Raw genomic sequence first — 72,089 nt, 5'->3', positions numbered from 1 at the left:
TTTTTTTTACAGGCGCTGTAGATTATTTTGTAAAATACTGTGACTTGCACTCTGCTGGATTGAAGAAAAAACAGCTACTAAAAAATCGTTCAGCATTATTTAAAGTTAAAAATCTGCTTAATAAGACGTGTTTAATCTCACCAATCAAAGCTAAACACCTAAAGAAATTATTTGTTGAAAATGAATTGATACCCCAAGATTTTCCATTATTTTCATCAGAAAAGGTTCAAGAACTTCTCAATAAGTATGTATTGGTTTTATAATATACGCCCGTTTGAAAATGTGTAATGTCTCTTTTCCTCTCTTCATTTCTTCTCTATTTACGTCCTTAGCTGCTTATCTTTACACTCCAAATAACTCCAGATGAATATTTTTATTCATAACTATCAAAGATATGTATGTCCCTTATCTATGATATATGTTAATCTGTATTTAAAGGATGATTGAAGAGGAATAATAAAATCTTCCAATGTGATCAAAGACATTTATTGTTTCAAGTAACCTCATACTTCTATTAATTTCAATCGATATTGACACATTAACATATATTAGATGAAAGGGGTTTATATAGTTGAATGTGAGATTTCGTATGTGAGAAGCTCAAATATGTGGTTGTGAAAAATTATTTAATTATGTATCAGAAAATGCACAAAAACATGTATTTGAATTTATTCATTGTAGAGATCTTAATGAATGTACTGGTCATGTAGTCAAATCATACCAAGCATCAAATGTTGCACATGGAATTATATATATGTTTCAAGAATTGATCAAATCAGAACAACACGAACAACTACAAAAAGGTACGTCAAGGATGTCTTTGTGAGTATTAATGATATCATACTCACAAACTTGAAAGTTTTAGCCTAATATTTTTGTTAAACTCAGCTATCAGGTTTCTTCAGATACTAACTTCAAGTTCTTTATAAACTCCAATTATATTTTCTTTTTACAGTATTTGACAGAATGGTATTAGATTTAGGAGAAAGAGTTGTATTATCACAGCTAGCTGTGTCTCTCATTAATTGTGATCAAATACAAAAAGCTCTTAGAGTTTGTTCTGTAAGTAATGAAGTTTTATAAACTGGAGGGAATATTGAATTTAAGATATTGATATGAAAGATGGGTTTGCCAGAAACAAAGAAAATGTGTAAAGGATTGTATCTGTTTCTTTATTGTCACATGAATTTAATTGATCATTCCTGCATGATTATGAAACCCTCTGATGTTATATTGTTTTAAGAATGAAACTCTGTACTGTAGGTTCAAGAAGCAGATATTCCATCTTTGTTGTGTCAATTGATATCAAGTCATGGCCAGGTATGAATTTCATTTATCTTCGTTTTTCTGGCCATAAGAATTTTTCTAGATTCTGTTTTTAGATCTTTCTTCCCTTAAAGAGAATTTTAATGTTGAGATATTTGATATGTGAGTGTATGCAAGTATTTTGATGGCAAATATTTATTTTTATACGCCTGTCCGTCCACAATTGCTCGTAAATACTTGATTTCGACTCAACTTGGTATTGTTGTTTGTAATCACCCAAGGATGAACCCTATTGAAAATCAGAAAAATTAAAATGCCCTTGTTCTTAAAATGCTCGTAAACACTCTAGAAGGGGCAATTCTTGACAGATTTCAATGAAACTTGGTAATATTGTTCAGTATCGCTCTAAAGAGTTCAAAAGAAGTGTATGTCTAAAGGTTCAATATTTCATACAGGTAATTGTTACTGTACTGCCAAATATTTTTATTTAAAATCAAAGCTGCCAGTGGGCGTATATTACCTTGCCTGGCAAGCAATCTTTAAGATGTGAATCAACTGATTTTGTTCTTAAGAAAATTGATGATAAGAAGTTGACCAGTGGATTCAGGGTTATTACTTTCAGCAATGTAAAGCCTAAAATTCAGATTTTAAGCTTATTGGAGCCTTAAATGAAGATATATTGTCACTGTTTTGTGATCGTGTATATGATCAAATTGAATTGTTTTGTTTATTAAATTTAACTATACTTTAAATATCCTCAGTGTATTCAAAAAAATGTTTTTGTATTACTCTTAGATAGAACAGGTCGAACGTTTTGTTGAAGCTACCAAATATGTGTCATATCGTGCTGATTTATTAAATGCCCTATTAGAGTTATATTGTAAGTATTATTTTTGTACAGCTACATTTTTATATGCCCAAGTCTATCTAGTGGCCAAATAAATAGTGTTTTTTTGAAAGCTATCTTTATACTGTGATAAAAGATTGATTGCATAAGGTTGTTTAAGCCATACCTATCTGTTTCAGTGCAAACAAGAAAGTATGATAAAGCTTTAAGAGTAGTAGATATGTATGAAGAGGAATTCTTAGAAATGACGGAAAAACAAAAAAACCATCTTGTTTCCAAATTATCGTCTGCTAATTATCCAATTCCTAAAGGCTTTAAAAATCATAAGGAGGTAAGCAATTTTTCTGTAATCACACCTGTAATATAACTGTCTACTTCTAAAATGTTGACATGTAAGAGGCCATTGTTTCAACAAATAGCATAAAATGTCAGAGCTTCAAAATATTGCCATAAATAATAATTTAGGCCATTAGTCATGTCATTCTCCATTCTTCCATATTTATTCCCTCAATATGTGATTTTCCTACATTTTTAATACTCCTGAAGACTACTTACATATATTCAAAACCAAATCCATCCCCTGAAAATTGCAAATCATTAATGACACTGACAGTGAGATGTGAATTTCTATGCTTAACAGAAGTTCCGACAACGGCACAATAATGACTTATTGACACTTACTATACTTCTTTGACAACCTATTATACCTCAGTTTGTTGAAGGCAAATATGTAGAGTTTGGCCAAAAATATAACGTAACATTTCTTAAAACCAGAAACTACCTACTACAATACATTTACCTGTAAGGCCATACAAAATAAATAGTCTATTTTACAGGCTTTTTTTTTTTAAAATCGGGTCGAGAGGGTGTGTTTATTATATAATAATTGAATCTCTATTCTGTTAACACAGTATTACTCAAACTGACTAGAAAACAGCGGTCACGTATTTTCTTACGATTCAGATACACCATTTTGATACGAATTCAGATATGGAAAGTCGGCCGTTTCAATTATTTCATATGCTATGCAGTGATAAAAACTTTTTTTTTTTCTAGCTCATTTACATGGTCTCACAATTAAAGTCTACCCTTGTGTTTGATAATTCTAAAAACTTTGAAATTATTTTACTTAAGATTGTCTCTGTTAAGAGTCTGTAATTTTTCATTTTTTAAGGATATTAATGGTTTGATTCAACCATGGTCATTAACTTATTACAAGCGCATATTAAAATCTTTTCTGTACATGTTTCCTATTTTGAAAAGAATTCCATACATTGATCTATTTTTAGTATCGGGTATGCTGTATTTTTTTTTTAAGATATTACTATAAACACTTTTTCTATCACATCTGTAAGCCTAGTGCACATAATAGTTTTTCATCTTTCGTTGAATCAAATCATTCAAGGGAAATAACTTTCTTTTGTTTTATATTGTGTGTGCGCACCATTTATTGATTATTTTAAAATGTCAATAAATAAATTGGGAGCGCAGGGTATTTTAATAAAGTACGCTCGAGCTGTAAAACAGACTATTATGTATGACCTAATGATATGTATTTATTGTTATTTTGTAGACATTAAATTTTAAAAAAAGACAGGAACGACAAAGAAAGGCAAATAAAGATGAATTAAGTAATGAAATGAAAAGGTTTGTTTTTAGCAATTTCGACTATTTTCCTAAGAATTGAACATACAGAGTTTTCATATTGATTATTCCGCTTTAAGTGATGACACAATTGTAGACTTTAAGCAGGGCTGGGTGATATATCATCTTTACTATAAATACCTGTATATAGATTTATATCACCAACGATACCATTCGACTACCAATCAACAAGAAATACCATGATCAGAACGAGTTTGGAAGAATGAAGGAGACCGAGTAACTCACGCCACACCATCCAGGGCCGAGTTTCACCGCCATGTCATTCGACCCGACCAGATCTAACGAAGAATCAACAACCAAACCAACAACACAGAATCATCCAATTTGATCCAATCCAACTACCAACTACTATGACCACCAACAACTACCTAGTTTGCGATATCAGCATCCGCTGGAAGCGAACGTTAACTTGTCATCTACCTACCTACCTTTATATCACCTCAGTAAAAAATACTACCATGTGGTGATATATGATAGATATACTTGCTCATTGAAGAGTTCATTTGCTGCTACCAATGTTTTGTCATTGTGTTGTTTCGGATTTCAAGTTTCGTTTTGCAGTTTTAATTAGTACTTGGTTTATTTATAGTTGACATGATATACCCTCAAATTTCACCCTGATAAGATCATTTATATAATTTTAATCAGTAACTTGTTATTTGAAACATGTTTATTTCATGATGTTACACATAATTAAAATTATATAATATTAACAGAATGGCATTAATAAGTTCTCCTCTTATTATTCAGAAAAGAGCAGCTGGATGAAACTTTCAGAGAGAAACCTGTTGATTATTGGTTTGAAAAATCATTTAAATTGATCCAGTTATACAAGTTAGATAGTGAATTATTTGATAAAGGTAAGAAGGCATAATTTTTGACGGATTTAGACAAAACTTTGAAATTTGATGAGTTATTACTTTTGTTCTTTGAGATGTGTTTAATTTTGAATTCTGAACACCAAGTAGGAGAAATGTATATGACTTTATGTGAAATGGTTTCATCATTTTGATGCTATGTCACCCATTTCCGTCAATGGCAGATTTCCACGAAACTTAGTGAAATCGTTTAATATTAATATCAAAAAAATTTACACATGTTTTTTAAAATTGTTTAATTTTTAGCATGTCAATACTTTAGGTCAAAGACACAATATTTGACAAAACTTGAGAAGTTTCGGCTAAGAATGAACCATATTGCAAATCCTTTAATCCCTAAATATGGAAAAAAAATTTTATGAATGTATAGCCTTTGATTTCTTCAATCTTCTATTTTATTGTAGTTTCTATTTGACAGCTGCCAGTGTGTGTATGTTATGGTATTTTAAATATAAAATCAAGAATACTATTTGATTGTTGGTGTTTAGAATGAATTCTCCATGTATTCTTAATCAAAAGAAATGTATGTGTATGTAGAAGGCTTGGAGAATACAATAAACTAATATCCACTTGGTGTAGCTAAATTTAGGCCCCATGTTTGTTTATAGCACCGAATGACTTAAGCTTTAAAAAATATTTTATGAGTTATTACCCTCATTCTTGAAAATGCATTCAATTTTTAGTCCGTAAACACTTTTAACTCTTTAATTTTTGCGTGATTTTGTTGATTATTGTTAATGATCACCCCAAATAGTGTTTGAAGGTTAAATATTTCATACTAGTGATAGTTACTATACTGCCAAATATTTTTATTCAAAATAAATAAATATTGGGCGTATATTACATTGCCTGGCAAGCCATCTTTACCAGATACCTTTATTATTGTAGTAACAAATGAAGTTGAAGATGATGAAAAGAAATTAGCTTTTATATTCTTAAATTTCCTTTCTCTTAATAAAGTAGAAAAAGCTAAAGAAATATTATCTGTAAGTTTTTATTTCAAATTTCATCAAAAATAATGTTCTATCTTTTCAAAATATTTTTGATATAATATATATTTTTATGTTTTCGTTGTTTTGAAATTTGAATGTGTTACGGTTTAGTCGATACCCTTGGAAATATAATTTAAAATATAATTGGAATTATAATGGACTGGTTGTGTGTATATTTTTAGAAACATCCACATTTGTTGACAGAATCAGATTATGAAATTTTTCACGATTTAGTTTGTTATATAAGGGTAAGTATTTTCTTCCTGTCTGATACATAGTAAAACCATTGCATTGTTTTAGAGGAATTGTGCAAATGATGATGCAAGAATCAAACTTGGGACACATGTTCTCCAAACGATACTTATCAAATCTGGTTGGGCACATTTGGCAAGTCACTGTAGGTGAATGTGTTGTCTGCACTTACCAGATAAAATAAAATGATAAATAATAATAAAAGATAAAATCTAGGCAATATGTGTGTATACTTGATATGATTGTCAAAGTGGCTGCAGTCAGGTGTTTGATGCTATTGTGTTAATTAATCGCCTACTAAATATTTATAACGTCTTGAGAACCTCCCAATAATTTTCTGGTAGATTGTACTAAATATATTTTAACGAATTCGATTTTGGGCATCATGAGCATTGTTTTGCTTTAAATCACGAAATTCTACCTTGTATAACTTTTCCTAGAAATCTTGTTGAAAACTTTCCAATGTGTCACATGAAAGTCTGGCCAATACGTAGTTTCTGGACAAAAATTCAATAAAATATGACCGTGAAAATCTTGAGCTAGCCAAACTGAAAGTAGACCACTAAATTTTATCCGCTTGACTGTCACTTCACACTAAATGACTATTTTAGAACTTTCCAATCATCTTACAAAATATGAAAGAAAATGACATCAAATTCCAAATCTAGAAAAAATTAGTCTAAAATGAGCATGCAAAAACCCAAAAGGGAGAGAGAAAAAGGATTTTTAAAAAATAACACTGACTACACTTATATACAATCAATTACATAAAAAGGTTTTAGTAGTCTGAGTCCCAAATTTTTAGGAGAGTTATGTAGTTCCCTTAAACAACTTTCAGCTTGTGTAATGAATGGATACCATTACAATTTTGGGTCTTAATGCACATGTCTTGAGATCTTGAGATCATTTCTATGAAGAATTTATGTTGAGAATACACTTCATTCTTGGAAAATATCTTTTATATAATGTGGCTGTGAATCAAATAATAAAAGATAAACCCGTCAATATATTGTTCATACCATACTGCTTACCAGTCAATATGTTGTTCATACCATACTACTAACCAGTCAATATATTGTTCATATCATACTGCTAACCAGTCAATATGTTGTTCATATCATACTGCTAACCAGTCAATATATTGTTCATATCATACTGCTAACCAGTCAATATATTGTTCATATCATACTGCTAACCAGTCAATATATTGTTCATATCATACTGCTAACCAGTCAACATGTTGTTCATATCATACTGCTAACCACTCAATATATTGTTCATACCGTACTGCTAACCAGTTAATATGTTATTCATACCATACTGCTAACCAGTCAATATGCTGTTCATACCATACTGCTAACCAGTCAATATATTGTTCATACCGTACTGCTAACCAGTTAATATGTTATTCATACCATACTGCTAACCAGTCAATATGCTGTTCATACCATACTGCTAACCAGTCAATATGCTGTTCATACCGTACTGCTAACCAGTTAATATGTTATTCATACCATATTGCTAGCCAGTCAGTATGCTGTTCATACCATACTGCTAACCAGTCAATATGCTGTCCATACCATATTACTAACCAGTCAATATGCTGTTCATACCATACTGCTAACCAGTCAATATGCTGTCCATACCATATTACTAACCAGTCAATATGCTGTTCATACCATATTACTAACCAGTTAATATGCTGTTCATACCATACTGCTAACCAGTCAATATGTTTTGTCCAGGAAGTCAACTTTTTATCTCACTATCATCAATGTATCTTTCTATTGTAGAAAGGAAATGAATTAGACAACTTAGAAAAAATATTACGAGAAGATTTTACTGACAGACGGGATTTTTTACTAAAATTTCACACAGAAAGATTGAGATATTTAGGTATGAAAATATACAGAGTCATACCAGGATAAAAGATATTCATGATGCCTGTTGGCATTGCAGCTTCTATAGAAACCTGATACCACACTCAACAGGGTTATAAACATTCAGAGAGTCCACTTAACTTTTTATCTGGTGTATATATCAAGAACCTAATTGACAGAACAATTGCTCCTGTTCATAGCCAGATTCCTTTCTCAAGTGAAAATTGACAACAAATATGAAAAAACTAACTGCATTAATTGCAAGAAGATGCAACTTTTAGATTTTAGACACATTCATTTCAGCATATGTAGATGACAGTTCCTTTTGATTAAGGAATAATTTGACAATTAGAAGTTAAAGACCTAAACTACTAAATTTGTGTTTTGATATTTTTAGTTGAAAGGTATATTCGACAATCAAATAACATCAGAGAAAGATATGATAAATTACTAGAAGATGGATTTCAGATATCAGATATTGATCAACGAACACTTTCAGATTTTGAAACAAGGTTAAGATCTTACAATCAACCTATTCCATGGAAGGTAAAGTAAAGATTTTTATTTTCTAAATATGATATTAATTAAATTCTATAAAATTCTACATTAAAATCGAGTTCTAAATTTCTCAATATAAAAGCAACATTTTTTTTTCATATTTACTTTAGGTAGCTAAATTGCTGGGGAAACAGGTTCATTCTTCATAAATTATACTAACAAAATTGTACAAAGGTGATAAAACCATACCCCTTAACTGTATGTGGTGCTGTGTTGGACACAGACATATGGAAGTGAGAATTTGAACTTATAGTTTTGATAAATATTTTATTTTTTATTACTGTAGACTGATCCGGAATCAAACAATGATTCAACAAACATGACAAATAAAGATGAATTAAGTAATGAAATGAAAAGGTTTGTTTTTAGCAATTTCGACTAATTTCTGAAGAATTGAGCATACAGAGAGTTTCAACAATGCATATAGTAAAATAAACCTTTGTTTGATAATTCAGTATTTCCTATTAAAGAAATGTAAAGAGGTTTTCTAAATTTTGTATGTGTATCAGGGAAATTGATAGCATTAATTTGCACCGTTCCAATTTTCAATCAGACTTCTGTGGTTCTTTTAATTCCACTTAATCTAATCGTTTGATGATGTCACTAATTGCAAAATATGCTTTATCACATAAGGCCATTCATGATTAGTTTATATCTGATTTTAATGAAATTTGGTGTGATCATTTATATTAATGAGATCTTGGTCAGGTTTGAATTTGAGTTTTTGCCCTCGAATTAGGAAAAACTCGTCAAAATTGGTTTTAAACACAATAGAGATTACAGTTTTCAGTTGATTTTAATGAAACTTGATGTGATCATGTATATTGATGAGATCTTGGTCATGTTCCAATTTGATGATTTTTTCGAAGATTGATTATTTAGTTATTGCCCTTGATTTAGAAAACTGTGTCAAAGTATGGTAGTGAAAACAATGAAGATTACAGTTTCACCTTATTTTAATGAAACTTGGTGTGATCATTTACATTGGTGAGATCTTTGACAAGTTTTTTTGACTTATAAATTTAGTGTGATGATTTATGTTGATAAAGGAAATGAAATGAATGGAGTTTTTATTTATATTGATGAAATCTTTTCATATTAGAGCTGTGTGGTTTAATAATTTGGTTATTGATAGTAATTTCTAAAACATTTTGTGGAATTTCTCAGCATAAATAACTGGCAGTAAATATATATCATTGAATTCAAACTAATAGTTTCTTTAATACGAGAAAATTCAGACTGTGTTATCATTTCTGACAGCTGCCAGTTGGCGTATGTTACCTTGCCTGGCAAGCTATCTTAAATTAAAATTACAATTGGGGCTTAATAAGTTCTCCTCTTATTTTTCAGAAAAGAGCAGCTGGATGAAACTTTCAGAGAGAAACCTGTTGATTATTGGTTTGAAAAATCATTTAACTTGATCCAGTTATACAAGTTAGATAGTGAATTATTTGATAAAGGTAGGAATCTTTTTTTATACGCCCACATGAAATGGGCGTATAAGGATGAACCCTAGTGAAAATCAGAAGAATCGAAAAATATTTAGTATGAGTTATGGCCCTTGTTTTTGAAAACGCGTTGAATTTTTAGCTCGTAATCATTCTAGAAGGCACAATTCTTGAGGGATTTTGATGAAACTTGGTGTGAATGTTTGTACTCACCCATGGATGAACCCTATTGAAAATCAGAAGAAATGAATTTTGTATGAGTTATTGCATTTGTTCTTGAAAACACTTTCAAATTTAGTTCTTAAACACTAAAAGGCATGATTGTTGCTGGATTTTGACAAAACTTGGTTTTATTATTCAGTCCGGCGCTGAAGATTGAATATTTTCCTTCTAAAATTTTCACGATCTAAAAATTGAACATGGTTTCAAGAACAAGGGAAATAACTCATACTCAATATTATTCAGTATCGCTCTAAAGAGTTCAAAAGAAGTGTATGACTGAAGGTTGAATATTTCATACTGGTGATTGTTACTGTACTGCTAAATATTTTTATTCAAAATCAAAGCTGCTAGTGGGCGTATATTACCTTGCCTGGCAAGCTATCTTTCACATATGTCTGTCTGCCTTTTTGGTGTGAGAGTTAGTAATCACCCAAGGTTAAACCCTATTTGAAAATCAAAAAAAACTAAAAAGTATTATATGAGTTATTGCCCCTGTTCTTGAAATCACATTCAAGGCACAATTCTCAACAGATTTTTAAGAAACTTGGTTGAACCACCTGAACCTTATTGAAAAGCAGAAAATCGAAAAATATTTAAAATCGCCCCATATCTTAAAAATGTGTTCAATCTCTAGCTTTTAAAACACTAGAAGACAAAATTCTGGACTGATTTGGAAGAAAAAAGTCTTTGAATAAATCTTGTTCAGTATGAAAATGAAATATTTCATTTATTGATAGCTCTTGTTAACCGCCCGGATGTCTTGGCTGCCATTATTGTGGGCCATCGCTATTTTGATCTGATCTTGATGATACGTGTATATATTTATTGATGAGATCACAGTCATGATTGTATTCAGTAATAATCTGGGTTTAAATAGTTAATTGATCTTGATTAAACTTTGTATGTTCGTATGTATTGATGATTAAGTAGTGATTATTTGAATGGTTTTTGAGTTGTGGCCCTTGACTTAGTAAAAAAAAAAGTATCAAATTTGGCTTGTAGGCATGAATATCTTATTTTGAATCAGTCTTGATGAAACTTGGTATGCATTTATATATTGATTAGATCTTGATCAAGTACAAATGTAATAATTAGATGAATGATAAATCATAGAGACTACATTGTTGATCCAATTTTGATGAAATTTGAAACAAATGTGTTGATAAGACCTTCTTTAGGTGTAAATTTGATGACTACAAATTCATCATGAAGATCTTATATATATGAAAAAAAAATGCATTTTTAGTCACTGAAAACTAAACTCTGACAACTGCCAGTGAGCATATATTACATTGCCTGGCAAGCCATCTTTACCAGATACCTTTATTATTGTAGTAACAAGTGAAGTTGAAGATGATGAAAAGAAATTAGCTTTTATATTCTTAAATTTCCTTTCTCTTAATAAAGTAGAAAAAGCTAAAGAAATATTATCTGTAAGTTTTTATTTCAATGAGAAGTTTCACCAAAAGCAAAGTTCTCTCTTTATCAAAATATTTTAAATTTAATTTCAAATCTTGAACAGTGTTGTGACCTATATTGGCCATGATTTAGTCATAATTTATTGCCTACAATTAACAATCATTTTCCAGGCAACTTAAATGTTTTAATTGATAAGTTCCCAATTCTACAATTTCTTTACTTCTTATAATGAAGTGTGTAATCATGGCTGGCAAGCTATCTTCTTATGTATATTTTTAGAAACGTCCACATTTTTTGACAGAATCAGATTATGGAATTTTTCGAATGTTAAATCTTTATTTAAGAGTAAGTATTTTCTTCCTTGGCTTAATATGGACCTGCAATTTTCTTTTTGAATTTATTTAATGCTTTTCTTATATTTTGCTGATAATAGATCCTCTCATGAAATTTACAGAATGACATACTTCTGTCAATTTAATTCAATACTTTTTTTCCCCCAAAATTTTAGAGTAGAACCAAACGCTTTTAAAAATGTCTGGATTTTCGAGTCATTTTGCATATCAAATAAGGTTAAAAAGCTTTCTTTCAAATGATTGGATAAATTTGTAAACAACCTTTTACCCCAACCAATCAAATCACAGGATGCCGAAGGTCAGGTCTCTACACATGTGCTATACACATCTTTCGTTTTTATGATTAAAAAGCAAGCCCATGTGTCCTGCGAGCAATCTCTTTTCAAAGCCTAAGTGCACTGTTCAGCTGTAACAAGACCTGGCTAAAATGGTAGTCAGTGCTTTGAAATCATACAGGAGTAACACAAAAGGGATCATGAAGATCAAGTTGCCCCTTTATCATCAAAAGTAGTTGATGTGACAATACCACTTTAAGGTGGCTCTTTAGTTGGAATATTTCCAAAAGCACATTGACATACTCTTACTTCCAGTCTTAGTAATTACTTTTCTGAGGCCAGTATATTATTGAAGGTGAAAACCCAGCTTCTGTTTTCAATCTACCCTTGAAAAGTCCTTGAATTTTGAGGTCTATAGTTTTGAATTTATTTTTGACTTGGCTGTATGAACCCTGACAACAGCATCAAAATGATTTAAATTGTAGTTGCGATTATCTAACATCAACATTCAACCCCGTAATGATAGAGACGTATATAAACATTCATAAACAATTAATAGCATTGTTAATTCATTTCATTCATTTTACCATAAAATAATTCAATCTTATCCTAATGTTAAGTAGAATAGTTAATAGAAATTACCCACAAAATGACCCTTTATTTTGTTAAAAGTTTATTATTAAAGTTTTGTAGTTACCCTGTAGCTTTACATTTCATCATAAAAAATCTTGTACAAGATGTGATTTTGAATCAAATAATCTAATCATACATTCTCACACAAGTTTAGATGTAAATACAAAAAATGATGAAAAAAAATGTTGATATGTTGCTCATACCATACTGCTAACCAGTTAATATGTTAGTCATACCATAATGCTAACCAGTTAATATGTTACTCATATCATACTGCTAACCAGTCAATATGCTGTTCATACCATACTGCTAACCAGTCAATATACTGTTCATATCATACTGCTAACCAGTCAATATGCTGTTCATACCATACTGCTAACCAGTCAATATATTGTTCATACCATACTGCTAACCAGTCAATATATTGTTCATACCATACTGCTAACCAGTCAATATATTGTTCATATCATACTGCTTACCAGTCAATATATTGTTCATATCATACTGCTAACCAGTCAATATACTGTTCATATCATACTGCTAACCAGTCAATATGCTGTTCATACCATACTGCTAACCAGTCAATATATTGTTCATATCATACTGCTTACCAGTCAATATATTGTTCATATCATACTGCTAACCAGTCAATATATTGTTCATATCATACTACTTACCAGTCAATATGTTGTTCTTACCATACTGCTAACCAGTCAATATGCTGTTCATACCATACTTCTTACCAGTCAATATGTTATTGATACCATAATGCTAACCAGTCAATATGTTGTTCATACCATACTGCTAACCAGTCAATATGCTGTTCATACCATACTGCTTACCAGTCAATGTGTTGTTCATATCATACTGCTAACCAGTCAATATGCTGTTCATACCATACTGCTAACCAGTCAATATGTTATTCATACCATACTGCTAACCAGTTAATATATTGTTCATATCATACTGCTAACCAGTCAATATGTTATTCATACCATAATGCTAACCAGTCAATATATTGTTCATATCATACTGCTAACCAGTCAATATGTTGTTCATACCATACTGCTAATTAGTCAATATACTATTCATACCATACTGCTAACCGGTCAATATGCTGTTCATACCATACTGCTAATCAGTCAATATGCTGTTCATACCATACTGCTAATCAGTCAATATGCTGTTCATACCATACTGCTTACCAGTCAACATGTTGTTCATATCATACTGCTAACCAGTCAATATGTTGTTCATACCATACTGCTAATTAGTCAATATACTATTCATACCATACTGCTAACCGGTCAATATGCTGTTCATACCATACTGCTAATCAGTCAATATGCTGTTTATACCATACTGCTAATCAGTCAATATGCTGTTCATACCATACTGCTTACCAGTCAACATGTTGTTCATATCATACTGCTTACCAGTCAATATGTTATTCATACTATACTGCTAACCAGTCAATATGTTATTCATACCATAATGCTAACCAGTCAATATGTTGTTCATATCATACTGCAAACCAGTCAATATGTTGTTCATATCATAGTGCTAACCAGTCAATATGTTGTTCATATCATACTGCTAACCAGTCAATATATTGTTCATATCATACTGCTAACCAGTCAATATATTGTTCATATCATACTGCTAACCAGTCAATGTGTCCTTTTTGTCCAGGAAGTCAACTTTATATCTCACTATCATCAATGTATCTTTCTATTGTAGAAAGGAAATCAATTAGACAACTCAGAAAAGATATTACGAGAAGATTTTCCTGACAGACGGGATTTTTTACTAAAATTTCACACAGAAAGATTGAGATATTTAGGTAAATTCTATTTGTATAATTTGGTTGAAAACATTGTCATTTGCATTAAAGAGATATCAGCACCTTTGAGTCAGACACTAGGTGGCACGCTAGTGAAGTAGGACACATGAGTTATCAATATGGCTTTGTCTGCTACAGTAGTAATAGTACTCATGGTGTGTTAGGGTGTATTGAGACGAGTCTCAATGAAAGCACTGGCCTAGGTGGTGTGTTTGCACAGTAGTTGAAAGCGATTTTTCAGCAAAAAAATCTATTTTACACAAACTTCAGAGCAAAACAAAATATTATTTTACAAAAAATTCTTAATATTCATCCATTTCGCTAAATTTGCTTTTTTATTTTATTTTTTTATAAATTTCTTTTAGAAATTGTTTTTTTAAATCATTCTAAGCCCAGAAAAGCAGAATTATGATAAGTAAGCACTCTAGAGGGAACAATTCTTGACAGACTTTGATGAAACATGAAAATGAAATTGTTTATTATCACACGTGGTGAACCCTATTAAAAATCCAATAATCCAAAGTTTATTGCTCTTGTTTGTTTATAACACAGTTAATCTGTAGCTCGTAAACACTCTAAAAGACACAATTCTTGCTAGATTTTAACAAAATTGGTAATATTGTTCATTATCACCCCAAAAAGTTCAAAAGAAGTGTATTACTGCTGTGGCCGTATATTACCTATCAGCTATCTTGATTTTTTTTAGTTGAAAGGTATATTCGACAATCAAATAACATCAGAGAAAGATATGATAAATTACTAGAAGATGGATTTCAGATATCAGATATTGATCAACGAACACTTTCAGATTTTGAAACAAGGTTAAGATTTTACAATCAACCTATTCCATGGAAGGTAAAGTAAAGATTTTTATTTTCTTAAAATATGATTACAGTGGAGCCCAGTTTATACACACAGTTTCTCAATTTTTCCAGATAGTTAAAACATGCTATGGCTTAACTAGACTTATATTCTTTCCTGTTTGTACACCTATCAAGTATGAAATATGCAGCACATGTATAGTATAGCACATGTATATGTCATGAAAAATCCTGATTGTTTATCATTGTTCATTTTATCACAAAAATAATCAATGATAGTAGTTTGGTTCCTTAGATCTTGATATTTAAAGACACAAATTTCTATGTCGTAACTTCTGAGCATTGACATTTGATATCCTAATAATCCCATAATTGAATTCAAGTATGACTGAACAAAAGATTGAATTTAAGTATGACAAAAGGGGTGTATGGCATGTGTATTAACTATAAAACTACATTTCTTTCATACAATTCTTTATTTTCATGAATACAAGGAAGTAGTAATGGAATAGTATTTATATACATGTTTCACACATAGTGTTCACTTAGAAATAAATTTCTTCATATTCATATTCATTTTGAGACAAAATTCATATCACTAATTGTTCATATCAGCTAATTAGTAATCTCCTGTCTCTACTAATGGGTGACTGCTAATCAGTAATAATCTGAATAATGCATATCATCTGCCATCAAAGTGGGAACTAACTGGCCGTGAGATAGGGATGTTAGTTTTCTTTTGTATATTCCCATGAAATGTGGAGCGTTTATTGGCGCCACCCATGTCTGTTGGTCAGTACACTCAAAATTGCTCGTAAACACTCTGGAAGGCACACTTCTCGACAGATTTTGACGAAAGTTGGTGAAATTGTTTATTATCGCACTATGAACATTGAAATATTTCATATGAGTTATTGACCTCATTCTTGCATTCAATATTTAGCTTGTAAACACTTAGTTACATTTTTCAGTAAATGTTCAAAACAAGTGTATGACTGAAGGTTGAATATTTCCTACTGGTGATTGTTAATTTACTGCCAAATATTTCTATTTAAAATCAAAGCTGCCAGTGGGCATATCTTTTGAAAAAAATAACCATTGATATTGATTCTGAATGAAAAAGTAAAAGGATAATTTGAATAATTGTTGTATATTTTTTGTACCTAAGACTGATTCAAGCAATGAAACTATTGTCACAGAAACCAGTGATGTGTTAGATACTACAGCTAAAAGTGAAGAGCTAGACTTGGGATCAAAAGATGCAAGCCAAGAACCTGAAGAAAAGATATGAATGAGACAACAAATATGTTAAAACATTGTGTTTATCTGTAAGCATGAAATTGTTATGTGATATTGGGTAACATGGGTTGACCTTGACTTCATTAGTTAATAGAGCAGTTTAAGATGTCCACCATGTAACATGGATGTATTTTGTTGTAACCTTTGTCTGACTACACAAAATGACAAGACAACCTTCTCATTTAATGAATTTTTTTATACATTATAATTTGGTCATATATTGTCGTTGCCCCTGACCGTCCAGTCAGTCCATCGAACACAATAGAGACTAGAGTTTTTGTCTGATTTTAATGAAATTTGGTGTGATTATATTTATATATTGATGTAAGTTTGGACAAGATCGAATTTGACGATCTTTCGATGAATTGTTTTGGAGTTATTGCCCTTGACTTAAGAAAAACGTGTCAATTTTTGTTTGTGAACACAGTAGAGACTACAGTTTTCAATCGATTTAAATGAAACTTGGTGTGATCATTTATATTGATGAGATCTTGGACAAGTTCTAATTTGGCGATCTTCGATCAACAGTTTTTGATATGATGATGATACTCTTCCTTAGTTTTCACCTGATGATGTCAATATAAATTGTTGAAACGCTGCGTACAATAAAACTCAGGAGAAATATATCATAATATTATGTTCCGTTATTTAAAGCAAAGCTGAACATTATGTTAAAGAAATATTTCATAACTCAATCTTGTGTAACTAAATATAAATTGTTGTATTATTATCTGATGAAGAAAATGTAATATTTTCTAAATTAAATTGATTTGTATATTTGTTATATTTTAATTAGTTTGTTTTGAAAACTCTATGCATGGTTTATTAAATTTTTTGTTTGGATTAGGTTCATTTGATTAAAAATCACATTTTCTAATGCCTCTATTATAATGAACATAATGAAGGTGGATATTGTTTTATCTTAGTGTTTATTACTTAAGAAACATAATTCAAGCATCTTCCAATTAAATCTGCTTAGTTTTACGCTGTGTAAAAATGAAATTATACCTACCTATGGACAATACTTACTCAAATTATGATTAAGAAAATCATGAGTTCATAGAAAATATACCACAACTACATTTATAGCGACAGTGTCTGAGAGGACAAATTCACAAACCCAATTACTGAATAGCATATGATATAACTGAAAGGTGGGCTCATTAAACTTCAATTACAACAGTTCTTGTCTCAACCACAAAAATTAAAAGATATCTTGCAGATAGAAAATGGGTAGGTTTGAATCGCTATCCAACTAAACCTTTCCTCTCTTACTGAAAATCTGAATGAAAATATGCTGTTGTGTATTTATACCGTGTAGGTGATTATCATAGAGATTTTTGTTGTTTAGTTTAGATATGAATGAGAAATAAATTATTGATTACTATTGTTTGCTATTGAATAAAAAATGTAAACCTTATCCTCAACATCAAATATTTATCCAGGAATGATGTAAATACTCAAGCAGTGGCGTTTCTGAAAAAAAATCTATTCTGAGTGTCCATGTTCCATAGAAACACCACTGTACTGTAGTGCCTTTATTGTTTTATCAGGTGATGAAGTCGGTAATAATCAATTACACATCCTAGTTACTGCAATAAGTCACTTCGAAATTCGTAGCACATTTGCCACAAATTTAAGGTTCAATACATTGTTGATTAAACTTTACAATTAGGCCTACAATTAAAGTTAGTACTACATTATTGTATAAATTTACATATTTATTACTTGTTGCAAATAGTTTCTATAGTTCTCTATATCATTATCTGGTATTTCAGGATTTTTAGCCTGTTCATCCCATCTTCTCATAGATATGATTGTTTCAAATAATGGCGAGTTCTCAAATTGACTGGCTTCATTTTCACTCATATTTCCTCCCTGATGCTCTAATGTCATCTTACTGGCATCACTTAATCCTGAAAGACATTTGATTTTAACTTTACAAATTCCATCGTGAGGGTAATAATTATTGGCTATTTTGGACTTCAGCAAGTCATCACAAGAAAATTACAATCTGGTTTATGAAATTTTTTTTTTTAAACTTTCCAACTTGAGCACTCTTTTATTAAAACGAAAAGTTAGGTTGTCATTAACTTAATTAAGCTGAATATTAATATATTCTATGACAGTACATGTATGGATCCTCTGGATGTCTTAGTTTTGACCTTGTCCCATATTAAAATAAATTATATGCCATGTTTTCATGTAAAAAGAAGAAATTCATTCAAAAATATCTTACTAGAGTAGTATTCTGGATATTTGAATACAAGATATCTTTTAGCTTGAACATGTCCTTTAACAATTTCACAGATCTTACTGGGGAAACCTATCTGTTTTAAATAGTCACTACCAAGTATATCATGGTCTTTAGCACCCAAATCTTCACCCTCGGTAACCATAGAAGCTGTTTGTTCATCTAAACCAATTAAATGTCCAATATCATGAAGCAAAGCTCCTATTATTACCTGCAGGTATAATTTTAAAAATAGAACTCAATAATAATTATAAAGGTGGGTTTACACAGGCAATATCATTTCTCTGCAACCAATTTCAATCAACACTCAACCTCTTGCTTACCTACCTGTGAGTTCACTCAAAAGAAACCCCTTCAACGAAGTCCAATGCTATTTAGTTGCAGGTTAAAAGAGTTTGCAGCATGAAAGTTAAGAGGTTTCAGAACAGTTAAGACCTCTGAGGATATCATGAACTCAACGCATAGACTCTATGAGTATTATAAGATATCATGAACTTAATGAGTATTATAAGATATCATGAACCCACCGACCTCATGAACTCCGTGAGCAGTATAAGATTTCATAATTCCATGAGCAATATTAGATTAAAACTCATGGGCATTATAAGATATCATGAACTCCATGAACATTATGAGATTCCATGTACATTAAAATGAAATGAATAGAGTTTTACGTCCTACTTTTCTGCACCGTGTATTAAAAGATATCACGATCTTATTGGCATTACATGTACAGTCAAGTAACCTAATTTCGTGGAAACCTATTATTCGTGGATTTCCGGAAAGGATTAATAATTACATGAGCGACCTTGCGCGATCTCCGCATTAGCTTGTTTTGATAAACATGGGTTTTATCTACAATATCAGCTAGTAGAATGAATCCAGTAGTTTCAAGCATGGTAAAATGTATACTTTGATAAATACAAAATGGCAGATTTCACTTATTACCAAACGATACCATTTTTTATCGGCCGAAATTCCTTATAATCCTAAGCGGTAATCGGAGTTCCAAGTGTCGTCTTGCTAGATTATATTCCAACGAATGAAGTCACGTGATCAACTAGCGGATTCCGTGTCAGCAGAAAATTTCTATAGAACACAAAGTTGACCGTATTCTTATGTTGTTTCAGTGACTTTTAGCAATAAATCACGCTACGTGTCTTATTTTGTCAGTCACTATTTTTTTTTTAAATCGTGGTTCTTTGAAGGAATTGACACTAGTTATAATGAATTGATATTAAAGATAAATACTAAGAGAAGTTAATTATACCACCCGGTATCCATACAACGTGTTTTTCTAGACTTTTTATAGATCAAACATTGTGCACGAAAATGAGTGACACATTCTGCCGCCATTGCTGAGTTGGTTGCTCATGAAATATGGGCCAAAGTGAAGGATTCATAAAGAAAATCGAAATAAACCAATTTTAATTATTTTGTAAAATATCTCAGGAAACATCTCAGAGTTGAATCCTTATATCCACGAAAATAGGGTACACCACTGTATAAGGTAACATGAACTCCGTGAACATTATAAGACATCATGAATTCTGTGAACATTATAAGATATCATGAACTCCGTGAACATTATAAGATATCATGAACTCTGTGAACATTATAAGATATCATGAACTCCGTGAACATTATAAGATATCATGAACTCCGTAAACATTACAAGACAACATGAGTTCATTGACGTTACAATGATTATAAGCTCAATCAGCATTATAAAATATCACGATACCGGAAATACAAACCTTACTAAAGTAACAGCAGGCGTTTATTTTTTTCCAATTATGATGTTGGAAATTTCCCCAGCATTCATTGATTAAAACATCTTATTTAAACGTCAGAAAACCCACCTGAATATCACTGCCCTCTGCCTCCGCTATTTGAGCGCATTGTATACTATGTTGTGTTTTAGTTACAGCTTCACCAAGATAGTTTGTATCACCATATTGCTTATAAAGTCTAATTATTTCATCTACAGACTTAGACATATCTTTGTCTTATCAACAATTCAAGTTCGTAAATAGGTCAGCATATAATATGTGGTATGACCTAATCTTGTGTAAATTTAGGACATTATACATGTAATTTAATATCTATAATTAGTAGTACCACAGATTTGGGTGACCATAATATACTTGGTAGCGAATGTAAGATATGTGTATGTGAAAATTAGAATCTGTTACATCACATCTTAGTCCCCAGAGATAGTAATTCAAATGAAAAATCAGAACACTTCGAATTGGCATTACAGAATCTTCACTCCGAGATTATCTACTCACAGGACAGAAAATCTCAACTCATAGGACAGAATATATCTACTAACAGAACAGAATAGGCCTACTACAACTCACAGGACAAAATATCTCAACTAACAGAACAGAATACCTTAACTCACAGGACAGAATATCTCAACTCACAGGACAGAATATCTCAACTCACAGGACAGAATATATCAACTAACAGAACAGAATACCTCAACTCACAGGACAGAATATCTTAACTAACAGAACAGAATACCTTAACTCACAGGACAGAATATCTCAACACACAGGACAGAATATCTCAACTCACAGGACAGAATATCTCAACTCACAGGACAGAATATCTCAACTCACAGGACAGAATATCTCAACTCACAGGACAGAATATATCAACTAACAGAACAGAATACCTCAACTCACAGGACAGAATATCTTAACTAACAGAACAGAATACCTTAACTCACAGGACAGAATATCTCAACACACAGGACAGAATATCTCAACTAACAGGACAGAATATCTCAACTCACAGGACAGAATATCTCAACTCATAGGACAGAATATCTCAACTAACAGAACAGGATATCTCAACTCAGAGGACAGAATATCTTATTCCTTTGGAGAAATCAGACTACCAGAAAACCCGAATCAATAATTTAATCTCAATCTTGCAATTCGGGAAAGGAATAATTTGTAAGTTTAAAGGAAAAGCGAAGAAGAGATGTTTGATCTGGTGTGGAGATGGGTATAAAAGTAAAGTCATAACACGGAATAGTTTATTATTCTATGTATTCTATATAATCATTTAACAACTGAAATATATTGTTCAGAAGGCTTGTGTCCAGATGATAAAGAGTACAAGACGTTGAGCAACACAAAAAGGAAATGAACAAAATACTATAAAACTATTCATAATTAGAAAACAATGACACATCCCTTAAGAATGGACAAGGCTGATTCAGGTTAATATTTGCCTTTTATTTCACAGCACAATGTTGTCTTTTAAGACAGATTTTCTTTCATATATTAAAGAATGTCTCGCACAACCATTGTTGTTCTTGATTATCATAAAATCACTTTAGAGTGGCAACACTATATTGAAGAATACTATACACACAGGCAGTTGATCACCAGACATCGGCGCTAAATTGATGGGTTACATATTTCATAGCCACAATAGCCAAAACCTATAATAATATTAATATTATTATATGGATAAATTTTCCTCAGTCATTAAAATCAAAAACTTATAACAAAGTTCCCACATAAATCGTCGTGCATAGATATAAAATGCATTCCCATGAACTTACATAGTGCTTCTGATATATAAAAAGCTATATGGATTCAAGCATTCATATATATATGCAATAAATCTTTCTACAATCTTTTTCTGAAAAACGGACCAATGCTCAAAGAATAAGCCATTTTTACATGAACAAAAGTTAAACTACCAAACTATTATTTTGATATACTTCCTATATAAAATCATATTATGCACTTTTATTGATAGTCTGTTATAATGATTTCATCAAAGATTTCACATGCGAAATATTATTGTATAAAAGGCAAGAGATATGCGACCTTAATACCATAAGATAATTTGACTTTAGGCAAGAATCAACCTCCATAAAAGAAAAAACTTAGTTAAAGGTGACGTGCACTAAATTATTGAACATCTTATGATGAGTATGAACCGTTGGGTGAATATCAGAAGTATTTCTCTTTAATAATATCAACAAACGTCTGTCCTTCTTTAACACCACAATCATATTCTATAGTATGCAAGGGATTTCCCCATTTCGCGTGGTTGCTTTCCTTATCTTCATAAAACTTCACTTGAATTGATGTCGTCATGGTGATCAAATTATCAAACTGAAATATAAAATTATAGTTCACATTAACCAAGTTTGGAGGATTCTTCTTCGATTGCGGCTGCTGGTTGGTTAGCTTTATTTTCGTCCCTGTTGGTTTGGATCTTGTGATATTAATTTATAGAATACGATTGAAACAGTGGATCAACTAGATGTGTGGGTACCCGTGGACTAAGTGGGTTTTCTTTAACATAAATTATGCTCTCCTGCATTTTTTCTGGAGGCGCCCTTAGGGTTGAGAGCCGGTAGACTTGGTTCAACCACTGCATGTGGTAGTTGAGACACTGTTGTTTGAATTAAGGAACAACATTGAAACACAATTTACCAAATTAGCAATACGATTCTGAGTCATTAGATTTTCTATTCATGGGTAAAGATTGATAAAATCGATATTCAGGGAGACATTGGGACACGTTGTAACTACGTCGTATTGGAATTTTCTCATAGTCTACTGCTATCATAACCTGCCGATATCATAACCTACTGATGACATTACTCACTGATGTCATGGCTTGCCTAACCTACTGTATGTCAAGTCATTACTAAACAATGTTTACAGTCCTCCTGTGGAGAGTTCTGATTGGCTGCATAAGACGAAGTTCGTATTAGCTCATCGTGAACCTACTGCTTCAAAAAACCGCAACTGGCATAACCTACCGCTACCATAACCTGCCGCTGACATAACCCACTGATGTCATAATCTGCCGCTGTCAATACCTACTACTGTCATTTTCTGCCCCTGTCATAATCTGCCATTTTCATCACCTGTCGCTATCATAACCTGATACTGTCAAACCTGATGCTGTAATAACCTACTACAACTGCTAAAACATACTGCTATCATAACCTACTACTGTCATAACCTGCCTCCGTCATATCCCGCTACTGTCATAACCTACTGCTGTTATTACCTGTTGCCGTCATAACCTGCCGCTGTTATAACCTACTGATGTCACCACCTACTGTTGCCACGGCTTGCATAACATAACTTGCATAGTTTCTGTCATAATTTTCTTCTGTCATAACCTGCTTTGGTCAAAACCTACTGCTGACATAACCTTCCGCCGTTATAACCTGCTTCTGTCATTACCTCTAACTGACAAACCCTGATGCTGTCAAAACCTACGCTATCAAAACCTGTACTGCTATCATAACCTGTATTCATAATCTACCCTTTTTTCATTTAATTTCATTAACCATCTATCATGGCCTTCTTCGGTCACACTGCTAACCCAATAAAATATCAAATGCTGCTCTCATGAAACTTGCCACAACGGCCCGATGTCATGGCTACAATGACATTTTCATGTAGTAAATAGCTTTTCGTTTATGTCATGGACTTGAGTCAGTTTGTGAATCTAACTTGAAATATAGACTGTAGTGTGATACAAAGAGCAGAGATAATGAACACATATTGGGTATCTTTATCGACTTCAGACATAGCAGACGCATGTTTGGGAATAGGAGGACTTTGTCATGTCGCAACTGATGAAGCTTTTCATGTTGCTGTCACTTCACTGTTTTCTGTCAGTTATAGCATTGTTATGAGGCTCTCTTTTCTTTCAGGCGTAGAGTAGACGGGCAGTATGTCTTTGAGCAATGGAAAAAAGACGGGAAAAGCAATGGTCGTTTTAGGGTGTAACCAGAATTAGGTACTTTACCCCTTGGACGTTTTTAGTATTGTACATCAAGCTGAATCATTCCAAGTTCATCAAACGTAAATGTTTACATCATAGGTAGGATTTATTGATCATTTTCAGACATAACAGATAGATTAGTTTCATGTCTCTATTACTAAATCTATATCCTCAAGGAAATGGTTATTCTCAGAACTCTCATCACACGATTTCATCAGTTTATATGTCATTCTCTTTAAATTATTGATCATTTCCTTCTATTTACATATAAATCTAACAACAAGATGTCAATCATGTTCAGTTATTGTACCATTACAACCAGAATATTGGTGTAATTTGTCAGGATTTTGTGTAGAATATCTCATATCAATTTTCAACGATTAATTTATTAATTCAAGGATACAGTGAGATGTAAATCAATTTTAAAAATTTTAATATATTTAACAAACACAGAATCTTTATCAGCGATGATGGTCATTAACAAAAGAGAATGATTTTATACTACTCGTATACCCTTTAGGCTGGGGGGAGTCTCCTCGTAAATGCCTATCCCATGAACGATGATTGTCCAGACATAGGGTCAATTCCTTCTAGAAAGAAAGAGCACAGGGTAACTGAAACTCAACACGAATGTTTTTCTTTTCGTATGAGTTAACTGAAAGAATAAGTTTTGGTTCAAACTTACATCATTTGAACGGGACCGTGTTAGAAAACTTTTGGGGAAAATAGTTACTACTTTTTATAAGATTGATTTCGATGAGATGTATTACCATATTGCAATGTTCTAACTATCTAGTGATATGTTTCAAAGGGCTTTATTCAATATCTCTGGGGAAAAATCCTAAAATTTTCTTATATTTACCTCTAACAGAACAACAATATCTTTTCTATCGCCACTTTTATTAATAGTACAACCAGTGGAAGTCCAAGCAGCTTGGAACCGACTACCATCGTCTTCTATTTTATCTGGTTTGATTCTTGTGAATTCTAGTTTTTCACCTTGGATATGTAAACCTCTGAAAGAACAAAATGATTCATCTAATGATCACCCATAGAAATGTTTTATCAAAGACATTGAGATGAGCTATTTTAGCGATTCACAAACTTTGACCTTTTTAGAATATTTTGTGATTTTCATGAAACTAAAAGATTTTTTTCTTTTTGCACAACTAGGTTTGTCAACCAAACATTCCACATAGAGAGTTCAGAAAACTGATTTATTTATTGTGCTATATTTTTGGTAGTCTATATTCTTTTGTTAGAAAATAAATTGTAAGTTTGCTATAGATCAGCAATATAACTATTTAAATGGATTATAAAGAGGTTTTCCAAATTTTGTATCTGTATCGAGGACACTGATAGCATCAATTTGCTCCATTCTACTTTCATTCAGACATCATTCTGTGGTTCATGCAATGCCACTAAAACTAAGTATTTGATGACGTCATTAATCGCGAAGTGACACTAAGAAACACTTACGTTTAGTGAAATTGCAGGAACCACAGACATCTGATTGAAACTAGAAATTGTTCAAATTGATAGTTTCAGTGTTCCCAATAAACATAAATTTTTTAGGAAACCTCTTTACAGTCCCTTTAAAACAATGATTAATGATAGAAATCATTATAGATGTGAATTTAATGAAATTATGCAGACTATTGGTGTTATCGATTTTTCAACTGGTTATTATATAAAACTAATGGGGTAAAAAGGAGAAAAGATAACAACCTGTCACTATAATAAATATATTGTATCAAATGATCAACTCAGCAGTACTATATTGACAATGAACATTCCTTTTACGTTTCATAATAATCTGACCACAGTCACAGTATTATTAGTTACTTGAAGCCTCAAAACAAAAATGGTGGTGAATTGATGAACCAAGTCGTAGAGTAGTATCGGGTGTTATGAGGCAGTGTCAATCATTTTGCATGGTGAAGCTGAATGAATGATGAGAAATATTTTCCTGCGACAGATAGCTTTGGGGTTCATCCGTATATACGTCCCCTAAAAGTTAATAAGGAAGAATGCTATAAGCTGTTTAAGCATGTCTTCAGATTATGTCGTATATAACTCGTAATGAAAATTTATATCTTAAATCCCCAGACATCAAGTTCTAACTCTTCACTTGTCACCATCAATATTATAATGTCTATCAGGGACAAGTTAAGACTAATTGATCTGATCATAATTAATAGGTTTTTAGATCGGTCACGAGTCCATACTATTTATATTCTATTTGTGTCAATACCGAAATCTTCCTCTTAAAGAGCAAGCACATAATGCTTTCTGTTTTCATATTTTGGATTTGCTTGTTTTGTAATTGATATACCCTGCCTCAAAATAATCAACCAATATAGGAAGGAAATCAGGCTATAAGCAATGATTTAGTATAATTGAAAGAAAATCTCACGGCATACAGGTTCATAATTCCAGGTTATTTTCCACTAAAAACTATTATTTACTGTCATGAAAACCTTATTGATTTTCATTAACTGGAGTAGAAATTTAGAAATGAAGTTTGTATTGATTCCTGTGGTGTCAGACTAGAGAAATCAATGGTTCCTTTACAATTCTTTTACTGGTTTTCTTTCTTAATAATTTATTACGCGACATTCGTTAAGACGCCAGGTTAGGTTATAACAATTTATAAACCACATAGATATGTTCTAAAATAGTTCTGGCATACCATTATCCTGACATATTTCTCCACAAATTCAAAATAAAACATTGTAGACGAGTGGGTCACTGAGACCCTATTTTTATTTTATTTAGAGAAAATTCTGAACAGGATGTGCTCACTATGTATATACTTATTATGTGCATTGGGATACGGTAACGAGTAGGTTACATATAAATCAAGTAAGTGCCCTTGGATAAAGATCTGAAGGACATGAAACATCTTTTATACCATGAAAAGTTAAAATACATATGATACTGTTTCAGTATTCTACAGCCTTACACAATATCTTAAACAATTTTAATTAAAACATAAATACACCACCACACGGAAGATTAACTCGAAAATAAACACAGAATTTATTTTAAAAGGAAGGTCATAATTTTAATTCAATGAAAAAGAACATATTGTATAAAGATGTAGATAAGGATGTTGGTTTACTCGGAGATTATTTACTTTACTGTTTGCTCAGTGTGAAACGTTTAAGACATACATAGTTGTTTCAATCTTAAATTTTGAAAATTCCTTTATTGCCTAAAATGCAAATAATTATCGTGCATGTTTGTCTATTCTGAGGTCAAAATGATATATACACGTTATTTATGAAGTATACTCGATCCATCAGTCGAAATACTAAATAGAAAATCAGTAAAACATCCCTGCCAAATCAAAGAAGGGCACAACGAAGACAGCATAAATCAGTCATGGAAAGATAATGATATAGACGTATAAATATAATATATAGAATAGAATAATTAAACAGAATAGCTTTATCGATTGTCTTTTAATATATATAATATTAAAACAACCTGGTATATGGCGTGACTTTTAAATGAAATTAAATTGAGTTACAATATCAACAGGTCTGGTGTTGCGAGATTATATATATTACATAAGAGACATTAATGTGGGATTTCATCCAATGTTCAATATTTTTAATGCATCGCCAATCACCATATTTGACAATTTCAGTAAACATTTAGATGTTAAATGTTGATATCTCATATAGGAGTAAGATGTTGATATCTCATACAGATGTTAGATGTTGATATCTCATATAGGAGTTGGATGTTGATATCTCATACAGATGTTAGATGTTGATATATCATACAGATGTTAGATGTTTATATCTCATACAGATGTTAGATGTTGATATCTCATACAGATGTTAGATGTTGATATCTCATACAGAAGTTAGATGTTGATATCTCATACAGATGTTAAATGTTGATATATCATACAGATGTTAGATGTTGATATATCATACAGATGCTAGATGTTTATATCTCATACATATGTTAGATGTTGATATCTCATACAGATGCTAGATGTTTATATCTCATACAGATGTTAGATGTTGATATCTCATACAGATGCTAGATGTTTATGTCTCATACAGATGTTAGATGTTGATATCTCATATAGGAGTTGGATGTTGATATCTCATACAGATGTTACATGTTGATATCTCATACAGATGTTAGATGTTGATATCTCATACAGATGCTAGATGTTTATATCTCATACAGATGTTAGATGTTTATATCTCATACAGATGTTAGATGTTGATATCTCATACAGATGCTAGTTGTTTATATCTCATACAGATGTTAAACGTTCTACTAATAATTGAACGTTATTAAAAACAAATTATCGTTTTGCCACATAAAAGACATTTCACGATTCTTTGAAAGTATTTCTATTCCTATCAACAATATTTGGTATATGAATTATCGATCTGACATTTGAATAAGAAGTTCAATAGAATTCTGATTATATTCAAATTACATGATAGAGGGCAAAGGTTAAACTATAATAAATACCGGCTTATAAGTTATCTGCTATGTTAGCATATTAAAGAAATTAGAGACTGATAACCAATCATTTGGACCTAACGGGTTCAAAAGAGGTTTTGTGTGTATTTTCAGTCACTTAAAGGCCATGGTTAACCATTTACGGGAACATATTTGGGGCTTGCATATATTGAATTAATGCTCAGAAGTACTAGAACTACACAAAAATCGTATATAATCACTTCAAATATACTTCAAACTAGAAATTCAACTTCCCTTTTCTATATATGTCTTTTCTATATTAAAAAAGACGAGTCGTCAAACGCAGATAATTCTGGACACACATGGATTTGAAGGCTAAAATTTCTCATGGTTAGCCGAAAACACTTTCACTGACTAACTTAGCTAAGAAAATTCCGTTTCTGAGACTGGGGTACGAATGGCCAAGCGTAAGGCGAATCTCCCTTAAAAGAATCATACTTTGATTAAATAATGTATATGTACTTAATCATATGTTTTATATTATAGTTCTACATATTCAGGGTCAGTGAGGCGTATAAATTGTTTATACATATAAAAACATACATAGATATAATTTTTACATGTGGAAATTTAAGTTATTTCATTGAAAGTAAACCACGAGTAAGATTAAATCTCCGTGCCTGAGGACAACAATTAAACTAAATTTCAAAATAGATATGACTTATTATCATCTTAGTCCAAATATAACAATGGAAGCAATGTGAAATAGCATTTAAAAATTATACAATATTGCATTGTGTGTATTTCAAATCATATTACATTTGAATTTTGATCCTATTTCAAAGGTTAAAATGTGCAATATAACGTGACAATTGGGTCGAAGTTTAAGTGCAGATCGTATTAAAATGACACCAGATATTCAATTACTTGAGGCAATTAGCACTGACATTATTCAGACCAAAGGTTAAACAAGTTGTGTCAAAAGAGCACGACTGAATCAGTGCACTGTCTTCACCTCTGATATTACATCTCTCACTCACCTGCATCTTGATTCTTATAAAGTGTTCGAGCCCATTTGATATGTAACCTTTGATCCACATGACTGATATTTTCTACATGCAAGATTATATACTCTGTTTGAGATTCACCTACCTCAAAACAAGTTCAGGGCGGATTGTGATATTTATTGTATAGGTTGTATTCACATTTAATTTGACTGTATGACATCTGGCAAATCTCTGTCCATCTACTTTGTGCACCACTGGTTCGTCGGTGTCTTGTCTTTTAATAGAAAACGTCACTTTAAAATTCTCCATTAGTTCTGGTATGTTTAATACATCAGAATTATATCCTGCTACATTGATAAATGACAACAGAGATATGAACGATTCCCAGTACGATTCCTAGTCAACGCAGAACCGCCCACTAATAAACTTGTTACTCAAGACACTGTTGAAAATTCCAATAATGCTGTGACAAGTCAATTTTAATACACTTTTATATATCACCCAGTGTTTAGCAGCGAATCAATATGCTTGTAGAGTTCAACTCTGTCCATCAATAACGACTTCACGCTATATTTAGTAAAGTTATTCTATGAATGGAGGAACCTTGGCACTAGCTGCAAGTATTCACGAACTTAGAATATATGATCCTATTGGCACGGTACATGGCCACAAAATGAATAACACATATATAAGCAAAGAGTTAATCGGCTAGAGCACGATATATATAGTATATTAATGATAGTGGCCTAAATTTAGTAAATAAATCCTGGTTTCCTCTACCTTGACACACTATTTATCTTATCTTATAAGAAGGCAAACTAGAAGTGGGAAGTGTGCTTCAGACGATACAATGTTACTATGACAGTGACGTGTATAATAATATATCATTTTAACAAAGACCACAGTGATGTTAGTAATATTGTGTATACAGTTATATTATATAAGATATAAACAATCTTCCCTATTCATTATTTAAATAAGTTGAAATTAAAGACGAAAAAGAAATCTCTCTATTGGATTACTAATGCCTGTAAGATCTAACTCAAACTCTATTATTTTATATGTCATTTTAACACGGTTAGCCTATTATCAGAGTATTAAAATAGACAGTATTCTTGAAACTTGTACATATACAGTCACTTTCGTTTTGTTCCTGATTCAGACAGTCAAATGTTTTAAATTTCAAAGAAACAAATGTAATATATATATATATATATATATATATATTCATGGCTTCCATGACCTACCTTACCCAAAAAACCCTGCATTACTCAGCATGGCATGATGTTCATTTATGATCCATTTTTAGATGATGTTTGTATGATCTTGAAATAGTTTAGCTATATAACATGATGTTTGTAGTAAATCATGAACTAAATAAACTTTTTAAAAGATTTTATGTTATTGTTCTATTAAGATCACAAGTTATCTATTTTTACAAGTTACCTGTATGTGTTTCGAAACGTAGTGTGTAATAAAACTAGAAGTAGTATATCCATCAAACTTGTGTTCTTAATGTTGACCTTCCTGCTTCTATATGTCTTACAAAGATGATTTTTGTAGTAAATCATAAAATATATAAACTATATAAGATGATATTTGTACTAAACTATATAAGATGATGTTTGTAGTAAATCATAAAATATATAAACTATATAGATTAAGGTTTGTAGTAAATCATGAAATATATAAACTATATAGATTAAGGTTTGTAGTAAATCATGAAATATATAAACTATATAAGATGATATTTGTACTAAACTATATAAGATGATGTTTGTAGTAACTCATAAAATATATAAACTATATAAGATGATGTTTGTAGTATATCATGAAATATATAAACTATATAAGATGATATTTGTACTAAACTATATAAGATGATGTTTGTAGTAAATCATAAAATATATAAACTATATAAGATGATGTTTGTAGTATATCATGAAATATATAAACTATATAAGATGATATTTGTACTAAACTATATAAGATGATGTTTGTAGTAAATCATAAAATATATAAACTATATAAGATGATGTTTGTAGTAAATCATGAAATATATAAACTATATAGGATGATGTTTGTAGTAAATCTTGAAATATCTAAACTATATAAGAAGATGTTTGTACTAAACTATATAAGATGATGTTTGTAGTAACTCATAAAATATACAAACTATATAAGATGATATTTGTACTAAACTATATAAGATGATGTTTGTAGTAAATCATGAAATATCTAAACTATGTAAGATGATGTTTGTACTAAACTATATAAGATGATGTTTGTAGTAAATCTTGAAATATCTAAACTATATAAGATGCTTTTTGTCTAAACTATATAAGATGTTGTTTGTACTAAACTATATAAGATGATGTTTTTAGTAAATCATGAAATATATAAACTATATAGGATGATGTTTGTAGTAAATCTTGAAATATCTAAACTATATCAGATGATGTTTGTAGTAAATCTTGAAATATCTAAACTATATCAGATGATGTTTGTAGTAAATCTTGAAATATCTTAACTTTACAAGATGATGTTTGTAGTAAATCTTGAAATATCTAAACTTTACAAGATGATGTTTGTAGTAAATCTTGAAATCTCTAAACTATATCAGATGATGTTTGTAGTAAATCTTGAAATATCTAAACTTTACAAGATGATGTTTGTAGTAAATCTTGAAATATGTAAACTATATCAGATGATGTTTGTAGTAAATCTTGAAATATCTTAACTTTACAAGATGATGTTTGTAGTAAATCTTGAAATATCTAAACTTTACAAGATGATGTTTGTAGTAAATCTTGAAATATGTAAACTATATCAGATGATGTCTGTAGTAAATCTTGAAATATCTAAACTTTACAAGATGATGTTTGTAGTAAATCTTGAAATATCTAAACTATATCAGATGATGTTTGTAGTAAATCTTGAAATATCTAAACTTTACAAGATGATGTTTGTAGTAAATCTTGAAATATCTAAACTATATCAGATGATGTTTGTAGTAAATCTTGAAATATCTAAACTATATCAGATGATGTTTGTAGTAAATCTTGAAATATCTAAACTATATCAGATGATGTTTGTAGTAAATCTTGAAATATCTAAACTATATCAGATGATGTTTGTAGTAAATCTTGAAATATCTAAACTATATCAGACGATGTGTGTAGTACATCTTGAAATATCTAAACTATATCAGATGATGTTTGTAGTAAATCTTGAAATATCTAAACTTTATAAGATGATGTTTGTAGTAAATCTTTAAATATATAAACTATACAAGATGATGTATCTTTATGTGGTTATTCATGATATATCTAAATTATAAAGGATGTTAGGGGTGAATCAGTGAGTATTTAAGGTGATGCTTAAGTACATCATTGAAATATCTAATGTATATATGATGATGTTTGTAGTAAATCATGGAATATCTAAACTATGAAATGTCATGTTTGTAGTTAATCCTAGAATATTTGAACTATATAAAATATTAGGTGAAGTTTGTAGTAAATCATATACTATTTAAACTGTACACATAAGATGTCTAGTCAACATTTGAATTAACAAGAATGAACAAGTTCTTAAAAATGTTCATCAAGCACAATGGAAAAAATATTCTATTATTTATTTTTAAGAACAAAATTAAGAACAAATGTAAACAAAAATGTTAAAAGTGAATGGCAATAAGAAATATCACAAGGTCTGTTTGATATGTTAAACATTAATACGTGAAATTATTAAGTCTATCTAGTAATAAATACAAGGAAAACATCAATACAGGACTATGAAGAGAGTTTGGCAAGCAACAACAGCAATAATGTAGTCTTGTAGTGAAAAACCTTATCATATTGCTAGGATAGGAAACTTCTGTATATGCACGCATCTGTGAGACATGACTAATATTCACACATTCGAACGACAAGAAAAAATTGCTTAAAATCAGCAAAGCAAAAGCACAAAGTCTTCAGTACTCATGTCCTCAATCTCCTGTAGTTGGTAAGTGGGAATATTTGATATCATTATCATATCTGCTTTTAAACAGTAATGAACTGTTACTATATTTGTCTTTAGTAAACAATGATAGGGCCACTATGATCAAGATAATGGAAACAACACAAAATACAAAGAACACAATATACCAAACTGGTTTCCCAGAGTTTAAAATTCCATTCACATCCAACAACCACAAATCATTTAAATAGCCATCTTGGTTGTATTTATCATGTCCTAAACCAGCAAATATATAAAACTTATTATGTCTTCCTGTCCATCCATTACTTCTACATCTCCCTCCAATTAATGCTTCACTGGTTGCCTCCCCTTTAATGCCATATTCTACATCAGCCTCTCCATCACTACTCCCAGCCATCCATGTCCATATTTTAGTATGGATTTGAAATCTCCATACATCTGAAAGAAGCTTTGATTGTTTAAATGTTCCAGATGGAAGTCTGTCTAATCCATCACCACCAAAAAGCCACAGAGAGCCTTTAGAGTCAACCCAGCCTAAAGCACCTTGTCGGCTTCCAGGGTGTGTTTTATAACTGGAGTTAAACTGAGTACTGTAAACACCTGTAGTCTCTAGCTGACTTGTTCCATATATCCTGGTCCATTTAAAATCTGTTAAATTAAACTTCCACAAATCAGAAATATATCCACTGGTAGAATGTAGAGAAAAACTGGAATTTTTAGTATTTCCTCCAAACATGTATAATATTTTTTTCTTCAAGACCCAACTAGTTGCTCCAATTCGGGGTAAAATATTCAAGCTTTGATTTTTGCCCATTTCAGTCATATAAATAATTTCCTTCCACTTCAAAGTTTTTAATGATAATATCCACATGTCATGAAGAATGTGATTATTTTGATCTAAACCACTAAATATAACCATTCTTTCACCCAAACACCAAGAAACCACATCACTTCTTGGTACTGGTGCTAGAGTTTCAGCATCAGTTGAACTAGTAGTATTTACTAATGTCTCATTTTCACTTTGTATCTGTGATTTATCCAATAACAACCATCTCTGTTTTGGAATAAAATACACCCATGTATCGCCCAGAGATTTATCACCTTTTCCTTGTCCTCCATATATTATCAGAGTTGTATTGGTCACTCCACAGCTAGTGGCTAACTGACGTGGGGAGGGACATTTCAAATCCCGAAATTCAACAGTTCCTCCAGTGGTGGACACTGAACCAGGGTGAACCAATGTCCATTTATTTGTATGAATGTTGTATCTCCATAAGTCATTCAAAAGAAATGCCTTTTTTCTGATTAAATCTGAGAAACCTCTTCCACCAAATAACCAAACATCACCATTTGTGTCTCTCCACGATGTGCTTCCACTCCTTGATCCAGGACTTTCAAACGTTGAGGGAGAGTTGCCCACATTTTCACCATTCAACCATGTCCATTCTGAATCAAGAAAAGACATCATAAACAGATAAGTTAACCTTCAACTATTATAGATATTGCTTTGACACTTGGACGAATGATAAAGTAATATCATTTTAAAACATCAGTTCCAATTACTTCAATTATGTCTAGAGGAAAGTCTCTTCAAAATTCAAACATAACACACTTTGTTTGGTAACCTCAAAAAATTGCTGGTCTTGTATTGAACATGTGCAATCTTGGAAATTCTATTGACACTGCCAATTGTAAGTTATTTCACAAATTGTTGATATGTAGTCTAGTATAGGCCTAGGCATACATGTAGGAAGGAAGGAAGGATATAGAATTATAAGAAAAGCATCACCTTGTGAACAACATGAAGATAATGTTGTCAACACAAACAATAAACATATCCAAATATTTTCCATGGACATACTGATAAGATTAAAACTAAGGATATGAATGGCCCATGGAGATGCTATGATTATCAATAGATGGGATTATCAACGATAATTTATGACAAGATAAAAAAATGTGGATGAAGGTGTATATGTTCAAAGGTAGTTTAATTAGCAATTGAAATCGAAAATTCAAACATCAATGTGACATTATTTTAATCGATTAGATAGACTTTCCTTATAATTATTCTTATATAAGTAATAAAAGTGACATTTGTTTTGTTTTTTTTTTAAATAATTTATCCGTCATTGTCCACCATGACACCGGAAGTTGGTTCAGGGCTTTAGTTTCGATTATCCAAAAACAAAAAGTTTGCATGCGTTTTTCACATGAAACGCCTGGTTAATCAAGAAATCGAGAAAATGGCTACCACTGACAAGAAGCTTGTCAAGTCAAGAAGTGGATTGCGAATGGTTTCTATGCAGGACCGACATTTGAGCTGTTTCACATTGCCTGAACCAGAATGGAAACTGGACAGTGAAGTGAGAATTCTTTTCAAACTTCCCCATGCTGCTGTCAATAAATCCATTTGATTTACGCCCCACGTCAGTGTCACTGATGATGTTATTTTTGTACGGTAGACTGCAAATCAAATCAAATGGAAGTTTTTAATACTTTAAAAATGGTATTCTACTAGTGTGGTTTTGGCAGACAATTTATGGATGATAACTTAAAACTTGTTTGTTGATTAAATAGTTAGTCAACTGATATAGGTCTTTTGAAATAATGTTCACAACTGATGGCTTGCAGGCCTTGCACTTTTGCAGTCATTATGTATAATGAATAATAACAGATCATTGTACAAGGTTACCTAACAAACTCGAAAACCTTCTTAAAATATAAGATGTAGAACTGTCCCAGAACTGTTTGGTCTGACAAACCTTTACCAATAGGTTCAGGGTATAAAAGAACTCAGAATCAGTATTAAAAAGTTAAATAAGTCCAAAATATTGTTGATTTTACATTTTGGCCAACATAATTGAAAATGTTACTTAAAATATTTGGTCCTATGTAAATATTAATGTCATTTTATCTCGTTTAGTGTGGTTATTGTATGAACAGTTCCTGTCAGTCCAAGTTTGATTTTATAAGAAGAAGGGTATGTTAACCACATTTTGATTCTGTTTTTATTGTTGTGCTTTAGCATCTTTCTCTTACAAAGCCTATTGATATAATATGAAAATGAACATTTGAAATAAGTTATGTAATGTACCAGCTTGTAGGCCCATAAAATTGAATGGAGAAATTGAGAAGTTGATATGAATGCTCTGATATTTCAGCACCATTGTCGAAGATGTGGTAATATATATTGTAATAGTTGCTGTGATAATAAACTTGCTCTGCCTAGAATGAGTTTTATTGATCCTGTTAGACTATGTTCTTCCTGTTCAGAAATCACACGCAAAGAAAACGAGTTTTTTGATAAACATTTGAAGACATTGTTAAGTGGTTAGTTGGATAAATTTTCTTGATTTAATTATTTATCATCTTATTTTGAATGTTTGACTTTTATGATATTCACATAAATACAAGTAGTAATTTGGATTCTCCAAAGTTTGAGGATTTTCACATTAAACGTGTTGTTTTTCATCAATCCAATATTCTATCAGATGTTTGTAGTTCCTGTAATATTAGAAATGTTTAACTGTATATGACTATCACTATCCCAAAGGCCGCTTATAATTTCTAAGTGCCTTTGTGATAGCTCTGCCATATAATGCTCCTTTTTAGTGAAATTGACATGGTACAAATCAATGCTATCAATGTCCTGGACATACATAAAAAGTTTAGAAAACCTATTTACAATGCTCTTAAATCATAAGTTACTAGCATGATTGATTGATATTTGACAGGAGGTGAGTTCATGATAACAGAAGGTAGTGATGATTCTGAAATCAGTACATCATATTTATGTAAATTAGCTTCAGATCAAAGGTAGGTAATCAAATTAACTTAGCTAATATTTAATTCTTATCTGCAGCTTTGTCCTAATGAAAGGTGACTTCAAACTCAACCTTTCTTTTCAAATAATCATGAATAAATGATGACAATCACTTGACCCATCAATGGCTAGATGTTGTCAACTAGTCCTTGACCCCGGTTGAATCAAACTGCTTGAAATTGTGATACAATCATTTGAACCTTGATAAAAGTAAAATTTATTTACATAAAATCTCTTAAGTTACCTACGTAGTTTGTTCATAATTAATTTTTTTTATAGAAAGTATGCCATATCAAATCAGGTAGACTTGAAGTTATTATTTCTGTCCAAACACCATCAATAACTGAAATAGATAGATGTAATATCTGAACGTATATATTTGTAGATATCTAGTGTTTGAAGGGGAGCATTCTAAAATGGATTCTATATTATTAGAAGAAATTGACACAATCAATATTATATCATCTGAGGCTAATCAACTTGGTAAGTAAATTTGGCCATAGCACAAAATCATTGTAATTTATTGATTTGATTTATCTCTACATAACTTTATGCAAAATTTTTGGCCTTGCTTAAAAAATATTTGGACCCAAAACAAAGGTATTTCATGGACTAAATATAATACTAGTTGACAAAAGGATGTCTATTGCTATAGTAACTTGTCTATTTACTTTGCTCTTGATCTGAAATGCAGACTATGCTAACTTATGTTTTAAAGATTTGGATCTCACATGTGTATTTCTAGTGCAAGATCAGTCTCTGATGGCAAATGGCTGTAATAATACTATAATTATTGGCATTTATTCTTATCGTTATTATTTCTTGCTAGCAGGAGAACTGCAAGGTAATACCAGGTGTAAATCCTTTAAAAGATTCAGTGTCATCATCATTCATTTATCAGATCATAATATCAATAGCTGTCATTCACTTTAGTACAGTGTAATAGTGGCTTTTGTTGTAGTTTAATTCACTATCGATGTGATTAGGGCATGAGCTTGTCAAAGTATAATTTCTATAAAATCATGTTACTTTAATGTACCAATTTACTTGGTATATTTGGACTTATTTACATAAAAGTAAAACTGATTTTAATGGTGAAAAAGTTTTAACAAAGATCACAAAACGAAAGAACAAAGGATACTAACTTAGGTTCACAGTTTAGAATCCTTTCTGCCAGCTGGTACTTGGACAAGCCATTTGGTATTGATCTTTCCCGTATTATCTGTACCCATTTACAGCTTGGTCGACTGGAATTATGAGTGAAGATGACTTATTCAAGGTCACCCACAGCTGCCATTTGCTCAACGTGACCTAGCAAATGACGTCATGTAAAGAACTCTCTAGAACACTCTACCAGAAAGTGTTATAGAACCTCATAAATGCAGTTTGCCATTATGTCATTCATTATGACATCACAAAATTCTGAGGTCTCAGTAAAGATTGGCAAATAGAGGGTTATCAATATCTTTTCAATAAATTATAGGTCAGAAAATTGTCACAGGTATAGCTCTTCGGTTTAAAGATAGTTTTGGTGATTATCAAATTTTAAAAATGGAGATCAAAAAAGATGAAAGTGCTAAATGTGGTAAACTTTGGATTGCTGGTATGTTGAAGGTAAGGGCACATAACTCTTTATTTCTTGTTCTTCAAAATTACAGTATTACTTTTGTACTAACATTGTCTGCAAATATCTATGGGTGATATGAACCATTTTGATTGGATTCTCATTTAAGATTAAGCTTATTGAAAATTTTAAACACATAAATTCGTTAGATTGTTTGTTTGAAATTACATTTGGCTTTTAAATTATGTTTTTGTGAAATAGGGTATGTAGTAAGATGAACATCATACAAACATACATATTGGTAGTTATATAGTGATTGATTCATTATTTGTGAAAATCAAATAAACGAAGTATGTTATTTTTCAGGCCTTCAGATTGATATTAGAGAGTCGAACTGGTAAAGCCTGTACAACTCCAACTGCTCAGTAATATATAGTAGTTTAATAGTATCAATACAGCTGACAGGACAAATCTCTTCTTTATTACATTTCACACTTTTTTACATACTCCAAATTCTATTCAGGCTTACATATTGCCTTATTATTTTGGATTAGAGGACCAAATCTCTTTCATATCAACTTAAACAGCAATCTGTAACTAGTTTAAAAATTAAATTTAGAAATGTGATAAAAATAAAGCTCATAGCTCAGATGTGTAATTAACATTCTTCTATACAGGTGTTAACAACACAACAGCTTATAACGGCCTTAAAAAATTTTGACATTGTCACTTCTACTTAGGGCCTGGTTATATGTAAAGGGTTAGCCCTGTAAATCAAGCTGGCTTGGTTACCAAGGTTGAAAGTTTTGCCTTTTAATATGATCGAAGGTATGAGGCTTATATGAATACCTAGCTGACACTGATAGTCAAGGTTCCTTGTCTACAGACTGGGGTGCCTGGCTACTCCGACTAGCCCGCTTTCCATACAAATACGTTTAAATCTGTTAATATCGACTATAGTGACATCAGACCCGAGATACCCAGCAAACCAGGACATCTTACCAAGCCGCGCTGCCCTACCACATATAACCATATAAGTTTTAGTTGAAATCGAGCTATGGTAGAGCAAATCTGTGGATGATTATATTTCTTGCAAAATTAGCTCTTTATCCAGCCAGTTTCATTTTGATTAATACTGGTTGAAGTTCCTTTAGTGCTCAATAAACTTTATGAATATGTTTAACAATATTATACCTATAATATATCCTCAAAAAATATTGTGGCCTTATGTATTAACTCATTTATTCATTAATTTCATTCTTTTATCAGCTTTCATTCATTCAATATTCTTTCATTTATCATTTCATTCATTTTGTTTGTCCATTCATTCATTCATCATCTCATTTATCATTTGTTTGTCCATTCTTTCATTCTTTATCATTCATTTGTTTGTCCAATCATTCATTCATTCACTCTTGTTTGTTATTATTGTTACTAAAGTGAGGAGCAATATTGTTAATATTATAATATTTTAGATTCGTTACTAATCATGTTGCCAACTGACTTTCTCTGTGTTCTGCCTAATTGCTTTTAAAACTTGAATTTTGCAAAGATGAGATACAATTCAAAGCTATGATACTGTATTGTTGAGTTTATGATGAATTAAGCAAAGGAAATAAGGGTAATCTTATAGAATTATGAATTTGTGCCAAAATAAATCATCCCCTCTGATTCTTTTGCCTTTATAGTATAATTTACTCTTAAAGTCTCCTGAAAAATATACTGTATTGACTATTCAGTGTGTATATGATGGATCAATGTTTCACTCAATTTCAGATTATTCTTTATTCGTAAATAAGGAATCTTGCTCCATATTTTAACTTCATCTCAAATGTTTTGAAACCTCATACAAGTGAATCAATTTGTAATAATCATGTCCTATGTTTTGAATTATCTGAAATAGACATTTTTCTACTACATAGATTTGACTGTAACAGAATTATGTGAACCTAAACTAGCTAATAGCCTGTTTATAATGGTGATTTTTTCAGACTAAATTCTACTTCATATGTTCTTTATAATAAATGTATGATGATTTATTATTTAGAATAAATGATTGAAATGATGATAAACTGAAAGCCTAGTTCTAAAGTTTGACAGTTGTTAAATTTTCTTAACAGCTTTCCAAAAAGAAGTCTAGAGTTCTCTCCCTTGATTGAAGGCTGAAACAAGCCTACTTGCTACTAATGCTTCTGAATTTGGTTTGTGTATGACCTTCTGGGCACTATATGTCAACAAGTCAGTAGATATATATATAATGTATATATTCATAGAATATAATATGTTTTTTTCTGTATATATTCTTAAAGGTGCTTTTATCTAAAAAACAGTTTTTTCAAGGCTTAGATAGATGTTATTTAAGGACAAAACATGATAAATATTCATGATTGTGACATAATTACAGCTTTTTTTTTTCATTTCGGGCTTTATTTGAAATCCATTTACTTAACTTTACGAAAAAGATAAAGAGAAGATAAAATACTTTAGTTTTTAGAGACTGTGTGATTATTTGTCAGCTGCAAAATATATGGATGGATTTTTTCTTTATGTAGAATATTCATATTCATACACAATTCTTCGGGGTTTTTGCAGTGTTATAAAATAATAATGAATATGATAATAATGGGGGACAGTGGTTTAAAGAAAGATAAGCTTTCCCAGAAACAATACATTTATATGTAATTATCTTTATATAATTGTGATATTTGTTACTTGGTTTTCAATATATTATATGTGTATATTGCATGCATCTATATTTTATTAACAAATAAATTCATACAAAATAAAATAATTCATAAACGATCAACTTTATTGTTCACCAATGTTCAGCATTCTCATTTAACGGCAAAGCTTACTTTTTTTTATAGGCCCACATGGAAATTTCCATGTACGTCATTTCCGTTCGTTCTGGTAATAATCGGATGAACAGTTACTGTTCTTGACTAAATAAATTTGGTTCGTAGAAAACGATAGAGATTACAGTTTATATCATATTTTTATTGATGAAACATGGTATGCGTGTATATATTGTTGAGATCTCGGTCAAGTTCGAAACTGATGATAATCGGACGAACGGTTTCGGAGTTATTGCCCTTGACTAAGTAAAAACGTGCCAAATTTGGCATGTATGCACGATGCGGTCAAACTTGGTATGCAGGTATATATTGATGAGATCTCGGTCAACTTTAAAAATTGGTAATTATCGGAAGAACAGTTTCAGAGTTATTTCTATTGTATGTACGTCGCTGAGAACTTGTTCATATTTTAATATAATGATAATTTGATGGACTGTTTCAGAGTTTTTTTAAAGATTTTTTGAAATAATATTATTAAGCCACTAAAGACTTTGTTGTCATTTCTGACAGCTGGTAGTGGGCGTATATTACCTTGCCTGACATTCTCTTAATGTTTGTGGTACAATTATTTCTTCATAGAGGGGATGCACTACGTCGAGGTATTATGAACTGAGTCTAATAATTGGATTATAAGGTTGGAAGTTACTTGCGCAGCCATATTGTTTACAGTCTTTTTGTCAAGGGCTTGAGTTGGCTGTATTTACTAGTGTACAATCCAATCACTGCAATACCTCTAAGATATCAAGGTATAAGATAGAGTTCGCAATACCTAACATTATAATATGCTATCTGAAAAGACTTCATATTGACAAAATTTCGACAAGTGATTTAAGAGTTACTTCCTATGCAATAAAATAGGTACATTTCGGTAAAACATGCTGTACATTGATAACCCGGACCAGCTGTAAGAATAGTTCAATATATTAAGGAATCTTAATTATTGCCCCTGATTTAGCAAAACGTGCCAAGTTTATATGATACATTTCTTCAACTCTTCTAATTGTGTTTTTGCGCGACGACTTTTGCTATTGAAGATTCTCTGTGGAGGTTGGAATTAAGAATATTTAAAAGGATACTACCATTTAGAATGGACATACGATTTAAAGTCTCAAACTTGGAGAACAAATTACTATATATTCGTCAGTTAGAAACGTCTGCCTCCATTTCAGCCTCTGATAACTATTTTGACAGTTGTCGGATGGAATAGGGTCAGAAAAACTTTACCTTGTTTTATCGGCATTTTCGGACACATGTATTAGTAATGTTGTCGAAGTCTGGTCTGTTATTATATTACTGGCGGACGGATTGAGCTGGTTAGTCAATAAATATGATTGTCCCCAGAGACAAAATATTAGATTGCTGCACAAATATCAATTAGAATCATACTGGGTTTATGATTCAATTCTAGTTCTACAACTGTTTTCTATCAGGACTAATTCAATGACTTGCTATTAATCTGATTTTCATAATTGTTCTGTGTTCATGTGAAATTCCTTCACGAACTAGCTCACCCGTGGTAATCTACTCTGCAATATTCCAATACAGAATTCTCCTGTGTATATAAATAAAATAATAAACATTTTATTTAAATTGAATCTAAGTTTACATTTGAATGATTAATTGACTGTCGCAAGAGAATTATTGTGTAATATGTATGACAGTTTATACAAGCGATTATTTTTAAGCATCCGTCTGTAAATCAAAAAATTCCTCCCACCTTTATAATATGTATTTCTCTTTTAATTAATCTTGACTCAAACAAACTTTAGAGTTCTAACTCATTTAAAAAAAACTTGCCACGATTATTCTATTTATCACATTCAAAAGATAACACTGTTTTGGAAGAAAAATCCTGGCTTATTGAGATAACCATGGCATGAATATCACCTCTTTATATCTTCGTCGTTTAGTTTCATCTGAGGGATCAAACGTCGACAATAAATAATGAAATATAATCATAGCGAATCTATAAAATATCTTAGTCCATAACTTTCATACATTAGTTCGGCATAAATAAAACCATAAATTGCTTTATGGCGGTTACAGATTACCAAAGTTTCTGTAACTTAGACTGAACATTGACTCTGGCAAATTTATAGTCATTAACCCAATAAACTCCACAACGAATGATTATTGTGGCTTTTCAGTAGGATGTAATTTGCTTTCAAACCAGACAATCGGCTGATATTAATCATAGTTTGGACTAACTTTTTGTGCATATTATATGGTACATGATTTAAGGTTTGCATAAACGGTCCCCCATCCCCATCCCCACTATCCCTCTATGGTTGATATTGTAATTAATAATTGTATAATTATCAGTATACACCCCTTTATCGAAAATTATATGTATTATGTTGTATAATTATCACCATGCATCCTTTTATCAAATATCATATATAATATTATTATGATGTTATCCCTTACACCCAACAAGAGCTCGTATCTTTTTAATCTGTACATCAATAACAAATTAATTACATTTGACACTTCATATATAAACTAAACAGAAGCTTACTTCATGCTACAACTTTATTCAATTAATATTATTTTAAGGTATGCAATACAGGCATTCAATTATATTTTGCATAATATATATATATATCTTATATTCAACTTTAACGGATGCAACTCGCATACTTGTGAATTAAAGCTCCTTTTTATTCGCTGTATAATTTAATAGCGGTGCTTATTGCTGTTCACATTGCTTAATGAGACAATAAATTTACTGTAGATTGATTGGAATTTTGGGATTATTATCGAATGGACATACATGTCTCTCGAGGATTGGTTGTATTTGATTATCAATAACGACAAAATCAGAATTATATTGTCTTTATAAGTTAGTCCACGATAATAACTAAACAAATACTACCCAAGTGTATAAATGAGAATAAATTGATAAAATCTATTGTTCAATTGAACTACTATACCGTTGATTTGTATTTACTTAAAAGGTTTGGAGATGGGTATATAACTGGTTTTCTGCTTGAAAAATGAATTCAAATATAGTTACCTAGTAAGGCTGCGATCGGTGAACAGCTGACCATGTGACGCTTTGATTTGAATAATGTGTAGCTTGATTTAACCAATCAGCGGGCGTAAAATTTGCGGGTAAGGTTTGGTAGGAAGCCTTTAGCAATGAAATGAAAATGATGTGTAATTTTGTAATATTACCAAATGAAATTTATATAGAACTTAAATCGGAAGTGATAGGTCTATAATAGTTTTCAGAGTGAGCTTTGTTTTATTTGACCTATATTCATTTGAAGGCTTCAAGGCGTTTTAAAGAACAATGATAGGTCTAACAACCAAGTCAATACTTGGAAGTTAGCAACCATCACTTCAAATTTTGTTTGGAGTCACGAACTGTTAGAGGTGTTTTTTGCAGGAAAGGTGTCCTTTAAAGAGAAGTAGAAGTGTAAATATTCTAATCGATAGAGTATATTTAGTTGAGGTCCTGTAGAATATTATTTTATCATCACAGAGTATCAGTATAATATCATAGACTGATCTACAAATATCATCATTTATTATAGTAGTGCTAGTTTTTTCTTCAGGAAATATTACTATTAGATCCTTCACCTTTCATTGATCTAATGTGGTGATCTTTTTAAGTTTATTTACTCACAGGATTACCAGTGTAAAGGATCAGTATTAAGGTACATGTATATGATATTAAAGGGATTGTAAACAGGTATTTTGGTATGATTATACGGCAAATGTATATATTTTTTTTAATTCAATTTTATTTTAAGGCTTACATTTCAAAAGAATAAAAAAAAAACCGGAAATGGCGTTAGAGGGTTTTCTGACAGTATCGGAATGGTACATATTTATAGTTGTCTCTTAGTCCTCGAAGTACCGGAGCTTCATGAAAATCGCATAATTCCTTCAAATATACTCTCAACTAAAGATTTCACTTTCTTTTTCTATATATGGCGGAGTCTCAAGAAAAGCCGAGTCGTTATTTTAACGTACAAACGCAGATAATTCTGGACACAAATGGATTTGAAGGCTCAAAATTCAACAATGTGCTATGATACTATTACTGAAAAGCTAAGCTGAAAAAAATTCGTTTCCGAGATTGGTCAAACGAATGGCTCCTCTAAGATTAATAACAGACGTTATGTTTTGTTTGGATAACTTTACTGACAAGCTACGGACTGGATTCGAAGTGAAAAGACCTTCATTAAAATATAACTTCTTTTTCTTTTATCTGTATGGTTTTACCAAACTTTTTTTTCTTTCATTTTGAGTTCATATTGCGGATTAACACTTTCAGACAAAAAAAAAACATTGAATATTAGACTTAGAGTTCATCTCACTATCTTGAGCTGATCAAATCACGATTCTTGAACCTGAATAATCTCAATAAATTCCATTGACTGATACGGTTATTTCTGTAGAACCCGTTTATTGATAACATAAAATGCTATGGGATAGCGAAACCCAAATAGAGCAAGATGACAGCTTTCTCACAACTGACATCCAACAATTCTAATGATTTCAAGAAAGGGCCCTGCATAGCACGCTTTGATTGGTCAAAATGAATTCATTAGAAGTGAACAGTGGTAGATTATTTGAAAACTACACTGTACGTATGTAGACAAGATCATATTATATTCTCATATTATAAGGACATTGTGCTGTTGCATGTCATTTTTAATGAGTTTGTCTGTGCATAATGTTGAATATTGCATATTAACATCATGATGTTGAATAATAATGATATTGCATATTAATATTATGAATATCAAATCAACAATTTATGTTAATCAGACAGATTCATCTGATTATAGAAACATGGAGTATCTCACTTATACATGTAGATAATATTCAACATGTGGCAAGCATGTTATTATTCAATAAGGTAATTGAAATGGATTTCAAACAGGTAATATCATCTATGAAGACTCCCAGGACAATTCACAATACTCGTGTATTTTAAGCGCGTATTTTTTTTCGAAAGAAAAGCATATAGAAGAACACAAAAACATTATATCCGAGAATAAAACATGCTCAATAAACAACACGGTAATTTGTCTACTGGAATAAAATGAGGCATCAGAGAATCAACCACAGTGAATCTGTAAGTCTGGTATTGGTCTCAGTGGAACATATTATATAACATGTTATCTTAAATAACTTAATTATACACTGTGAGACGGTGTTTGATAAAATTATATAAATAAAATAATATTATGTCAACATTTCACTGGAGTATAACAACTTTTACTCTTTACAGACGAGGGAGATAGATTTTATCAGTATTTGATATAATTCCATCTTCCATTGCATATTATATCACTGTATGACGTCACTGGATGAATTCATATATATATCTTACAATAAAAATCGTGTTAAAACTATCAAAATATTTTGACTGTAACACACAGTTTTGTTGTTAACAGGTAATAAACAGGTTATGTTGGATTTTGCCTTAAAATAACTTTTAATGTCAAACTATTTCTACATTCTAATATATATACATTTCTGATTTTTCAAATCTTCAGATTATATATTTGAAAGAAATTTTTGATCTTACTAAAATTGTGGATTTTTGTATTATTATAATGGATTTACTAGAAATATTACAACAGAATCATCTTGTTACTCAGAGTTACGATTAACTCTCACCAAAACCAACCAATTGGCATCAAATAAATAGGTTAACCCTGCCTTCACAAACATCTAAAGGTAAGAAGTAATAAGCGAAAGCTAGTAGTTATAGCCTGTAAGAATAAAGAATTAAGCTTTGTACACTAAAACGAAGTTTAAATGTAAGTACTGTTGTATATTACCTGTTTGTTTACATCATGTCAACAGAAACAGATGGTTTACATTATTTGAATTTCATTTAGATTTACAAATTTAATAAGAAAATCTGAAGGATAACATTTATTCATAACCCCGAAATATGCCCAACTTCTAACGAAAATTATAATCAAAAACGACCAAAGTTGATCAAAATGAAGATACCGAAATAGACATCATTGTTATGCAGGATCTATGGAAGTTTGGATAAATACGGAAATTCACTACCGTCATAAGTTTAGGTCGCCGGGCCAGGTTTTTTTAAATTAATTTTGATTTATAGTTCTGGGTGCTATGCATTTTTTTTTCTCCCACCCCAAACTATATGGAATAAAACTGATAAGATTAAAGATAAGCTATAGAGAGACTGGTGACCACCCTGAAGTATTATATGGGTTAGATCAGCAGCATTCTGTATATTTCTATATTTTATGGAGTGAAAAGAAAATATTTCCACCCATTAAAAATAATTGTATTGAAATTAGGTGGAACTGTTTAAATGTGATGTTTATACCAGATGGCAGGTGAGGATCGTGTTCAATAGGGGAGACATGGGGCAATCTGTCAAGATGGTAATATCAAGACAAACACATTGTATCATGAAAGAAAAATAAAACAGTGTGATGCGGGATATAGATTGCAGTAAAACGATCTCAGCAGAATTTCGTAAGTGAAGTTTATAAGTGAAACTTATAGTATACATGGAATTAGATAGCCTTCACGTGGTCAAATTATTGTTTATATAGATGACTATATTGACAGACCAGAGCATTCAAAGACTCGTTTCCTGGACAAGAGGAAGTGTTAATATCTATTAAGTGTGGACAATAACAGTGCCTGTCTATAGCTATTTTTAACATGGGCAAAGGATGGATTCTATTATCTCGCAGGTAAGATATGTAATAGAAGTATGAATGTTTCTAATCTTTTACAACAGAGTGACAAAATCTGATGAGAAATATTGGATGTCACTTATATTACTATCAGAAGTCCAACTCGCTGGTTATTTACAGGTGATAGGTTTATAAGTAACTATAAAAAAATAGCACAATTTATAGGGTTCCGTTTTGAATACAAATTGGTGTACTTGTTTGCTGTCTCTTAATTCTGGGTATTCCAATGGGAAATTTCTAAAGACTAAACAGCTGAACTCAATACCTCAGTTTAAAATTCCTGCTAGTATTTTTGTAATTCAGCTATATAGTATCATGGTAAATTTTGGTGAAAGTAAACCAGAAACTTTGACCTGCTGTTTTCAGTCAAATAAATATACACTTTAACCTTGTTTCTCGCATTGCGTATAGATAGAAATATTCTAATCGCATCATACAGGTGATATAACTCGAAATAGAATCTTGTTATTTCATGTTGTTTTAAGTGCCAGTCTCGAGAGGCTGGCGCTGCCACGGATTCGAGGCCCAAATCATCTCTTAGATTGAAGATGGTGAACAATGGCTTTAAAGTGGATGTTCCTTTACTGAAAATCTTGACACGAACATAAACAGGAACATATCAATATCATGAAAACCATTTAACTGGAATAAATGCCAGGCTTCAAAGAGAATGAAATAACAAAATAAGTTTAATTTATTATACTTAACCACACTTCTTGATCCTTGACCGAAATTCTCTAAATTCATTTAAAACTAACAGTTTTAATGGGAAAGAAAAACAGCCTATTTTTTAAAAACAATTGCTGTAAAGGTTGAAGTCGTCTGGAATTAATTCTATTGTATTTTGCTGTGAGGTAATCAGGTCCACTCAATGAGCACCATATTACTATTATTCTAAGAGTTATATGAATAATCCAAAACCACTGACAAATCATCAACATTTGTTCGATAACGGAGCCGAAATTTAGCTTATTTTCGCTTTTAAAGGGACAGATTCGCCATTCTTTTTGTGACCAATCATACCTTAGTCTCAGAAACGGAATTTTTGTTCGTTAAGTCGATAGTATTCACAACTCACTGTCGAAATGTGAGCCTTCAAAAATACAAGTGTGTCCAGAATAATCCGCTTTTGAAAGTTAAAAAGACGATTCGTCTTTTCTTGAGATACTGTCATGTATAATGTATTTTCTATAATAGAAAAGACATCTACAGAAATAGGAAAAGAAATTCTATAGTTTGAGATATTTTTTTGATATTTACAATAACCTTTAACAAAGTCGATAGCTTTTACGTTGCGAAAGATTTTGGCGATGTCGGAATTGAAAATAAAGATTACGATCGACAGGGCCTAGGCAAAATGAGTTACTTGTTATTAGTTGTATAGAATTAAAGAAATTAGTATTGGCATGACGAAATGTATATAACTATAGTATTAAACTTTCAGATTTTCGGACTAAAAATTACCAGATTCAAAATTCGGCGATGGAATAATTGTGTAAGAAATATTTACAATAACAGGATACTTGTTGTATGGTTACTATAGCAATTCTATATACCTTTTCTAGTTCTTTCCGCCCTTTTCCTAAACATTTATATTTCAAATTTACTCCTTAACACTTTTCGTATTGGAATTTCAGAAACAGTGACGAGAAAATATGAAATCAGATAGTTAAAGAGTGATAGTAGAAAATAAAGATTTAAGATGGCGTGCATTTATATATTAGTATTTTTAAGTGTGATAATCCAACCAACATTCCCTAAAATTGTCGAAAATCATCCGCATCACGGAGTTATTCTAGATGCAGGTAGCAGCAGTATTAAAGTTAGAATTTATCAGTGGATTATAGATTCACATAAACACACCAATGTTCCTAAAATACATTTGGTTCATAATGAACGGATTAAGGTGAACCTAGCTAAATATGCTCGTGAACCTGATATGCTGGAACTTCAGTTGTTGAATGCTATAGATGTAGCTGTTCAATATATAAATCAATCAGTTCATCATGAAGAAGTTGGTGAAATTCCGTTATTTTTGATGTCTACTGCGGGTAAGATATGATTTATTTGATGGTGCACAGAAAATATAAACATATACTTAAATAAACTCTCCATTCTTTCAAATATTATGATGTAAACAGATGGCGTGCCAAAATTTTTATTTATATCAAAGGTTGCCCGGAAATATTTGGAACGAACAGTTGATTACCTGTGTAAAATAGGATCAACTCGAGTTGCAGTGCCAAAAAATATATTATACTTTTTTTGTCTTTTCAGGTACCAGAACATTATCTAGTCACGATGCCAGGTATTTTGTACGAACAGTCAGGCGACTCCTGTCTAATTCCACCACTAACCCTTTCTATTTTAAACCTCGACATGTAGAGATACTGTCCGGAGAAGAAGAAGGTGTTTATTCATGGTTATCAGTAAATTATCTTCTTGGTGTGTTTAATCTTACTTCCGGGTGAGTGCCTTTCTGTCTTGGTTCGGAGATATGGCCTTTTTACCCCTTGAAAGACGTTTTTGTTCGCCGAATAACAGATATCATTCTGACTACCATAACAACTCTCGTCACTGTAATTACAATAATGCATAGATGTATATAATATTTATATCTCTATGCCAAAATGTCATTAAATTTTAACAGCAAGTTTCCTTCTATAACGTCACCATTAGTACTACTATAACGTCATTGTAGAAATAAACTCTCTCTAGTACATCACTAAGAAAAATTCTCTCTAAAAATGGCGTTGCCCATCTTCATTAGCCCACATGGTGCAGAAAAGTAGGACGTAAAACTCCATTCATTTCATTTCATTTTCTAAAACGTCACGAAATTTAAAATTGTAAGGAAAATGTCTTACTGAAACGTCACTATTTCTACCATATCGTCATTGTAGAAATAATATGAATGGAGTTTTACGTCCTACTTTTCTGCACCGTGTAGGCTAATTAATGAAGAAGGAACATTATCGTTCTGAAAAATTTTATCTTAAACGTCACTATGACTACAATAACGTTATTCAGTTTTGCTTCATCTCTTTACACATTATAGGCTACTCATATCGCACATTGTAATCATAACTGGCATCATTATTGTCATAGCTAACGTTATTGTTATCATAGTTAATGTTATTAGAATAATATTACTATTCCTTTTTTCTAAATCGTCATCGTAATTAAAACTTTCAAAAATGTTATTATAATTTTCGTTCCGTCACGTCTAAAGTTCACTCTTAAACCATAGCTCTCATTCAAACAATAGCTTACGTCATTAATAACGGCGTTGTACTTTGTCATTAGCTAATGCCATTAAAGTATTAGCTTATATCATTGTTATATGAGATTAAATTGAAATATATTGCTACGATATTTCAAAATATATTTTCAGATTGCCTGTGCGAACAGTTGGTATATTAGAAATGGGTGGTGGTTCCACACAGATAGCTTTTATCCCACGGGATCCTTTATATGACGGCGAATTTCATGTTTACATGGATAAAAAGCGATATGAGTTATATGTTCATAGTTATCTGAATTATGGACAGAATTATATTAAAAACAGAGTTAATAGCTGGTTATTGCATCATCACCATGGTAATAAAACACATATTCCAGATCCCTGTAGATTAAAAGGTATGTCTCAAAACACCATCACATATAATGGCGCTTTTCTGATAAGAGTTCTGTTTTCATGATATCTCAAGTTCAAAATATCACCGATCAAGTGCATGAAAATCTTACGGATCAGGCTTCACAGCAGTTCAGAAAGGTGACAGTAGATTTTCACTATATTTCTTTAGAGAATTGCAGTTCATCAACCTTTTGACTATATGTTAAGTCACCTGCAATCTTACTAATATATTGGCCAACTTTTTTGTTTAGGAGACACAGATAAAGTGAAGACTCATAACCATACCAAGATAATTTATGGATCTGGTAACGTCACTCAATGTAGAAATATTATACAGATATTTTTAAAGAAAGCTGAGGGAGATGGCTGTAGTCCTAAACCCTGTGCTATAGGATCAGTTTATCAACCCAACGTCACCAACATCACATTCTACGCCATAGGTGCATTCAAATACGCCCCTGGAGATCTTGGTGCTATTGATTCAACTAAAAGATTAAATATCACTAAGTTTAACAGCTTGACAGAAAAACATTGTGCCAAGGTATGCCTACTACTGTCAATATTCTTAACTTAAACTATCTGATTAAAATACAAACCCGGATGTTCCGTTTCGTGTTTTTTCCTGAAAGTTACTAAATTTTTATTGTTGATATGATCAACTTCTACTTTAAATCATGTTCAGTAGGACTTTGATAAAAAGTTTGGTTAGTTAAATCAAGAATATGAGATGCATAACAATTTCGTTAGATCATAACTGTTAAGTGGAATCACCCACAGAACATAAAACACAAAACGAAACATTCAAATTTGGATTAAATCAGATTAGAAATTTGCTTTCTGATAAACAGGAGTTATTGAGGAACCTGGTACTTTATACTTTTAAAATTTGTTCTTCGTTGGATTGAATTACAACAAATAGTTAATAGTTCTATAATTTCGACCAATCGATGTATCAAATTATTCAGATGTGTTCCCGAGTCTAAAGATTGTTATATAATATTTGGTTGCAGAATTTCAGTGCCCTGTCAAAGAAAGACAGGCAATACGGACGTGAATATTGTTTAATGGGAGTTTATATATCACTATTGTTAACTCAATCTTATGGTTTTAATAAGACAACTACTAATATTATAGTTACTGATAGAATACATGGTGTTAAAACAGGTCTGTCATTTTTATTTATCCGATATTTTTTTGACACTTCACGTTAGCTTTAAGCTTTATGTAATATCAATACATTAAAGGGACAGTTTTGCCATTTTCGGGGGTTGATTGGGTCATATTTAAATAGTCTTCAGAAGTTCTAAAAATGTACGAAATTCTCATAATTCCACCGAAAATACCTCAAACTAGGAATTTCACTTTCTATTTCTATATATGTCTTTTCTATATGTGACAGAGTCTCAAGAAAAGGCAGTCTCTTTTTAACGCAGATAATTATGGAACATGGATTTGAAGCTTGGGTAAAAAAATATCAGTTTCTGAGACAGGGGTAGGATTAGTTAAAAAAAAAAATCTATACCTTTAAGCAACATTGTACTATTTCCTTATATATAAAACTTTTTCCCACAGAGCAAAGCAAAAATCTATACTTTTTTGAGATTTCCAATCAACTAAAAAAATTCTTGGACTAAAAACTCTCCTTCTTATTTCAGATTGGTCACTGGGTATAATGTTACATGAGATAATGGAGAGAAATGCATTGAAACCTTATAAACCAGTGGTGGAGATTAACTGTCCTAATCTTGGAAACATTGTCAGTTCTAATGGTGTTCACAATAAACATAGTCTGTTGGTATTAGTGTTCATTTTGTTATTAGTGGTGTTCATGAACCTTGTGGACTTGCCAAACTACATAAGTTGAATGGTTGTGGATGTAACTGACCCACAAAGATACCAATTTATCTGATGTGTATATATTCTAGAATAAAGTGGACCAATATCTTGTATACTTGAAACTATTTATCTTAAAGTATATCTTGAGAACTATTACTACTCACATGGAGAGTTAGACTGATTTCTATATCTATATCTTGATTTCTGTCAAAATTGTGAAAGTCTGTTTCCTCAAGTGCTCCTGATGTCTTCAGAAGTGGTTAAATAAATTTATGAAATGATCGTAATATATCTATTTTTTCACTGGTCGAGAGCGTACATTGCATCCTTTGATAGAACATCATATTCACCCCCCAATTTTGAGCGAGAAGTTAATTAACTTCATATAGGGTCAAGCACGTACCCATAAAATAGAATAGGGAGAACCTGCCTAGCATAAATTAGACTTGTGCTTTTCATTGGATGTTTGCTCTTCGGGCCAATCAAAGCTAATTATTTAGTATTCAACAAGAGATTATTGATCAGTCTTAAGAATTTATTTTAATTGTACATATTATCATGACTATTGACAATAATAAATTAATGAATAGGCCCATAATACACTTTCTAAATACATCATCATTTAGAGAGAAAACATTGTTTTGTGAAAAGATTGAATTATTATTGTTTCAAGTGTAATGTACTGACTCAAGACTAATACAATTAATCAGTTACAGTTAAAAATATCAAGGTCCGAAACAGAATAATTTGATTAACAAAATTAACAATAATACAACATGTTTTCAACTAAACAGAATGTACAATAAGTAACATCATGATGATTTTTATAACATCTAACAAAATACGAAACCAAAAATATAGCACTATTTACATTAAACAGCAGTGGAACATTTGATTCAACTTTAAAGGGGATACAAATTCTCATTATTTTAAAGATAAAGGTGTTTATTATACACTTAAAATACTTTGTTATACTTTTAGCAACAGCACTGCAATCTTTTAAATATTGCCTGAGGCTCATAATCTCTTAATATAATAATACTTGTTTAAAATATCAAATATATGTATATATCAGGGGCACCACAAACCCAAATTCATCTTCTTACAAACTCAATATATTTAACTACGTTAATGAATTAAGTTAATAACTCAGTAAAACAAATAGAATAATATTTGTGTGTACTTTCCAAAAAAGATTTTAGGCTGAAAAAAAATTGCTTCCCTTTTCATAGCTTGTAGTATTCCTATGATGATCTCCCATGATTAACCTGAATAGTGGAATATTAACGAAATTGACAATTAATGAAACATGATAATTTTATACAAAAATATACATAATTTGTTCCCAAACTTATAACAAGACCATTGTTAATTTACTATTTTATTTTTATGTCACAGCTTCTGTTGAAAGATCAACAACATGACTGAGTGAAGATAAAGACAATGTGTCAATGTTATTTTCAGACAGGGATAACTAAGGATAAACACGGCTAAAAATGCCAAAATTCCGAAAGTAAGTAATGAACAAATCCTGTTTCTGAGACTGAGGTATGATTGACCTCCGAAAATGGTGAACCACACCTTTTAAAATGATGTCCAACTTTCAAACTGTTGACAACAGAACTTGATAAAATCCAATTTAATGGAATATTTAGAAGAAATAAATTAACAATGGCCATATAGTCACTTTTTTTGAAATAAATCCATTTTTAACTTGCTTCACAAATCTTCCAAACATCTCAACACCACATCTGTGATTAAAGATACACCTGTTCAGCAGCTAAACTGTCCATAAATGGTTGTACCAATGAACTTGTAGCAAAGTTAAAGACTAAACCAAATGTTATAGAGATAGGTAAAGCTGGTAATGCTTTTTTAAATATTGCCAGAAGTAACAGTGTGAAACACAACCCCTGAAAAATATAATTTCAAATATAATTTCATTTATCTTTAAGTGAAAAATAAAATCACATGAGAAAAACACAGACAAAGGGAGATAACCATGATAACTGATAACATTCTAAGCTTTCTTTGACAAGGTAAAACCAGTGACATTAATTGACGACAGAACACAGTATAAACTGTAAAACAACATTTGAGGAAATCTGATAGTATGGAGAATTTTAAAAGGGAAATGTTTCTGAAAATGAAGCTCGTCTGAAGTTTCTGAAGAATAAGGATATAAAATCTTACAATCAATATAGCCACAAAACAAGCCAATGTTGTATTCCAGTCACCATAGGAAGATGCTTTACCCACTAAAACACCATAAAATATAAAGTCACCTAAACCTAGCTTAACACCACCTGAAATACAGAAATAGTATAATGAAAATTAGTAAAGACTAAATAAACTGATTCATGTTATACATCTTTTATGAATAAATTTGGGCTGTCACTTCCATTCATGTTTGACAAAAGTACAAAAATGTCAGGGAGTAATTGTAGTATTAACAGCTATCTCTTTATCAAAATAAGCATTAGCATACAAATGGATTGATTTGATTTCATACCTGGACAGTCAATATAACATTTTCTTTGACTAAGAAAAATGAAATTTAATTTTACTTAGTAAGGAATCAAGAAATGACTGAAGATAAAATACGTACGTTCTTCTTCATCTTGTGTTTGAGGTTGTGAGTTGGTACTAGATCGTTGATTCGGAGTGGCAGTACCAGGAGGTCTATCAGGATCTGCTATAGTTTGGTAATTATTGGTAGTATTCAATGCTTGAACAGCATTCCTGGCTCTAGTGGACTCTGTACTAGCAGTCATGGGACTTGAATAACGAGTATTGCATCTAAATCCACCATCATCCTCATCATCTACAGCACCATCTGTTTGTACAGGAGTAGCACCATTCTCTTCCACTGTATTACTTTCCTTCTTCTGTTTACGTTTTTTCTTGTTACCTTCAGCGTCATCAGCCATTGTTATAGTTTGATACATTACTGTGGCTAAAATACACATTTCTATATTACTAATCACAATTACACACTTTTCTCATTAATTCTACTAGGCTAAGATGTGTAAATTAAAAATTCAACTTGTTTTGAAGTACTTGGTTCAATATTTTATATTTTCAATAAGTTTTATTACTTTTCCAACTTGAAATCACCTCAAACCAAACAAAATTTTAGTATATATTCTGTATTATTTAATTTGAAATTGGCAGATGACCTTCAACTCTCTGTGAAGAGCTTATATCTTTTGTATTTTCAGACATACTATAAATATATTAGTCATCTCTGAAAGATTTATGTAAATTCTATATAAAGTAATGATACTTACAGGAATAAATTAAAGCAGGAAAAATTGGTTCATTTCTTTCTTGTGCTGTTTCTACTAAAACTCTTAATGGACCTTTAGGACACAATACAGCCACCAAATCTGCAAATAAAACAGATACAGATTAGTAAGTGAAATGAAATGAGTTCTACGTCCTAATCTTCTTCACATAATTTGGCTGATGAAGAGGAAATTTATGCACAATAACATAATCTTATTTGAGTCACCAATAGTGTGAGCCATGCATTATGCAAAACAGCAGAATCAAAATGACTCCTGACAGTTCAGCACAGCCAGTATCTTCATTTTTAAACCAATAAATAGCCGTGTTTATAAAAGTTGGATAATCCAAGAATATTTGCAATGTCAATAACATGGTAAACTTACCCCAAACTACCATTACACCAAGTACTACCCAGGTTGTCCAATCTGGTAAATATTTAATAAATATTAGAGCCATCAGGGCACTGATCATAATCAGATAGGCCTGTTGTAGTAATAATGGCCCTTTCCAATGTATACACACCATACCCACTACACCAAAGTTCCACATTAGTATAATAACTGTTACATAATCCATTGGTACATTATAGGCTCTCAATACTTCACTGAAATTATATTTATAGTCATAATATAGTATTTTTTATACTGTTTAAAAAGATTGTAAAGGTATTTTTATGTTATTATGGTTACTATCCAGTTTTATGACGTCACAACGGCAAATGCTGGTAATGATATCTAATTGATAGTGACATCATTAAATGCTTAAATTGGGAGAATCACAGATGTCTTACTGAAAATTGGAATGGCGTGAATCTGTCTGCTTTTTTTGTAAAGAATTTATATCAGAATATCAATTAAACTTTCCTGCTTAAAACACAAAAAAAACAGATGTCTCATATCCATACACTTCTGGTGAGTATAATATTATGGAACTTACCCAAGATAGATGTACGAAAACAAAAACAATAACATTAAAGATGATACAATCAGCCAACCATGGATTACCTAAAAATAATAAAGATAAAAATATATCTAACTACATATAAGCTGGTATAAAGCTGGTCCAGACCATACCACGATAAAATACGCCCATTCACATTACAGTAAACTCAAGATGTCTGAGAAGGGTTCTTCAGTTGCAGTGAAATTGGCACGGTTTTCTGTGGAAAATTTTTTGTAAAAATCTTAATATTATATTTCTTTGGAAAAGCGTTTAAAGTCTACCCTACCCCTCCCCAAAATATTTTTGCCCCATAGAATTAAGACCTTAGTTAAAGCTCTGTATTTACAGTGCTAAAAATTAGCTATAGTTAAGTAAAATTTAAATACATATTACTCTTCTAAAAAACAAATACTATGTCCATATCTCAGCTTTCTGACTTTTTCTTACATATTAAGAAATTGAAATAAAAAGTAAAACTAACCTTATAACATCTAAATTTATAGAGTAACAGTAGGAAAATGGTGAGAACACAGATAACACCCAATAATATAAAGGCATTAGCAAATGACTGCCAGAGTTTAGTTCCAGTATCATCTGTTTTATCATGAAATGGAGTGTAAATACTGAAATATAATAATAACATTCAACAATATTATTTATTCCCTTGGAATTCAAATTCACTGTCTAAACTTTAAGGGAGTCTAATGACATTTTACCAATCAAGGTTCACAGTTATTTTTTAGAATTAATATATAAATAAACTAAAAATACTGAAAAAAGAGAAAATCAAACAGACTTACAGATAACCATCAGTTTTCTCTGTATAAAATGTGACTGAACTAATAGTAGCTACTACTACAGCCATACATAGTGTAACAGGTACAAATAACATAATAACACTATTAGCTCCATACATAAACGATTCTTCTTCTTCTTCCTCTCCCCCATCACCCCCTCCACCACTGGGTCGTTGTTGTGAATTGTGTGTTGGACGTTCTGCATTATTTACTGAGGTATCTGCTGCTGATCGTCTTGATCGATTGTCCTGTAAAAACATCAAAGAAATCTTTGTTGATGATTTTTATGATCTATAATGTCAAAAGCTTTCAAATAAGAACAGTTGCCTTAAGCTTATAAAATATTCAAATAACTTTGGTAGGCCTATTAATAATAGGAATAAGAGGAAAAGTTAAGCAAGAAAAAAAGAAAGTAATATTTTGTACGTACATTTCTATTTTCAGCATTTCTACTTCTCTCTGTCAATGGTGTGATATTAGCTGAATCATTAAAAATACCTCCACCATCTTGTTGTTGGGGTGACTGGGGTGTTTGACCCGATCTGCTTCCACGATTAGACATCAATCCAGTTCTTTCAGTGGCGCTCCCACCACTACTGGATGAAGAATTATCTATAGTTCCACTCATACAGTAAGATTTACCATTCAGACCACTTCACATAGTTTTATTACTTCCTTAACTGTAATAAAACTGTCAATTCAACATGTTTCTCAAATGATAAGGGGTCTTATCTGAAGTTCATTGTTTATTACTAATATCTGCAATGAAGTTAAATCAAAAGGCTAATCAACAAAGAACGTCTGGTGTGAATCTACTTCAATTTTAAATTGTTGGAGCGACTGTGAGTTGGAGTCTGACTACTTCTAACTGAATCTAAGTCTGCGGATGAGAAAAGTGAGTCATTGATGAGTGAAACTTTCCAAATGACTCGAATTTTACAATTTTCAAGAGAATTAATGATCAATACGATCAAGGAACAGAGGTGTCTGCAAATTATATTTCATATGATCGACAATTTTTACCTTCAGTGAAAAAAATAAACAAAAATTTATTTCTGAGTGAAAAATTCCTAATTCTTTTGTTGACAGTTACTTCCCCTTATCATCACGTGACGTAAAGTCACAATTATCCAGTAAAAACTTTAAATAGATTTACCTCCCTTCGATCGTTTTCGCTTAAAACAGACCACATTAATTTTACCGGCGTACATTTGAACTAATAAATTTAGTTAATAGTCAAATCTGAAATGACGATAGTCCAGAAATTATAAAAATTTGTAAAATGAATCTCTAGAAACTTAATACAGCTGAAAAAGCTTTCTTTTTTTACATGGAATATTGATTTATGAAAATTGGGCAAATATTGATCAATCTTCTTCAGTATTATAGAAAATTTACTATAAGTTTAGGAAGATGTCCATAATGGCATTCTCTCAATCTTTACAAATACTTTGATTTCTTTGAAGATCATTTTTGTTTTGATTGATTTCAAGTAAAATACCTACTATGGTTTTGTACCAAAAAGAGGTGTCAGAACATAAGTTGTATACACGTTTTCTAAGGTTCCATGGATTTTTACTCATATAGCCTCTTGACACAATATGCTATCTTTGTACAATCTATGTCTTGTACCACAGTGAAAAGGAAATATATTTAGCTGATCATATGAAGCTATGTGGATCATGACAAGAAACATGATTTTATAAACAACACAATAAATTTCTGACTGTTTATTAATAAATAATAAACACATTACATAAACAAATATTTTAAAAATACAAATCTTATTAAAATAGTCTAATAATACGGTTTTAATCACAGATAATAAAATGAAAAACTTATACAAATTGGCCTATTTACACATTAAAAGGCATTGGAATTTAAACATCTTTGGAATGGATGTACATTAAGTTTAAAAGGAAATTCAAAATTTCAGTAAAAGTAATGCTGAAATATATCACACTGTTTTAGTGATGAATAATGGAATAATAATCATTTAATCAACTTGAGGATTCTGTTGAAACAAATACTCAGCCTGAAAAAAGATAAATAAAATATAATGAGAAGCAATAACATTATGGAATTGTCTTTAAGCATCTAAAAATTCTTAGGTTGAACATTTTCCATTAAATATTTTCCAGATCATCCCTCCTTCAATATCCAAATTAGGTAAACTTTCATAATTGTCAAACTTAAAAAAGTACTTATTTTACTCTTCAAAATTTCAAACAAAAGCTCCCTTTAGTTTTCAGATCTTAATAATTATCTCCCTTTAGTCTTCAAGATTTAATAATTATCTCCCATTAGTCTTCAAGATTTTATAATTATAGATTTTATTATTATCTCCCTTTAGTCTTCAATATTTTCTAATAATCTACCTTTGTTTTCAAAAATATCTTACATTGAGCCAAGAGTTGTAAGTTTCAAAACTTACCAAGTAATCTATGGGATCATCAGGTCTAACTTTACAACAGTCTATTAAGCCCTGTGTTAAAGTAGGCATCACATGTTTCATCAGGTAATTACGTAATGGATATGACTGAGCTTCTAATAGTTCATACTCTTCTCTTTTAACTTCATTTAATCTCTGGGTCTGAATATAACAATACAATATAGTTTTCATTGAACGAAGTTCTGAAAGGTTTCAAATTTAACCAATTAATTTCTATTTTCCCAATCATCTAATTTAATTGAAGATACTTATGTGCTGTTATAGCTTGGTCAGTGGTGATGAGCAAATATTTACTGTTATTTGTGATATTCTCATTTGACAAATTTGCATTCTGTATATAAATATGAACCAGTCGTCATAAATGCAATTCACAGAATCATTTGAACTTTCTTCTTACCCAGATTTCTTGACGTTTCTTTCTTTCTGCTGCCTCTTCAGCCTCCTTTCTTTCCCTTTCTTCTCTCTCTTCTGTTTCTCTCTTCAATCTTTCCTCTTCTTCAGCTTTTCTCTTTTCTTCTATTTCCTCTGGTGTTGGACCTGAAATAACAGGTAGATAAAATGAATTATGGGGTAAGATGATTGAATGCTGAAAAAGAGACATCTGTGTGTCTTTTTGAGAAATAGTTTACTCGGACAAAATATTCCAAGTGCCATGGAAAGTTATTTAGAAGTTCACACGGCTGTTTTTCTCTACTGATCTACTTAATAATCTTTTAAGGTAGACTTACCATAATTTCTCGGAGAACCCATAATCTTCTTGATTTTCTCAATGGTTTCTTTCATCATCGGTGACTTATCCTTTACTACATCTAGATAAAGATAAAGTTGGATAAAAGATGTCACAGTATATAACTATTGGTTCTTGGTACAGCTAGAGTGGATGATTTTCAACCAATTTGATCCATTGAAAATCAATGTGTATTTGCAACTTTCTTTCAGAAAAATTTTGATCATGAATGTCAAATCAACAGACGAAATTGCCTTCAAACTTACCTATTCTTTCTGGATGGAATTCCAGTTCATCAAAATAGTTTAATACAGTGTCATCTTCAGTATTATTAGCTCTGAACTCAGCCAATCTTCGCATCAGACCCTCCTCAGTGTTGTGTGAACCAGTCACAATACTTTCTGGTAGGTTCATCACTCGCTCTTTAACAAACTCATCAGTAGCTTCTAAAGAGATGACAAACTCTGGCATGATAGCTTTATCATAATTACCTCCCTTTGAGGCTTCTTCTGGCTCTTCATCCTCATCACCTAAAAGAAGATCAAAAACACTGTAAGCTGAAAGACTTTATTGAATAAAAATGAGGTTTAAAGAAACACCCACTTGTGTATCATATTGGTCCTTACAAAATAACTAATATACCTTAGCCTTCTGTTGAATAGTAACTTGTTACCTTTCATCCATCCTAACCTTTAATTCTATAGCAATGCTCTTTGCAAACTTAGAAAATAATAAAATTGAATATTATAATTGGATTTTATATTCTACTCACCAATAAATAATTCTCTAGCTTGTTCTAATGTCTTGGGAAAACCATCTAATATAAAGCCTTGATTTTGACAAGACATTGAATGTAGTTTATCTTTATAAAATCTGATGATAAATTGATCCTCAATACGACCATTGTTGTTTTCTTTACTATCATTGATTTGATCTAAAAATTCCTGAGCATCTTGAGCTGATCCATCATCTTCTTCTTCCTCTGATTCAGCTTTTCTTGCTTTAGTTGCCTGAAAACACATTGGGAATGTTGATTGTTGATATCATCCAATTATTAACATGACTTACTCTTTCAGGTGATGTTTATAAATGTTTCTGTGAAATCATATTTAAAAATGTTGATATTTTAAAAAAATAAGATTTTCTCGCAGCAAGATGCTTCATTGGATTTGACAAATCTGACCATAATACATTACACAAGGCTTGTACATAGAAATAAACTGAGCATCATTATATCAAGGCATCGTTATGAATGTCACAGATAGATGTCATAGCTTACTGTAGGACAGGTAGGATAGCGGTTTAATAATACTTACTAAATTTTCTAATTCATCTTCAATAACATCTTTAAGAGTAATATGATGTAGTTTATACAACTGACATAAAGCTTTGGCTACTGTAGTTTTACCAGATGCTGGTGGGCCCAGTATTACAGCTCTCAATGGCTACAAAATATAATTCTAAGGTAATTCATACTTAAAAATATCTATTCTGCAAATTTTTGATTATCATAAATATTCTGCAAATTTTTGATTATCATAAACAGTGGTTCTTAGACATTGAACTAATACTGGATCATAACAAGAGACCTCCTTAATCAGGGTGAATTTAACACAAAAACAAAACTAGATGTAATTCTTAATATCTGGACAACTTAAACTGGACAAATAATGAGCAATAAGCTATAATCAAAAACATTTTAAGAGAAAAATTACCTGCAGATGTCTCAAATCTTTATATTCTTTGATGAGTTGTGGTAAATTCTCTACCAAACCACCTTCTGAAACCCAGCTTATTCTCATACTTTCTTTGACATGTACTGCATCCATTCTCAGATTAACTAATAACATATCAAAATCAGCTTGCTGTAAAAACAAAAATCAATGGATAAAATATGAATCTCTTTATGATCTTAAATTCAGTCTTCTAGTGCAACATGAAACTGTAAATATGAAAAATATAAGTTTTTAATGCCTCTATCTCTGGTTTGAAGTACAAGCCATGATATTCATTTGAATTGATGTAATATATGCCGTTTATTTTATGCCTTTTATGCAATATATGTCCTTAATGTAATATTTGGCCATATATTGGCATTCTAATTACCTCTATATCTCTCTGCAGTAAAGCTTCTTCTCTTGTGATAGTTTTAACTCTTCCTGTACCAAGTCCAGCACTTACAGCCTGAAATAACACAGTAAAATAGAAGAGTTGTTAAAATATACCTTGTTTGATTCGCTACAAACTATTAGATTTCTGTATGAAACATAGTAAATGTTCAACTAGTGAGCGTTTAATGTCTGATGAAAGAATGGAGAAAAAAGAACAGTATTTCTTCCAATGATAAAATATAAAACAGAAGGAGTTGTACCTACCCTGACTATTTCTTCCAATGTATTCTGAGCGTCATCCTTAGCAATCAAATAGCGAACTTTAGGCCTGGAATCAGCTACATTTTGAATAACACTGAAATGATGAGACAAATCCTTATAATTCAATTTTAAATCTTTAACACATTTATTCAGGTTTCTTTAATTGTAGAGTTATCACGATAAGGAATTTTATCTACGAATTAAATTTTCCAATTAAAGAAGAAAATGAAAACATACCCTCCTAAATCTTTAATATGGATAGTAGGTATCACATTCTGTCCATTACCAAATATCTGGAGTTGAGGTACATTGTGCCAAGCAGACTACAAAAAAAGCAGTCATTGCAAATATAATAGCAAGTTTTGAAATATAACAATAAGAAATACAATCTTACTGTTCTTAAGTTTAATGGGATGAAAAAGAACCAAAGTGTAAACTTTCTTGAATTAAAAATACACCAACAATTCTCATTAAAATTCTTAGCTTATGATAGAACATGTCCTACCTTGAATAAATAATGAAATATATTTTCTTCTGCACCATATGTTAATCCTGAACATACCACATATGTCACCAACTTGGACTTGTTCTAGAAAAATATATAAGGGTTATCAAATTAAGGTAGTGAATAAATGAAAATCATGGCTTCAAATGAGTAAGCTTATATAACCAAATTGTAAATTTTAGAAATATACTGACCAGATATCTTATTTCCACCCTAGAATAAATACAACAGTTACTGGGGAAAAAATCTACTCACCGTTTTACCAAGTTTAATAACAGTTTTTTCAGCACTGATATGTTCTTTGAAATTAGGATGTGGTTTACGACGTCTGTAGTCATCTTCTGTAAATGGAATTTCTGGATCATCCTAAGTAAAAGAATCAAATCATTTTTAATATTCGAGCTTCAAAAATTCATTGAAAGCTAAGAAACATTTATTTGGCTTTCTATGAAATCTTTTCAAACATTTATTATTCATACAAAAATTTAACTTACTGGGTCCAAAGGTTTGCTTTTAGCCCATGTCATACAAGATGATATTAATATAAACATTTTAGGCTTCTCAATTTTCTCCAGATCAGCATGCAATTCTGAAAAAAAATAAAATAAAATAATCATTTTTCAATATACCTAAATTTTTTGCTTCAATGTTACATTTTAGTTATTGTTTATTCAGCTATTGGTTCAAGGCTACATCATTAAAATTAATGCTATGTAATGTCAGCTCTACACAACTTACATGTAAATTAATGCCAACGAAATAAATACCTGACACTGCCCAGACAGCCTCATCAATTTGGTCTGGATCCTCTGTTATATCATAAACAATAACATCACATTCTACTAACTGTTCATATAACTGATCTCTATTATCATACTAAAATGTAAATAATACCAAAACGATAATAAATAACAAAAACAATAACAAAGTTTAATTTGTGATGTGATGAAAAAATGAAAAATACATTATTTTATAAATTGATGAGTTCAATGAATATTTCAAATCATTTGTGAAGATTCAACACCAATTATTATATTTTACCTGAATAATTTCTTTAACATCATCTGGTTTGGTATATTCTCTAGCTTTGGTTGTACCAACAACTTCATAACATCCTTCTTTTGGTGGTGGAATGAGAGAACTGTCCACTGATTGGTTATCATCTTCTTCTTCTGCTTCTTCCAGTGAGGCCCCAACAACACAGTGAGATAAATACTGAAAATAAAAATTCACCACTGAAATCTCCCCTTTCTGGTTCCATGGCATAGGATTGGTTTTATTTTAAAAATAACTCAACTGATGCCCACATGTCCTAAGCTCCATGTGAATCTGGTTCCGTTTTTGTCTGTGATAGGAAAGTAGATTGCCAGATTGAGATTGGAAATTGAATAAAAAAATTATTGATTGTTGCCAAAATACAATATCAATAGGCCTATATTGTATTACTACCAATAAGTCCGCTATATAACTAGCTATGTTCAATATAAAAAAGACATCAATACTATACCTTTGCTAAATTTTTTCCCTGAAATTCATCAATTTGGTTCAGAAAAAGGCGTTTACTTTTCTTCTCTCCCAAATCTTGGTCCTGTGAGCTCGCCATTTTGACGCTATTGACGTTCCTATAACAACCACGCGAGTAAATAGAAGGGGACGCAACTCTTGAAGTGAGCTCGCGTCTTACTCTTTTGAACAGTGGAAACTAAATGAATGCAGAATGGGACAGGTCGATAAATTTGCCATACCCTCAGATTAATTGGATTAGCGAATTAAACCAGCCACGACAAGTTTCGTTTTCAGTTACCATATCGACAATACAACCAGATGATTCAAACTTACAATAATAAACATTTAACCTTACTTTAAAGTTTAAATCATAAATGAAGCATAGGATAGGCCCGAAGCAACATTTAATTTTCGCTCGGTAATCCCGGGGACAAATTAGGCTTCCAATGATTGCAAACGCAACGTCCCGAGAAAATATGCCTAAAACGAAGGAAACGACCTTTTCAAAATTTCAAAGACATAATATATAATATCGGCCTCATTAAAATTTAAAGTAGAGAGTCATGTTATGTGCTTGTGAAAGTTATATGTTTTATAATGCTCAAATTACTGAAATATATACACCAAAATCTACAGAATTATTCAACCCACAACTCATCTTTTAACAACTAATTAGTAATTAAATGGCCTGATTCCTTTAAATCTTCATGAGCCGTCTTGTCAATCGAGAAAGTGTCCTATTAATCGAGAATTAGCTTGGTCACGTGATGACATCTTCATCATCTTCTACTTCCGTTACATTGTTTGTCGAAGCGAGACTGACGCAAAAAGTTTGGGTACGTATCTCCGTTATTATTTACTGAATACATTTCAATGATGATTGAAAATCACTTTCGTTGAGAAGCCAATTATATATGAATAAAACTCAAGAAAACTATGGGTTTAAGAGATTGTTTTGAAATTAAATGCCCCGTAATTTATTCGCGGGAAAAAAGGCGTGATAAATTACAGCCTTGTTTACATTCGCGATTGTTTGGCCTATTTCCATCTTTCCATCATATTGACTACGATGTCATCACCGAATTCGCTCGCGTTCACGATTCAAACAGACACATTGTTTTTGTTCTTGTTTAAGACTTCTGTATTTGATTAATGTTGTTACTTATCTCTGACACTGACCTATAATCTCTAAAAATAGGATAGTGTAGCCAGTTTACTACGTATCACACGTGGCCTTTTTCATATTAGTTGAGCAAAACAATCAATGACAATATGGTGGTAGCTGTAACCTTTGACTTTTAAATCACTTTTTCATGGATTTTGTAGTGTGGTTGTTAGCGACTGATCTATTGTCAAAATTCGACCACTGACAGCAATCAGCATTGTAATAAAGCATTAGCCTATTGAACACAGAAAATACACCAATGCCCTGTATAGCTCATTCCTATCCTATGCCTATGTGTCTTGTAACAGTGTCTTCCGTTGATATAAGTGTTACTTTTCGAACCACCCAAGCCCAGTAGAGTAGAATGACAAACTAAGTAAACATCTGTGCATTAATTTGCTGTAGCATACAAATATTCATTAAGTGGTACAAGTAAGGCAGTTTAAATAAAATGAGACCAAACAATCAAGAGGGCTGTCGTTAAACCCCAATGTGGCTATATATAAATAGCTAATAAAAAAAAAAAAAAAACAGAAGTTTGTCTAATTTTAATTAGTCTGCAAGTAAGATATAAAAAATGAAATGAAATGAATGGAGTTTTACGTCCTACTTTTCTGCACCATGTGTGCTAATGAAGACGGGCAACGCCATGCAGGGTGCAATGAGGGAAATTTTGCCAGGACAGCGGCATTAGCCTGCTCTTTTTCGATTTCCAACTGTCGAGGGATCTTTAACGTGCACAGCCTGTAGCACACAGGGCCTTGGTTTATTGTCCCATCCGAACGACTAGACGCTTTTTCCATGTCAGCCCCTCATACCTGCATCACTGACAGGGGGAAACCGTGTTGAAAAATCCGAAGGTATTGCAAGTAAGATATAGGTATATAACTTTTGAGTTTTTGAAACTACCAGAACCTTCATGTTTTAAGAAAAGTGCCTAACAGATGTACAGCTAAAAAGTGAAATGAATTGTCATGGTATGTAAAATGTTGGAGCTTACTAATAGATTGAAGTTTTACTTAAAACCTTACTTGAACCTAGTAAATGACTTCAAAGAAAAATGTTGTAAAAACATATTGATCAAGATTTGATGGGAAGTGACTAGAATTGATTACTCAATGTCTCTTAATCCTTCCCTCACACTTCTGAGATTTCCCAGTCAAATTGATGTTTTTATAACAATACCCATGAAGCCTTTTCTTAATTAACATTTTTATTTATATTTTGAAACCTAGCTGATGATATATCCAGTCTTCCTGCTCATGTCACAGTGAATAAATCTTCATGTAAAAGTCCTACACAGCATTACTATTCAAACCAAAGATGATCATGCAACCAACATTTTTGATAAAAGGTAATGGATTTTGTTTTTCTTTTCTGTATCAAAAGGCTTATTTTCTGTTTCTTGTGGATAGGTAATACCAATTAAAAAGTTATTAGCAAATTACTTCCTTAAAGGGACAGGTAGGGCATTTGTTTCACCAATCATACTTTAGTCTCAGAAACAGGAATTTTTTTATAGTTATAGTGTTCAAAGCTTACCGTCATAATTTGAGCCTTCATTTGTTCAAATCCATGTGTGACTAGAATTATCCGCAATTTAATTTTAAAATGACGACACATCAATTTAAGATACTCTGTGATATATAGAAAAGACATATGGGAAAAGTAAGTAAAATTCCTAGTTTGAAGTATATTTTTAAGGAATCATGCCATTTTCGTTCATTACTAGTACTGTTATTTCTGATGACTATATTACATATAAGCTTATTCAAGATTAATATCAACTCCCCAAAATGGTGCATCTGTCCCTTTAAAAAATGAAGTTTACAAAATTATGATTACTTCCTTATAGCTATAATGCAAAAACTAAAAGGTTTTGCAATGTTAGTAATGGATAAACCTGTGAACCTAATGGAAACTTGATCTTTTATTTGTCCATGTCTCTCTATGTTGACCTTACTTGTCAGTCTGTCAAGCCATTTTCTTATCTTCTCCTCATGTTTTCAACTAAAAAACTTGGTATGATGAAAAGTGAAATTAGATGGCCATTTTGAATATTAACCTCATTTTATAACCTTTATATATATATATGAAATAAAACCAAATGGAAAAAAAAAATGAAAATCAAGTGACAAGTCAACATTTTTCAATCAACAATTTTCCACAAGCTTTAACATTGTTATTTTGAAGTTGGTGCATATTCTTCCCTTAAATGGAACTATTGTTAATATTACGCAAAAAAAAAGAGGTTATGTTTTTGATGTTATTTGAAAAAAAAGCTACAAAAAATGAAACTGAAAATTTGACTAAGATTTTTTTTATAAAGAAATCAATTCTAGACATCTTAATTATTATGGTAATAAGGCTTTGTTAGAACTAGGTATTCAAGATATGAATGTTGCAGGTGCTTGTACAGTACCAGGTGTTTTCATTGCATGAAATATAAAGTAATGAGACCTATTCAGAAGAACTATCCACTAACTATTCTTTCTTTTCTAGTACATAATTTCATGACTGTTGAATTCTTTCTTGTGAAAAACTATCTCAAATTCTGAATTTTATGTCAATTTGACTAAATTGCACTAAAGTTATTCCAAATTCTAGAAGCCAGTCAATATTGGAAATTTGTTTTTCTGGAAAATGATTAGTTCTTTAAGATTCTGCCATAAACAGGAATATCAGAGCACTTTGTTTTATAGACTATTAATCTAACATTGCTATACACCAAACGGTTGCTTAGGAAACTTGTGTAGGCTATAAGTTGTCATAGTAACTGACTGTTGATTAATGGTAAAATTGTGCCTCATGTAAAAGTGGTATTGTGAAGGAGAGATTTGACACCATCTTAAAGAAAATATTTTCTGGATGGTGACTTCCTCATCAGATTTTCTCAAACCTTGTGGGAATACTCTCTAACTCCTACTGGCTAATAGCAATTATTTTGTCTGCTCATTTTACTGAGCGGAGGGTGATTACCTATTTTACCGCTTTCATCATGTCTAACAAAACAAAAAGAATTCATCAGAAATACAGTTTGAATTTTATATCAACTTTGCAGTATTAATGTTCATTTCTTTATGGAAACTTATTACCCTTAATCAAGTTATAAACTTTATTTGAATTTTCTTAGCAATCAATACAGTGATTGATAGTATTACTTAAAATATTTTCAATTTGAGCAGTAATTTTGATAGTTTAAAATGGACTGGGTCTGTTGATAATTTTCGTCCAACTCGCTTTGAAATCAAAATGAACTACTCAACTTTCTAAGCAATGATAGAAGAAATTGAATATATTCAGTATTTAAAGATAAATTTTACTATCTTTTTTTCTGTGAAGTACATATGGTTAGATTCACAGGCTTGTTATTTCTATTCTTCAATTGACACATCCATGTGAAACTTCTTCAGGTAATAATTACTTCAAACCTTTTCTGAACTGCTTTAAATTCAATGCCTTTTAGAGATGTACTCAAAAATAATGCTTAGTTTGGGGAAAAACTGCTCGCTTATTTGCATAATACAAGTGGTAATCTTTTCTGTCTAGCTTTTACTGCAGTATATTAATACTTATGAAAAGTATTAAGATCTTTTTATATTGAAATTGACTTGTGAAGATAATTATTGGCTGAAATATTAATTAATGACTTACAAAACTATTGAAATTTAAAAATATAAGTTTAAATGATGAGATTGAAACTGATATACAAAACACTATCAAATAATCAATAGAATAATAAGTAGAAAACTGTTGTTGAATATTGTGA

At 31.3% G+C, this 72,089-nt stretch overlaps 10 protein-coding genes across 10 annotated transcripts; 5 read left to right on the top strand and 5 right to left on the bottom strand.

The window, feature by feature from the left end:
- Positions 1-7,406: 7,406 nt before the first annotated feature.
- LOTGIDRAFT_138692 (hypothetical protein) lies at positions 7,407-7,598 on the top strand (the record flags this gene model as incomplete). The annotated part of the gene is made up of 1 exon (XM_009048785.1): positions 7,407-7,598. A coding segment is annotated over one exon (192 nt), but the record flags the coding sequence as incomplete, so codon positions are not given.
- Positions 7,599-13,687: 6,089 nt separating this feature from the next.
- Positions 13,688-14,428, top strand: LOTGIDRAFT_138617 (hypothetical protein; the record flags this gene model as incomplete). Its single annotated transcript, XM_009048784.1, has 1 exon — positions 13,688-14,428. The coding sequence occupies one exon, from the start codon at positions 13,688-13,690 to the stop codon at positions 14,426-14,428; it is 741 nt and encodes a 246-aa protein (XP_009047032.1).
- A 3,936-nt stretch (positions 14,429-18,364) lies between these two features.
- Positions 18,365-20,905, bottom strand: LOTGIDRAFT_172204 (hypothetical protein; the record flags this gene model as incomplete). Its single annotated transcript, XM_009048783.1, has 3 exons — positions 18,365-18,567; positions 18,891-19,116; positions 20,768-20,905. 3 exons carry the CDS (start codon positions 20,903-20,905, stop codon positions 18,365-18,367), a joined length of 567 nt encoding a protein of 188 aa, XP_009047031.1.
- A 515-nt stretch (positions 20,906-21,420) lies between these two features.
- LOTGIDRAFT_138664 (hypothetical protein) lies at positions 21,421-21,615 on the top strand (the record flags this gene model as incomplete). The annotated part of the gene is made up of 1 exon (XM_009048782.1): positions 21,421-21,615. A coding segment is annotated over one exon (195 nt), but the record flags the coding sequence as incomplete, so codon positions are not given.
- A 326-nt stretch (positions 21,616-21,941) lies between these two features.
- Positions 21,942-30,794, bottom strand: LOTGIDRAFT_205111 (hypothetical protein). Its single transcript, XM_009048781.1, has 3 exons — positions 30,297-30,794; positions 25,549-25,702; positions 21,942-23,050 (listed from the first exon to the last, which is right to left on the bottom strand). The coding sequence occupies exons 1-3, from the start codon at positions 30,458-30,460 to the stop codon at positions 22,886-22,888; spliced, it is 483 nt and encodes a 160-aa protein (XP_009047029.1). The 5' UTR covers positions 30,461-30,794; the 3' UTR covers positions 21,942-22,885.
- A 3,348-nt stretch (positions 30,795-34,142) lies between these two features.
- On the bottom strand, positions 34,143-35,600 carry LOTGIDRAFT_172202 (hypothetical protein; the record flags this gene model as incomplete). Its single annotated transcript, XM_009048780.1, has 1 exon — positions 34,143-35,600. One exon carries the CDS (start codon positions 35,598-35,600, stop codon positions 34,143-34,145), a length of 1,458 nt encoding a protein of 485 aa, XP_009047028.1.
- A 1,480-nt stretch (positions 35,601-37,080) lies between these two features.
- LOTGIDRAFT_205110 (hypothetical protein) lies at positions 37,081-41,046 on the top strand. Its single transcript, XM_009048779.1, has 6 exons — positions 37,081-37,118; positions 37,300-37,468; positions 37,873-37,954; positions 38,347-38,444; positions 39,445-39,575; positions 39,892-41,046. The coding sequence occupies exons 2-6, from the start codon at positions 37,369-37,371 to the stop codon at positions 39,952-39,954; spliced, it is 474 nt and encodes a 157-aa protein (XP_009047027.1). The 5' UTR covers positions 37,081-37,118; positions 37,300-37,368; the 3' UTR covers positions 39,955-41,046.
- Positions 41,047-49,076: 8,030 nt separating this feature from the next.
- LOTGIDRAFT_238045 (hypothetical protein) lies at positions 49,077-54,845 on the top strand. Its single transcript, XM_009048778.1, has 7 exons — positions 49,077-49,087; positions 50,728-51,141; positions 51,368-51,557; positions 52,485-52,729; positions 52,979-53,268; positions 53,738-53,891; positions 54,383-54,845. The coding sequence occupies exons 2-7, from the start codon at positions 50,793-50,795 to the stop codon at positions 54,589-54,591; spliced, it is 1,437 nt and encodes a 478-aa protein (XP_009047026.1). The 5' UTR covers positions 49,077-49,087; positions 50,728-50,792; the 3' UTR covers positions 54,592-54,845.
- Positions 54,846-56,320: 1,475 nt separating this feature from the next.
- On the bottom strand, positions 56,321-59,853 carry LOTGIDRAFT_138705 (hypothetical protein; the record flags this gene model as incomplete). The annotated part of the gene is made up of 8 exons (XM_009048777.1): positions 56,321-56,476; positions 56,757-56,869; positions 57,172-57,362; positions 57,850-57,952; positions 58,238-58,458; positions 58,791-58,858; positions 59,278-59,419; positions 59,597-59,853. The coding sequence occupies 8 exons, from the start codon at positions 59,851-59,853 to the stop codon at positions 56,321-56,323; spliced, it is 1,251 nt and encodes a 416-aa protein (XP_009047025.1).
- A 1,455-nt stretch (positions 59,854-61,308) lies between these two features.
- On the bottom strand, positions 61,309-67,339 carry LOTGIDRAFT_199862 (hypothetical protein). The gene is made up of 17 exons (XM_009048776.1): positions 67,157-67,339; positions 66,691-66,864; positions 66,417-66,525; positions 66,144-66,238; positions 65,905-66,015; positions 65,650-65,733; positions 65,382-65,467; positions 65,148-65,238; positions 64,879-64,956; positions 64,488-64,637; positions 64,089-64,217; positions 63,545-63,782; positions 63,039-63,302; positions 62,774-62,854; positions 62,443-62,582; positions 62,028-62,186; positions 61,309-61,628 (listed from the first exon to the last, which is right to left on the bottom strand). The coding sequence occupies exons 1-17, from the start codon at positions 67,250-67,252 to the stop codon at positions 61,590-61,592; spliced, it is 2,124 nt and encodes a 707-aa protein (XP_009047024.1). The 5' UTR covers positions 67,253-67,339; the 3' UTR covers positions 61,309-61,589.
- Positions 67,340-72,089: the final 4,750 nt, after the last annotated feature.

This window comes from Lottia gigantea, assembly GCF_000327385.1.
Source record: "Lottia gigantea unplaced genomic scaffold LOTGIsca_128, whole genome shotgun sequence".
Lineage (NCBI taxonomy): Eukaryota > Metazoa > Mollusca > Gastropoda > Lottiidae > Lottia > Lottia gigantea.
Note: the sequence above shows the minus strand (reverse complement) of the source record. Positions and strands in the feature narration are given on the sequence as shown.

Coding starts and splice junctions, on each gene's coding strand:
- LOTGIDRAFT_205111 (XM_009048781.1), bottom strand. CDS start 30,460: ATGGAGAATTTTAAAGTGACGTTTTCTATTAAAAGACAAGACACCGAC. Junction 25,703..30,296: donor CGCCCTGAACTTGTTTTGAG/GTAGGTGAATCT, acceptor TTGTTCTTTCAG/AGGTTTACATATCCAAGGTG. Junction 23,051..25,548: donor ATATTGTTGTTCTGTTAGAG/GTAAATATAAGA, acceptor TTTATATTTCAG/TTTGATAATTTGATCACCAT.
- LOTGIDRAFT_205110 (XM_009048779.1), top strand. CDS start 37,369: ATGAGTTTTATTGATCCTGTTAGACTATGTTCTTCCTGTTCAGAAATC. Junction 37,955..38,346: donor AAATTAGCTTCAGATCAAAG/GTAGGTAATCAA, acceptor ATATATTTGTAG/ATATCTAGTGTTTGAAGGGG. Junction 39,576..39,891: donor GGATTGCTGGTATGTTGAAG/GTAAGGGCACAT, acceptor GTTATTTTTCAG/GCCTTCAGATTGATATTAGA.
- LOTGIDRAFT_238045 (XM_009048778.1), top strand. CDS start 50,793: ATGGCGTGCATTTATATATTAGTATTTTTAAGTGTGATAATCCAACCA. Junction 51,142..51,367: donor ATTTTTGATGTCTACTGCGG/GTAAGATATGAT, acceptor TTGTCTTTTCAG/GTACCAGAACATTATCTAGT. Junction 52,730..52,978: donor AGATCCCTGTAGATTAAAAG/GTATGTCTCAAA, acceptor TTTTTTGTTTAG/GAGACACAGATAAAGTGAAG.
- LOTGIDRAFT_199862 (XM_009048776.1), bottom strand. CDS start 67,252: ATGGCGAGCTCACAGGACCAAGATTTGGGAGAGAAGAAAAGTAAACGC. Junction 65,734..65,904: donor TTATTAAACTTGGTAAAACG/GTGAGTAGATTT, acceptor ATATTTTTCTAG/AACAAGTCCAAGTTGGTGAC. Junction 63,783..64,088: donor AAGATGAATTAGAAAATTTA/GTAAGTATTATT, acceptor ATGTGTTTTCAG/GCAACTAAAGCAAGAAAAGC.